Source organism: Glarea lozoyensis (assembly GCF_000409485.1).
Source record: "Glarea lozoyensis ATCC 20868 chromosome Unknown GLAREA3, whole genome shotgun sequence".
Classification (NCBI taxonomy): Eukaryota; Fungi; Ascomycota; class Leotiomycetes; order Helotiales; family Helotiaceae; genus Glarea; species Glarea lozoyensis.
Window position 1 is genome coordinate 1009541 of NW_007360998.1, and position 69014 is coordinate 1078554.

Genomic DNA, 69014 nt, shown 5'->3' on the forward strand with positions numbered 1-69014 from the left:
AGTGCTGCCATATGTTGCTATTTACTGTACAAAATATGCTTAACGAGCCAATCTGAAGCTTCTAAAGTGGTTTGGCTGTGCCACTATGTCATCGAGTAGCGTGTTTGAGCAGAAGCTTAGCCCACGAGCTGCCGAATGGCGCCTGGTCCGTTGCAGTCGTGCTGTCTGGGGCATCTCAGGCTCTTGCACGCTCTCATACAATCTCGGTCACTGATTTCACCCGTGATTGTCTGATAAAGACCCCTCCAGCGTGCGGCACGGCATCGCCAGCAGCACTGTAATGATCACGGAGATAATCGCCACTGGCAATTCAGACTGCCGGATGCAGCAAAGGTCGACGATGCGTCGATGTCCGGGGGCGACAGCGAGAGAGAGCATGGCACTAGCAGGCCAAATGCTGCCATGTGCAGGGCAACAGCGTGGCCAGCGAGATGGATAATGGTGAGCCGTCGACGCTCTTGCTCTGAGCTGCAGCAGTACAGGCGTTACCATTCGCAGATGGCGCTGTAACACTGCACCGCGTGCCGTACGTACATCGCTATTCAGACTCCAGAGGCAGGTACTGCTTGTCCTCCGTACTTTTCTGTCACCAGGTCCCTCGTGGGACAGGTACTACCTGCTCATGCATCTGCAGCCTCTCTAGCTCTGCATCTAGAAGGATAAGATGTCATAATAGCATTCTGTAGTACCTGTACAGATTGTACCAGACTTTGTTCCGCGTATAGAACAGTGGAGTGAGAACTACTCCCCTCGCCATCTCCCCACCTCTGGCCGTAGCTAACCCCACAGCGCTTTGGCTGCATTGTCCACATTGCCCTACGAAATGTATACATAGGTACAGGCCGGGGACCACAAAGAGCGAAGCCTCGCAAGGCAGCCTCGCCGTCGCACGGGGAGATTGGGCGAGCGTCTGTGAAGAGAGCGTTTGCGTTTCTATTAACATGGGCCTCGCTTGTCCAGTCGACCCCCCGACAAGCGACCAGGGGCTGAATCCTTCGCCAAGGTCGTCGAGATCGACCACTAATAGCACCTGGTGCGAGCTCGACCTCGACTTGCATCATGGCAGGCCTGCTTTGAGCTTATCCCCCCTGGTGGCTGCTGGCCTCTTCTCTTCTCAGTCAAACTGTTGTCCCTTGACTCTCCACCGGTAGCAGGCCACAAAATGCCTAGGGTCCTCGAAGGGGGCCCTGGCCCCTGGGCATTCTGCATACGGCCTTGTTCCCGCTGCCAGTCGTAGTGGAGGCGGAGACCGCTGCTATCAAGTTTTGTGCCTCGAGGATCCCTCGAAACATCTAACTCGATAAAGTCTCATCTCATCTCATCTCATCTCCCTCTTTCCTCAAAGAGACCCCCCTGCTTCTCCCGAACCCCACGATTTTATATAATCCTACGTTCCAACACCATTTTCACCTTTGTCTATTTCAGGTATCTCATCTAAATCCTGCGTATGTGCCGCCATCACCAGTCACAGCCCCTCAGTATCATCCTTCCGTCTCTATGGACTCCCTCTATATAGACTCGAGTACAGTAGACTCACGTCAACCCAGATCCAGAGCCAACAGTCATCTGTCATCAACAGCACTACAGTTTCAGGGTTTGAACATTTTGGAATCCGACCAAGCCTCATCAACAAACGAGCCTCTTGTACATGTTGGGTTTCGTACAACATCACCACAATCCTTCATCGAGGAACATAACCCCTCATCAACACATATAACTGCTCCGACCCCTCAAGGACTGACTCCATTCCCACTCCTATCAGACAGTGACTTGGACGCAGACTGGACATACTTAGAAGCAACAGGAGGACAAACAGGATCAACATCTTTCCTTACAGTAGATCCACCACAGTCTTTTCAACCTCAACGCTCCCACTCATTACATTCCTTGAGCCCACCAACTATCCTTCGATCCAATTCTATACCAGCAAACATGAGGTTTGTCAACGAACAGTCTGGTGATCAGTTGGACATCCACTGACAACATTATAGTACCATGGGGATTCAACAGTATGATAGCCGTTTCGACGCTAGCATCACTCCAGGCATTCGATCATACAACACATGGCCAGCTGCTCGTGAGTACAATCTTCTTCAGGCGGTATCTACCTCCATCTAACAGTTTGCTAGACTATGACATGAATGAGCAGTTCATGCCCCAGATCCCAAGCCCACCACTTAACCCATCTATGCTTTCTGTTTACGACGATCCAAAATTCCAACCAATTTACTCTCGTTCTCTTTCATCCAGCCCTCCACGAGCATCGCTTACCCCAGAGCAACGGGAATTGAAGAGACAGCGAGATGTCGCCAGAAGGGATTCCAAGACGAGAGTTAGACGGGAACGTTCCATCAGCAACCCATACGTAGTTTCCAATCGCGGCTCGCCAGATCTGATGTCACGAACACTCCCAGAATATCCTAACAGTCTCACACCTTCACCTCTCATGGGCTCTGGCCCACTCCCATCGCTACCTCAACAGTCTTCTCCAGCTTTGAGCAGCTCATCTTATCTTACACCATACTCGCCACAAATCAATGATGGAACAGGAGGACAGCAGGAAATCTATGGACCAGTCTTTACAATGAGCCCAGCGGACTTTTCAAACTCGCCTACATTTACAAACATGACATACGCCCACAGCGGACAAGAAAACAATATCCATTCATATGTGTAAGTTTTACATGATAGCCACAAATTTTAGACAATGACTAATAATTTCTGCAGTGGCCGTCCACATTCTCTCTCGTCAGCTTCAGATCAGCCTCACATGTATCAACATAACGTTAGCCCCAAGATTGGATCTTCAGACTCGGGCGACCACGTTAGAGTTGTTCACAGCCGACCCAAGCCACAGTGCTGGGAACACGGGTGCAACGGAAGACAATTCTCTACATTTAGCAATCTCCTACGCCATCAACGCGAAAAGTCAGGAGCTGCAGCTAAATCGAGCTGTCCAAATTGCGGAGCTGAATTTACTCGCACCACAGCGCGGAACGGCCACATGGCGCATGAGAAATGCAAGCAACGACGAAACTCATAGAACACACACGATCTTTTCATCCTTTTGCGAGTCTTTTACTTTTCATTTGTACTGCATTGTTTGGAGTATCACATTTGTCAGGTTTTTGGTGTTTTCGGAAGGAGTATGGGGGCATTAGAAAAATCAACGGTTACAGGGGAATTCATTTTCAACGAGGGATGTACACTGGGGAAAACGGTGGCAGCATTTACATGTGTCTGACGAGAGCGCCAAGAGGCTACTACTATTCGCTATTATACCCTTCTTTCCATCACTGTACTTTAGTTATCGAGACAAGAATTGAAGCAAACTTCAAATTTACCACATGAGCATTCCATCAGATCGGTGTAATTGTGACGTTTGCAGCTGAACAGGCAAGGCACAGTGGTGTTTAACGTTGGTGAAACAGGGGGGCTAAAAAGTCGGGCATCAGGCAAGATGCACCGACAAAATTCCAAAATAAGAAACGGAAATCAGACCTTGAGTCTAAGGAAATTGCAACAATGACCGATACTACTCTTTGCTGCAATCTGCAGGCGTTGCTGTGGGGAGAATGTGTAGTTTGGAGGCCGTAAATGCTCGGTTTGTGATGTTGTGATGCTTTGAATGGTTCGCTTAAGCGAGAACACTGCCCCTTTCTAAATAGCACGGGAGGTTGAGTCTGCGAGCCTTACGGAGGTACGCTCCACACCTTTTTCTGCAGTCGTACAGGATGATCTCGGGTGGCTACTGGCTGTCATCAGTCATCGGCGAGGTTTGAGATGCACTTTCGTGTCTAGCGAGTCGAATAATAAGACGGTTCTTCTTCCCTGGCGTAGAGCTTTATTCATCCGCGCGACGTGGTTAAGCGAGTGCAGATGAGTTGATGCTCGCTCGATTCTGCTGACGGTAAATAGCGGTTTGGCTGAGGTTGACGCTGCCGGCTGAAGTGACGATTGGGTGGGGGAGAGTCTCAAGGGAGGGTATCGCGTGGCCACGAGGGAGGCCTGCTCGCTGACTATTCGAGTTGTGCCTCGTTTTGCTGTCACAGGTTGGAGATGGTGGTGTGGGAAGCGTGCTGTGTGGAAGAGCCAAGTTGTCTCAACGGTGTCGACTTGCGCCGAAAGGCTCAAACCTGCAGACAACGACAATCAGCATCTTAAAATACTGTGCCCCGTATGCGGTTTGAAGCCACCCTGGATATCTGAAACCCAGGTTGAAGAAGGCGTGGAGGAGAGCGCAGAATAATGAAGACAATAACGATCATCAGTGACTTTGGAATTGTTCAAGTATTTTCAGCCCCCACGAGCGAGGTGCATCGAGGTGACATCTCGGGGTTCGCCCGTCATCTGAATCATTTCCGGACGATCTTGACCCACAACATCACGACTCTATCTTCCCGCTTCTCTCACGCCGCACAGCTCATCAACAACCTCGTCCTCACCTCAACCTCGCTTGGCTGCTTAACACCCTCGATTGCTCATCAGTCAGGAACCTTGTAGCTCCGATTCTCCCCTTGACGCCATCAGTGCACCATGATCTGCCCGATGGCATGATGGCATGCCTTTGAACCACGAGGAAAGCTACCGGCACATTTTGTTATCTCCAATTTCCTAGATCCACACGTTCTGTTACTTGTTCTAGAAACCCGCTGACCGGCTCATAGCTGCTCACATTACTGCGGGATGTTTATTTATGGCCATTACACAGGCCATGCAGGTACCGTATGAATGTACATGTTTTGTGCGACTCGCGGGAGCATCACAGCTATTGTGCCTGAAAACTAACTTCACAAGCCGTCTAAGCAGGAACACAATTGCACAATCCTTCAGCCTTGCTCATCGGCTAGCAACGCTCTCTCGAGGACCTGCCTACATGAGCTTTTTCCTGAGGTGGCAAATTGAGAATTGTATTATCCGTTCTTCGCCCTCAAATCGGTGCAAATGCAACTGCGTCACAGCATTGCATTTGCATTTGGTTCGGCGTTGACCACCAATGCAGAGAATGACGGCAAATTTGGCATTCGATATCAGAGATCCCGCTATCAACCTTCCTAAAGAGTTAATCAACGTGGCAACGTGGCAGCGTGGTTGTTTTCCCCGAGGTACGAGAGATAGTGTAAGGTACCCCCGAGGCACAGCTTGTAACAGAGCAAAGAGAGTGTGACAAATTGAGTTTATCTTGCTGATAAACGTTTCGAGTCCATGGAAGACTTCATGTGAGGGGTGCCTCGGCGACTATAGGTGAGTAAGGTACATTAAGATCGTACGAGGAAAGATCCGCTCGTTGCATCTCTCCGAGGCGTTCAAACATGATACCAAACCACAATTAGGTGAGTTTTTAGGTCTTTGGTAAGTATCCCGATGAGGAATTATGTGAGAACTTAGGAACCCTTGTTCTGTGGAAATGGCGTCTTGGAAGCTTAGTGTTCCATGATCTTCAGGAAGGATTTCATGTCGGTCAAGCCGGCTTTTCGACCTTGTTAACACGCAATCTAAACATTTCTCAGATCACTGCTTTCGAGTGATAGCAAGTGTAGCCGTAAAACGCGTTGAAGCTCTTCCATTGCTGTGGTTGTGGCTGCTTTTTACGTGGTCAATCCGTGAGGACCATGAGGAATGGTGCCGCACGTTTTCAAAGGACCACCTGATCAAAACTTGAGAAATATCACGTTTGAATATGTCAAGAAGAACTTTTCGTGCGATCTCGTTGAAAGGGATCAATTCTTGTATACTTCAAAGACATTCTAAATGTGGAGTCTTGCATCTGGCAACCATCTCGAGAGTCCTTCGCTGAATACATTTTGGAGACGAAGTTGCGCAGCAGATGTTTTCCGAGTTTCGAATCCTGCATGAAGAATTTTTCGTCACCTTACACGAGAAAGTTCTATGATAAGAAAATGTTGTAAGTGTTGGCAATTGAGAAGTGCAGCACAGCATATTGGATAATCTGCCTTGCAAGGAGTTATGAAAATACGCTGTCGTGTTGAAACTCTTGTGTATCTACTCGTGTGAGTGTTTTGGCTGGCTTGGAGAAGACCAAGTTTTACAATTTCGAAGATAGACTTGATAGAGTCGGGAGCAGAGCCAACGAGATCAGGTAGGGAAGCTCTGTTGTGGAGAGGCAGGTGCGAACCACACTGGCAGACTCGCAATGACGGGAATCTTGCAGCCCCATCGTCGCCTTCTTTGGTGCTTGAATCAGATAATATCGGTGGTTGAATTAACCACATTCTCCATTTTTGAACATCTGCATCATTTTTGTATTCAAACAGCTCTAACACTTTTAAAATGGTCGAGGCTCAGCAGACCGGTAACCATACCGCTCACGAGGAGATAGATCTTGGGACAGCAGAGCAACCGACGAATCCATCTCGAGAAGAAGAGAATCCTACTTCGTTCGTGCCGAGGATACCACATCACGAATCTGCAACAACCTCACCTGAGCCATTGATCGTTGCGGAAAATACAGTAGTCGCCAAGCCGAGCTCATTCATCAATCGTATACTTCCAGCAACATGGTGGCCGACGTCGAGAAAGAGATCAGCAGGTGAATCTAACCAAAAAAGGTAAACAAAAACCCTCCTAAGATCTTGAATGTCACTTGTTAATTACCGCGAAACTTGTATATAGATCGAGTTCCTTCAAATTTCCCTACCTTGCGGGCTGTTGTTCCATTGCGGCATTTGGGGTCTTCACTTACAGTACGGTAATCTTCGTCACGAACGACGTAGTACCAGCTGATTCAATGCAGGTTGGGACTCAGAGATACTTTCCTTGCGTATGATGGACGCTATCGCCAACACCTTTCGCGAGATGAAATCAAACCTCGAGTTATGGCGGGTGTTGATGATTGGGATTACCTATTTAGGAACAGGCATGGGAGCGCTATTAGGATCGTCAGTCTAACAGCCAACCGTTCGTTGCCATGAATCCGTTGTCTCTGATACTGTACAGATCGCTCTCCATTGAATGCTCGATCGATACCTCCATATCTTTCGCTATGGGGCTGTTTATTTTCGGAACCATTGGTCAGGTTTTCTTGCCGAAGCTCGCATTATTCCTCATATCAAGATTTGTTGCTGGAGTTGGACAGGGTATAATGCTGGTTGTTGCTACAATTTATATTTCCGACATAGCAACGCCCGCCAATCGAGGTGCTTTGGTCCTAGGTATGTCTAACACTGCAAGATTGACGGGACACCTTCCGAGTACCATTTCGTCAAGAAACGTATTTCCACCGCTCTGTCCCTAGCAAACATATTTAATCTTGTTGACAGAGATAGCATTACAGGAGTGCTAAAACAACTCAAGTAATAACAGCGTTTTGGGCGGAGCATCGTTATTCTGTCGTAAAGAGGTGTCCCGTAAAACTTTCAGCACACTGGTACTGCTAAGAAGTAAATGGTAGATTGCTTACTTTCGATAGTGGAGGGTTTTATCACCATTGGCGGCCTTTGCTCGCTGTTATTCGCACACTTGTGGATTCATGAGAGTCGACATGACCGCGAATTGAATGGGAAGCTGCCCACAATAACACAGGTATCCTTCATATTTCTTCAAACCAAATCAAGTATTACCTTTAGGTCTAACTAAGACATAGGTTGTATTTGCGGGAATCTTCTGGATCATGTCTTTAAAGTTGCCAAACTCGCCTCGTTTTCTGCGATCTCGTGGACACAGTATAGAAGCTCAGAATATTCTAGCACGATTGCGTAAAACTGCTAGACCACGCAGTAATTTTCCTGGGGAGTATGACATCGCCGAGCCGGCTGTGGCGTTAGATAGCAGAAGCACACAGACACAGAGGCCTGGCGAACGAAACAGTTGTATCAATACTATGTTTTCTTCGTGGTCAGAGATATGCGGTTCAAAATATCGGAAGCGTATTATGCAAGGTGTGCTTCTTTTGTCGATGCCGCCGGCATCAGCCTTCGCTGTTCTTCGGTATCGTTCAATTTTTGGGCACCATTGCGTTGTCACAGATGATTGGAACGGATGGTTTTTTTACTACTATGAGAACCTGATACGACTCGGTGGCCTGGTCATTTGCTATCTACTGATCGATAGATGGGGTCGAAGACCACTGCTATTATACGGCTCTGCTGTGAGCGCGGTATTTCTTAGCTTCGCTACAGCAGTGGCATATCTTGCGTTTGAAATTCAGTGTGGTCAAGTTCCGATGTTGACGAAGTGGCTGGGGTTGGCCGTGTCCGGGCATTTCTATTTAGTATTTTCCGCGACTTGGGGCACCGTACCTATCATTCTTGCTGCTGAGATCTTCCCTAGCCGTTTGAGAGCAAAAGGGTTTGCCATATCTGTCTGTGGGAGCTCATTGTAGGTCTTCATCCCATCCAATTGGATCATTAAGGATGTCCCGCTTTCGGTTTTCGACAGCCACTTTCTCGCACCCTTGGAGTATATTTTTGCTGATACACGGTAGCGTTAATATCATCAACGATGTGTTGTGGTTCTATGTTCCGGCACCACCGTGGCTTCTCTTGGCTTTGTTGAGTCTTGTTTGTCTGGCGGCTGGTGTTTGGGTCTATTTCGACATACGAGAAACCAAAGGGCTTGGGTTCGAACAGATTGATTCTGTCTATCAGAATAAATGCATGAGCTCTAGAGCCGTTGATGAGGAGGTAGAGTTGCAAGCTACCCGCTAATGAATGAAAACCTGAGAGATAGAAATTGTAGAGTAGAAAGCGGCCTGGGCAAATAGAACGAGGACTCCTGATTCAGGAGTTAACCGAGCGCTGGATGTATCTTAAGCGAAAGAAGTATACCTAGGTATTTCTTGAATTTTTTGACGAACACGATTTGACGGCCAAATTTGCCGAGAAAGGTACTGATACTGAACAATCCAAACGGACACATCGGCTATCGATTTGTTTGAGGCGCATTAGATGTCGTTTGTACTAAATCCAAACCCTACTTTGCTATTGGCACACGATTCTATGCCTGAGGCATCCAGTCGAAATTCAATTAACGCGAAATACAAGACGCGTCTCGCGATCCCTCCACACTTTCAACAAACAACACCAGCAAAAATTACGAAACTGTCCAGAACACCTCGCTCTCTCGCCGCCTTCTGCTTCCAAGAAATAAGCTTCTCATATACTCGTCAATAGTAAGATTCTTCGTCTCTTCCGTTATTTGATTTCGATTCGACACTTTCAAGGAAATACCAGATCCTCCCACCACGAGGAGCTAAATCGTAAATTCCTCATTTCGCGTTTGCAATACTGACTATTCTGGTTTCAGTGCTTGAGGCACGTTTAGAACAGGCCGATCTCCTGAAAAAGGTCGTAGATGCCATCAAAGATCTCGTCCAAGACTGCAATTTCGATTGCAATGACAGCGGTGTCGCCCTCCAGGCGATGGACAATTCTCACGTCGCTCTCGTCTCCATGATGCTCAAGGCAGAAAGTTTCTCACCATATCGGTGCGACCGCAATGTTGCTCTAGGTGTCAACCTTACCTCCCTTACGAAGGTCCTCCGCGCGGCACAGAATGAAGACATATTGACTTTGAAGGCTGAAGACGCGCCTGATGTTTTGAACTTGGTTTTCGAGAGTAGTGCAAGCGATCGGTTGAGCGAGTATGACTTGAAGCTTATGGACATCGACCAAGAGCATCTGGGAATCCCAGATACGGAATATGCGGCGACAATCAGCATGCCTAGCACCGAGTTCAAGCGCATCTGCATGGACCTTATGGCACTTTCTGAATCCGGTGAGCCTTTCCGCTTGGATGGGGATTCCAGTTTACTAATCAATGGTCTCACAGTCTCGATCGAAGCATCCAAAGATGGAGTCAAGTTCACATGCGCTGGAGATATTGGAAATGGAGCAGTCACACTACGAAGCCACAGCAACGTCGATAAGCCAGACCTTGACGTGGATATTGAGCTCACCGAGCCAGTTTCTCTTACATTCTCCCTGAAATACCTTGTGAACTTTTGCAAGGCTGCGGGGTTGTCTAAATCTGTTAAGCTATGCCTCTCGAACGAAGTACCGCTATTAGTTGAATATGCTCTTGCTGGAAGCAGTTACTTGAGATTTTATCTGGCTCCAAAGGTAAGCCCAACAGGAATAAGGTCTGTAAATGTGGGTGCTAACAAAATTCTAGATTGGTGATGAGGAATAGACGAAGCATTTACAAAATGTTGTTACGAGCGAATGGATTTTGACGCATATTCTGTACCGCTTGGGCGTGTTTGGTTGTTTTCATGGATATTGATGAAGGGATGATATGGGTTTCCTAGGGGGCACACCTCTAGAGGCGGCTGATGGTTCTACAGCTGTACGAGCAATTAAACAGTTAGACGGTTGGGAGTTGGCAATCTGAGTAATATACCACATATCATCGTATTTGCCATATTGTTGTGTGTTTAACACTCAAAGCTCTGCTGCAGTTGGGATGCAGCTTGGTGCGGGGTCGTTTCGCGAATGCACGACCCCACCAGTGGAATTGCCACTATCGAAACTACAACCACGATAAGGAATTTCTCCTGCTCTTGTATTCTTTCGTCACAAACAAAGATGCGATTTTCTGGTGCGACGAGACTACAGACCCTTGATACCTTCCTCTCGTGACAACTCGCGCATTTCTCTGTTTAGTATTCTCGATCTCGAAGATCTTGTTGCTGCTGTACGGCATATCAAGTCGCAGCTATGTCTGAAGTATCAGAATTCCCAATTCCAGAGACCCATGTTCTTGCGGTCGCCAGTCATGTAGGACTAGTACAATCTACTTGCGCGTTCGGCTTGGACTGACAAATGTAAAAGGTCGTTTATGGGTGAGTTGTTGGAAATCTTCCTGATGAGTCAGACCACGGCTGAAGAATCTGAAGATATGTTGGAAACACAATGGCTACATTCGTCATGCAGTCGCTGGGCTGCGAAGTATCCTCTATCAACACGGTACAGCTCAGTAAATCCCCTTCCACCCGCAATTGGCGTGTAGCTGAGCAGTATAGGCAATCATCTAGGATATGGCCAAGCCAAAGGCACACGAGCAACGGCATCCGAAATTTCAGATCTCTACCAGGGTCTCCGGGATTCCTACCTCGATTCATTTGATATGATGCTTTCTGGGTACCTTCCAGGTGCTGCCGCCGTAGAAGCTGTGGGTACGATAGCTAGGGATTTGAAGTACAAGGCTACTATGAAACCGGGCAGCTTTTTTCTGGGTTCTCGATCCGGTTATGGGTGATAACGGGAAGCTGTATGTGGCAGAGGATGTGGTACCCGCGTACAAGGCATTGATCAAAGATGCAGATTTGATTTTACCAAATCAGTTCGAAGCCGAGTGAGTGGTTTCGCAGTCAGTCGTATACGGTAAAATAGCTGACTGGATATAGAACATTGAGCGGAGTAAAGATTGTGGATATGGACAGTTTGAAGTTGGCTATTTCAACTTTACATGAAACTTATCACGTTCCGCATATTATGATCACTTCTATCACTCTACCCACACCGGGCGCTACTGCTTCACTCGCTGTTGTAGGCTCGACAGCTACCACCAATTCCGAACCACGCATGTTCAGTATTAGAATTCCAGCCATCGACTGTTTCTTTTCTGGTACCGGAGATATGTTCGCGGCCTTGTTACTTGTTCGATTTCGAGAAGCTGTTTTCAATACGCCTGGCCTATCCGAAACAGACGCATGGAGGTCAGACAACGATGTCAAAGCTACAGAGCTGCCACTCGCCCAGGCTGCAGAGAAAGTACTTGCCAGTATGCATGCGGTACTGACGAAGACCAAGGAGAGCCGGGATCTTGAATTAGAGCTTTACAAGAAGAAGAGAGCGACTGGCACCGATACTCCGGATGGGAAGAAGATGAAGCTGGTGACAAGTAAAGCAACTGAGGTTCGGCTTGTGAGGAATTTGGGAAGTTTAAAGAATCCAAATGTGCAATTCAGAGCAGAAGATGTATAGATGAAATTTCGGTAAGCGGCTTGGGTAGATTTGTATCTGCAAAGCATTGCGCATAGACAGCAATATGTCATCCAACTATGACAAGCACTCACATACACTAGAAGAGGCGAATAATCAAATAATGTCAGGCTAGAAGTTAATGCAGCTTTCTTTTCGTATTGAAATCTTTCTATATCATCTCAAACCGCACACCAAACTCCATTTTAAATTCCGTCAGTTCATACTCCGAATCCAATACACCCCCTACTCAACCAGTGCTCCCGAACCCTCCCGCGCCTCTTACGCTCTCCTCCAGCTCCTGCACCTCAACCACTTCGGGCGTGTAAATTCTTTCCAGAACTAACTGTGCAACACGATCACCTTCCTTGACTTCAAAATCCTTTTCGCCGTGGTTGAACAACAGAACCTTGACTTGCCCACGGTAATCCGCATCGATTACTCCAGCACCAGTGTCGATCATATGTTTGCTGGCTAGACCAGAGCGGGGGGCTATGCGACCATCTACAGATTGAATTTAGTAGGGCATTGAGATTGAGTACTAAGGTATCGATATAACATACAAGTCCCGGCAGGAACAGCCATACTAATATCGGTATCGACCAACACCTTTCCCCTCGCCGGCACAGCCGTATCTTTCGCAGCATAAATATCATAACCAGCCGCGAACGCGCTCCCTCTCGTCGGCAGCTTCGCCTTGTCGCTCAATTTCTTGATCAGCAACGCGGGCGCCTCGTCGACCTTCGTAACTGCGGGTGTAGGATGCGACATTTTGACGGGTTTTAGCGGTGTAGGTGGGGTGATGGTTGTGGTTGGGATGGAGATTGTGTTTGCGGATGTTGGGGATGCTGGATTGGGCTTTTGGCGTTTGGGGAGAGGGGAGGTGGGTGGTGAGGTTGCGGACATGATTTGGTTGTGGTTGGGAGGGAGGAGGAGACGCGACGAAGGGGAAGACGCGTTTGCTGTTCGGTTAATTGCTTGGCGGTGGGGTGGGATAATAGGGGGCGGGTTGGATTTTCTTCGTATGGGATTATTCTCAGGATTATAATTTGGGGTGGTCAGCAAGCAATATTGCATTACTAATTCAAGGTCTCTAGATAAGGCTGCCCTTTATGATTCTCAAATTTGATTGGAGTGAAAATCATTACAAGTTACTGGCCAACATTCGCTTTCAGAATTATGGTAATCACTTATGGGTAGCCACACCTGCGAAAAATTCATTCGTTATGTGCAGTACTGTCATGGGGAATGCTGAAGTATATTCTGATAAGCAGAAACACTGTTAAACGAACAGGGAAGTGCCATTACGCACCTCTTGACTGAGCAACCCTCATGCGACAAGATGATATCCGGTCTTTGGATAGTCACCACCTCCATACAGCCAACTCATGGAAAGGAGTGGAGTTATAGAACGTGAATCCCATAATCCATAGGTCGGGAGATCAACAACATGTGTTAGGAGTGTCGTTCTTGTGAATGTCTCGAATATGTTGAGAAAAGGGTTGGATTTGTGACTGTAAGGTTATCGCTTTCCTCTGCTTTATATGACATGCTGAACCAGATCTAGTCTTGTCGAATTAATACCGGTCATGTGTATAACGAGACCCAAAATACAAATGTCGAAATGTGTGGACAACGAGTGTGCTCCCGGAGCCATACTCATGATTCATGTGATTAAGGGCTTGTCATTCATAAACCCGATTTGTAGAGATAGACATACAGTCAAACTTGTATCCTACGTTATATGCAACCAATTGACAGGGGTTATACATGTATTTATGTCTTATGTCTGCTTAATAGACTCCCTTTCAGGCTTTGCTTTCACCCATGTATAGCTCCTGACTGTAAATTTCGGTGATACACACACTTCTAATTCAGAGCCTCTGATCAGTAAAATCTTTTTACTCTCAAAAATGACTAAGAAATCCCCAGTATTAGTACGCCCCAAAGAGTACAATTCAAAGATAGTAAGACTTGACTGCTCTGCCAAAAGGAATCGCAATTGAAGTCAAGCGGAACATGTCTGCACCAGTATACTCACAGAACTTTTCAACAGTTACTCACATCTATGTTCAGACCACAATATAAAGGGCTTCTTTTTCTAATATTTTCCTCTTCCTTATTGTATATTTCAGTATCTTAATATTCAAACAATATCACAAGAGATCAAAAACCTCAAAATTTAGCAACTCAAAACCTTTGAGCTTCTAATCCACGATTCATCATGAACCAAAGTGACGGTAACGATACCCAAGCAAGGAAAGCCACCGAGTTCGACGACTTGCCCACAGAGATCCAAACCAAGATCGCTCGAGAAGCACAGGTCCCCAGGACTATTATTATTCAGGGTTGTGATGTGGTTGGAGTGATAAAGCCTGCTGGAACAACACTGGAAGAAAACCTACTCCGCGAGACTAGTCAATACGTTACGGAGTTGTTAATGCCGTATGAGAACCCGACACTCCTCCAGGTCAACCACAAACTGCAAGATATAACACTTCGCTACTACGAACAAATCCTCCAAAGCGCTATCTCGGTGCATGGCGTCTTTTACGACCACAATAAAAAGACAGTTGTACCAAAGCATAAAGATGAACTGAAACCTATAATCCGCTTCAACTTTGAAGTTGATACGCTAGCATTCAGTCCCAATTTTGCGGTACGTGAAACTATCCGGAACAAGGAAAGCGGTGAAGTGGAAAGTCTCCAATACGCCACTAGTGAAAAAAGATCCCCAGCAGATTCTTTCGGGATTCTCAAAGATTTACTGAAGTCGAAGAATAATGTGGAGAGAGTTGAAAACATAGCTATAGGGGACTTTAGGTGGGCCAAGGTCAGGAATGAGCAGTATCACCATGATGAAGCTCGACAACCGGCGAAGGCTTTTAACGATCAAATCAAAAATGGCTTCCGAAACCTCAAGAACCTGTTTCTCATCTACAACGAGATTCATGATCCTGATGACGAAGATATGGTGTTTTACAAGCTTGATACTTCTGAAGACCAAGGTACAGTCAGAAAAAAAATCATTGCGATGTTCGAAAAGGAGAAACGGCAATCTGCTTGCAAAGTCCCGAAGATCACTTTCATTTCAGATAATGATGAAAAAGCCCGACAGTATCTACCAAAACTGAACATTCCAAAACGTCACCTGGACGGTCATTGATTCTGCCGGCCTGGCAGAGCTTCTCCGACATCCCTGTTTGATTACTGGCACGACACGATACACCTTTTCAATACACACTTAACCCTGTATAATAATACAAGATTCAACTTAACTTTAAACATCTTAACTAAAGTCAAAAAACAAATTTTTATAGAAGTACAATGGGAGGAGAGCTAGACAAATACACAAGAACAAATACAAAAACAAGATCGAATGTTCTTTTGGCTGATCTTCTTAAATAAACCTACGTAAATGCGTGTCGTCGCTTTTTACATGTCAAATAGAATACAATAAAACCTCATCATCAATCCATATTCGCTTTCTAACAGTATGGCAACCACTTGTGAGTCGTCGGACCTGCGTTCAGTCTATTCATTTTCTATACTGTCACTCAAAAGACGCTGTATAAAAGGTTTGCTTTGATTAGGTTAATGCAAAGACAATTCAGAAAACAAAAGAAGGGTTACCGGGGCTCAACATTCCGTCATTTGGTAGTAGCCACCTCTGTATAGCCCACCTCGGAGAGGACTAACGCAATGGTAGAACCTCCTTACTATTCTGTGAATTTATAGTATACTTTAGAGAGGGTAAGCAGCTTGAATCGCAATTCTATTCTAAATAGAGTTAAAAGTATTACATCTACTAAAAACAATCAACAAAATATCGTAAATTTCGTCCACTGTTCTGAGAAAATATCGTACTGCAAAGCCCACTTATTGTATCCTGTCCACTGTGAATCCACCAGTGAAATGAAGGAGAAAAATTCCAGAGATTCTTTGACTCCATACTTCATATTCCGCATAACTAAAAGACGCGTGTAGATGCCGTTGCTATGAATCCGTGGATTATTGGGGGGGAGTATGCGTTTGTGGGAATTGTTGCTTTCTGTCACCTTTATATGGATTGTCTGAAATAGGCTCTAGCCCCTGTTGGTTGCTTCAAGGGATATCATTTGGGGAATGAAATTCATAACTAGAATGACAGACATGTGGAAAGTTTATCATGTGAGTATTCTAAGGTTGTGTTCATATCGAACACGGCTAAAAGGTTGTTACTCATGGCAATAACTCATGAAAATCTACTGTCAATGTTATACTTGGAAGCATATTCGACAAATCTCAAACGACTACATGTGTAATAATAAGCCTCGGCTATCCATGTAATCCACTTTAGGACTTGTCGCTGAGCGCCATGTGTAGCGCTTGATTTGAAGATATCATGACCCACCAAATGCTTGCTTGAGTGCTTGGTCACAAGAACGTTCCTCAAATATGACTAGAAAATACCCTGTAGTATGGGGAGCTCAAAGAATGTGTCTAAAGACAGAGAGGCATCTGTGAATGTTTAGTCAAAGAAACTCAAATTGGAAGTCTAGGGGATTATCTCTGTGACAACATACTCAAATAACTCTCTATTAATGTTAATTATAACGCAGGCTCAGAGTACTATAAAAGGCTCCCCTCTCGCTGTTCTCCCCCTTCTTCCTTTTCATTCAAACATCACAACGGAAGTGTACAAACATACTTCTATAGCCAACATAATAAGCCACTCGAGCTCAAAAGTTCAAAATTCATCATGAGCCAAAGAAATAACACAGCTCCATCGACAGAGCCGCTTAAAGATTTCCATTATTATGCACATCTTCCCGCAGAGTTACGTGAAGCTGTTATGGATCTGTCATATATGCAACATGCTGTCGTCATTCGAGAGTGCGCTGTGGTCGGTGCGGTTAAAGGTAGCGGAGAACCAAATAAGGAGCTGAAAATCTACGAGGTGTATAAGCCAAGTAATCGATCAGGTCAATTTAGGGCCAGCAGAGAGACGAGAGAACATGCATTAAAGACACATACAGTAATTCTGCAAAGATCCATTCCAGGCCACAGCGTACGCTACGACCACAGAACCGAAACATTCTGCCCGAAACATTCTAAGGGCCAAATAATCTACCTCCATAAAACACAGGGCACACTAGCCTGCCATCCGTATCCCATAACTCGTACTTATGTTACGGACCAAGGAAGCCGGGAGGTTAAGGAAAAGATATCTACCGCACACGTGCCAGAACAACCAGAAGTTTCACTTGCCCGTTTGAAAGCCCTATTGAAGGATTCTCGATACCGTCAACATGAGGACGACAATATGTATTTCGACGAAGATGTAGCTCAGGCCGAATTTTATGAAAACCGCAGCGCTAGAAACAACTTGGAAAAAGTTCAAAGCATTGCTCTTTTTAACTTTGCATGGCCTGCACCCCAAGACGGCAACGACTCTGACAGCGAAGATGCCTATTTTCACAAAAGGCTTGAAGAAGAAATCAAAGACGGCTTCCAAAACCTCGAAAGATTGTTCCTCTTCTACTCTAATCACGGGGATGATGAGCAATACATCAAACTCCAAAACGTCTAAGGGTCAAGAGCAAGTCAGAGTCAAGATCCGCAAAATGTTCAAAAGGGAAAAACAAATACGCTCGGATTGTAGCATCCCGGAGATTATCTTCATCGACGAAGCTAGTGAATTCGCCCAAAAATTTCTCAACGAGGTTTAGAGAGACCCAATTAATTGGTACCCTCATCTGGATGATAATTTGCTTCGAGGAAGCGACATTAAAGCCTGACATGAATACGTTGACTAATGTAAAAAAAAAAAAGTTTGTATGAGTACGATGGAGGAGAACCACAAATTGCCACTTATCTTGGCCGCCGTAAGCCAAACTGTAATATAAAAGAAGCAAATTCTAGAGATTCTTTAACCCTAAATTTTACATTTCGCGTAACTCTAAGACACGTGTAGATGTAGTAGCTGTGATTTCTTAAAATGTTAGGCGATGATCATTGGCTTACGACAGCCGTTGCTTTTTCACCCCTGTATGCCATAACTATGATAGGCTGTAGCCATTGTTAAATAACTTAACAGATATAATGTGGGTCTTGAAAAACATGACTTTTGATTGTCGAGATATTTAGAGAGAGTGTTATGTGATTATCTCTAGCCACATTCACCACTAACATAGTTGAAAGTATATTACCCACAACACTAAGTTACAAAAGTCTACAGTCAAATTTGTGCTCAAAATCAGTTTTGACAGGGTTCAAATGACTACATGTGTGCTAACGTACCTTAATTATCTATCCAGTCTACGACTTCACCTTAGGATTTCTCCTTAAGCGCCATGTGTATCTGCGGACCTGGAAATACAGTAATGAATATGACACCGGCCCTGACCTTAGTCACAAGAGCCATTTTGAATGCAAAGATGACAGAAACTACCCTGTAGCATGGGGAGCTCAAAGAATGTGTCCTAGAGATAAAGCGACATGTGGGAATGTTGGGTCAAAAGGACTCAAATCGGAACTCTAGAGGATTAAGTCTAAACAGCATACTCACATACTTCCCCTTAAATGTTATTCACAACGCAAGCTCAGCGTTCTTTATAAAAGGCCTCTCCCACTCTGTTCTCCTCCTACTTCCTTCTCATTCAAACATCACCACAACAGTGTTACATACGAACAGAACTATATAGCCAACAAATAAAACCACTTGAGCTTCTAAAATCAACACCAACAGTCACCATGAGCAGAAACAATGAAAAGAGTGCACTAAGCACTTCAACGGAGCCCAAGCTCGACAAGTTCGATAAGTTGGATCAGTTACCGGTGGAGAAGTTTTTGGAGATTTTGAAACTGTCTTATGAACCACGTGCTGTCGTTGTTCAAAGATGTAGCGTAAGCGGTCTAGTCATTCAGACTGGAAGGAAATTCCCTGTTCCAGTTGACGACGCTGTGACTGTCCATGAGATACAGAAGCTGATAAAGCAACCAGCGCAACTCGCAGTCAACAAATTATGGCGAGCTGAAGCACTTAAGACTTATGGAGTTATTCTTGGAAAGGCAATTAAGCAAAATCGTTACTACTATAGTCACGCGAAGGGAGGGTTGGTAGCTAAATACCCTGAAGACCAAAAAATCTATTTCAGCTTTCCGGACGACACGTTAGTCTACCGGCCAAATTCAACGGAGCGCAAGACTACACTAAAACAAAATGGCGAGGAGGTGGTAGGTAACGATCGGGTTGTTAATATTTGGGGTGGATTGGCGCCAGAAGATGCTTTTGGTCATCTGAAAGCTCTACTGAAGAATAATAATAATGTTGCTGGTGTGAGTGAACAAGTCGTTGGGGACGATCACGACAAGGCGGACAACAATCTTGAGAAGGTTCAATCCATTGCTCTTGGGAACTTTACCTGGCTTGAAACTAAGGATGAGGCCGGTCTCGCGGATCCAGGTATGGTTGCTCGGCAAGCATTCTACAAAAGTGTCGAAGATGGCTTCCGGAATCTCAGGGAGTTAATTCTGATCTATCGTGTTTATTACCAGCGTCCTGCTAGCGAAGCCTCTGATTCTTCTGATAGCAGTGCGGGCCCGAACCATGTCGACCTGAGATCAACTCAAGTCCAGGGAGAGGTTAGGAATATCATCACAGACATGTTCAAAAGAGAACAAAAGATACGTAATGCTTGCAAAATTCCGGAGATTATATTCTTAGACGAAGAAGAAGAGGGGGCCAAATATTACTTTGATCCCACTGCAGAAGTTTGAAAAGCAGTACCTCCATCCTGGTACAAACTCGACACAACGACCGAAAAACCTGATTTGAACACGTTGACCACCGTCATAAAAAACCCTTGTATGAGTACGATGGAAGAGAACCACAAACAAATCCCGAAAAGAAAACACCAAAAAAAATTCTTTTATACTTTTCACGCTACTCGCACCATAGACGAACTTCCAGCAAAACGGCTGGCCATCATATATCCATATCTAAATTTCGAGGCCCGTTAGGTTTTTGTGCCTGGGATCTCTGCCACTCTCTTCTTTTCAACTCATGATATCGAGTTTCAACTATCTTTTTAGACATTCGCTTGGGACAGGAAAATTTGTACATTAGAATTAAAGTGTGTTCATAGATCGGAGGAAATAGGAGCTCTTTAGATGTATACCTGGAAAATTAAGACATGTATCGTTTCAAGACAATACTCTCTGTTGAGGAAATTCTGATAACGCTGTGCTGATGAGGCCACCGAATAATGTGAAGCTGAATTCAACTTATAGGAGACTAATTTTTGAAGTGGAATTTCGGGTTTGACATATAGCTCAATGAGGTATCAGTTAACCAAGACTATTGGAGTAATGAGCGATATTATGTCATATTAATCGAGTAAACATCATGTCTCGACTGGAACTTGACGTTGTTGTCCACCGCAAGCTATCCTCGGCACGCATTGACCATTCCCAACGTAGCCGAACATCCAGCCATCAGCAAACATCTTGAACGCTATTACACCCGAACATCATGTATTCCTTTTAGCCAGACTCACTCATCTAACCAATAATCATCATGGCTGAGCTATTCCAGAATCTCCTGGACTACGTCCCCTCCCGCAAAACAAGCTTCATCATCGCAACCTCAGCAGCAACCACACTCATCCTCTCAGACGCGATCAGACGCAAACTGAACCCCGTTCCAAAACAAATAATACCAAGTCCAAGAGCCTCTATTATTCCCAGTCTATCTTACGAAGAGCAAGACAACCTGCCCTATCCTCCAAATCTCTTCCCCGGCGCAAGAGACGTGGACAGTCCGGTACGTTTCAACCCATATCACGTGCAAAATCAAGAACCTAATCTATACAGTACGGAACAACGCGAATCTACGAATGGGGACCCGAAGACGGTAGGAAAGTCCTCTTAATCCACGGAATCTCCACGCCCTGTCTTTCACTAGGCAACATCGCCCATGCCCTCGTCCAAAAAGGCTGTCGCGTGATTCTCCTCGACTTGTTCGGTCGCGGGTACTCAGATTCCCCAGATCTCCCGCACGATTCCCGTCTTTACACAACTCAAATCCTTCTGGCCATTACCTCTTCCCCTCTCTCATGGACTCTTGACGGGTTCAGCATCATCGGCTACTCCCTAGGCGGCGGCATCGCCGCTGATTTCGCTGCCTTCTTCCCCCATCTGATTCAAGGTCTTGTGCTGCTAGCTCCAGCTGGACTCATTAGACCATACCATTTCGGATGGCAATCGAAGATTCTATATAACGACTTCTTGCCGACTCGCGTTCTCGAGCATCTGATCCGGAAACGCCTCATGGATGGTCCCTCGGCCTCGAATTCAATTCAGAAACTCACGAAAGCACCGGCTTCATCTACGCCGATGCCAGAAACGGCCGTTGCTGCTGAAGTTAAAGGGACGAGCGATGTAGAGTTTCGGGCTTCGCCGTTGAATATACAGAGGCCGAATCTGACGGTTGCGAGTGCGGTGGGTTGGCAGTTGGGACATCACGAGGGGTTTGTGAGGAGTTTTGTGAGCAGTATTAGGTATAGTAGTATTAGCGGAAAGAATGAGACTTGGAGGAAGCTAGGGAGCTTGAAGGTGCCGGTTTTGGTTATCGTAGGGGATACTGATCCTATCATGTGAGCTTCCCTTTTCCTTTTCCTCCCGCTAGGGACAAGAGGCTCGGTTTCTTGTTGGAGCCGAGATTATTACTGAGTACTGTTCTAACATCCTGTAGTGTTGCAAATGAGTTGGAGGAAGACGCTAAAGAAGCAATTGGTGCCGATGATGTGGTTTGGAAAGTCGTACATGGTGGACATGAGTTTCCCATCACGCATCCAGATGAAGTCGTTGGGCATATTGCTAAAGTGTGGCGTATTTAGATTCGGGTTAGAACAGATTAGAATGCAAGTAAATGACAATTATCTTGTCGATCGCGAGGCAATTTAGGTTCCTGCTTTAAATCTTATTGACCGCTTAAAACACACAGGATTTATGACTTAACTACTTTACTTCTACAATAACTTCCCCGGCTTCTAATACGTTATTGCCTGCAGATAAACTCACATTTCATGTATAAAGTGTATCAAAAATAGCCCGTGTTGGCACCGAGGCAATGAAGAAATGTAACTCTTTAGTAGCACAACAACACAGCCCACATGGAATAAGTAATTTAATATATTCATTTCGTAATATTTATGTTTAGATATAAATAGTTGTAGTATCAAAAAACGCCGTTCATATAATCATATATGTTCCATAACCCCTCGCTAATTAGCCAAACGTAAAAAGGCCGTCTTGGTATCTATGTTGCAAAAAAAAGAGAACAATCGGGGATATCTATATAGAACGCTGAGATCATGAGAGAGGTACTGAAACCGAAAGAAAATTTATAAGAGTTGTGTTATCCATAGTAGGATGCATTTTGACCAAGATGCCCGTAAGGTTGATTGTTGGCAGGTGCCCGCGTCGTTGGGGTCTGTTGCTGGAAGCCCTGTGTGGTGCTCACAGGTAGACCGTCGTACATGAAGGCACCTTCGTGTAGGCCCATTACGTTAGATGTTGGGTAGGTCGATGGTGAGATTGTTGCCGACGTGTATTCCTGGGCTAGTGGGAATGCTGAGGTCGGTGTAGGAACGAAGTTTCGTTCCGGTATTTGATGAGAGAAATTGGCGTCCAATGAGCCATATGGACGTGACAATGTCCTTTGATGCTGGTTTTGAGTGAAACCCGCATCACTGGTCCTGAAACCACGAGTTTGATTAACTTGGTTGAGGCCACCAGCATCTAGTGTGCCAAAGGCGCGTTGGTCCATGTTCTGGATGCCAAATGCATTGTTGCTCGCATACAATTGATTTTGGTTGTAAGCTTCTGGGGCCATCTGCTGTGGCACACCAAACCCTCCATTTGGACCAGTCGAGAAGAAATTATCAAAGGTTGAAGTTCCAAACTGCTGATTGTTCATAGGAATGTGAGGTGAGATGCTATTCATATTGAATGGGCTCTGCGACTCCATTTTCGCCCGACTAATTGGTGTGATGGGTGTGAGATTCTGCTCGACCGGACTGATAATTGTGTTTGCATCCACATTTCTAACTTCAACCAACCTCAAGACCGGCAGACTGATATGCTCCATATGCTTGGCCAGATGAACTGTAAGCTTCTTCCACGTTGTGAAAGATTTGCCGCAGAACTTGCATGCCTCATCTTGGGGTCGGTGTTGTGTCTCGTGGTGGCACAACTCGAGCATCTTCCATGCTGGCTCTGTCATCCGCGCTTTCTTGATTGCAGCCTTCGTCTTCTGCTTTGGCTCTGGCAGTTTATGTTCACGAACCAAATGCTGCAGAAAATTATCTTTACGATAGCAAGGGTGCCTGCAGTCGTCAACCTGGCAGATCCACCATTCCAAGTGGCGATGGCGCTCATTTTCGTGTCGAACCCAATCGGCCTTTCTCTTGAATGACTTGGGCTCTTTACACTTATCGTAGGTGCAAGTAAATGGCTGCACATCTTCATGAACATGCTTGGTCCAATCAGATGGTTTCTGGAATTTCTTCGCTTTGAAACACAGCTGGCACTCGAATTCAGCAGGCAAGTTCTTGGTTGGTGGCATTGGAACTCCTGGAGGAAATGTCTCCTCACTGAGGGCGCCCTCCCCTGGATTCGAGTCCTCATCTGAGAAATCAGTGACAAGCTGAAGTCCGGTACTCGAATGGTCGGGTTCTTTTGGCTGTCCTTTAGCATCCAACAAGGTCGCATTGCCTCCAAGCGCAATGCAAAGACGACCAGCACCACAATTACGGTTTCCGGTAGCTTGAGAATGCTTCACTCGCAGATCCAACAGATTCTTGTAGCGGATTTCCTGTTGATGCGCAATCCTGCTGACCAACCAATTGTGCTTCGGATCCATGTTTGGGTTGAGACGTCTTACATGAGCCTTGAATCCCTCATAATTCGGTACGATAGGATCTTGCTCACCCTCCGATTTGAGATCAATCTCATCGGCCTGCTCATCTTCCTCGTCCTCGTCCTCGTCTTGGTCTTGCAGTTCAGCCTGATGCCTTGTATCAATTTCACTGGGCACCTCGACAGGTGGGGAGGCCAAAGTAGGCACGGGTGGTCCTCCATGCCCTCTCCAAAGCCCTGCAAGTCCACTTTGGCCAGGATTGGGAGTCGTTTGACTCAAATCGCTTCTGCTTCTAGCGCGATGAATCACTCTGCTAGGCCAGCCCAGATGATTTGGACTCTTTGGCGAGGTCGCAGTAGCACTGATAGCACCGTGACTTGCACTAACTGATCCATTGCGTGCGTGTGTGGTGCCGACAGCAGCTAGAGGTGCCACCATGACAGCCATTGCGGTATTGATGCTGGGCGTTTGCCGTTTACCAAAGCTTGGAGTTCGAGGTGGGGGTGCTAGAGTGCCTTGGCTATTTTGACGTGAAGCAGGCGTGATCTGGGATTCATCTTGAACATGGTGTGCACTTAAGCTGCGTTTGAGTTTGCTGCTGCTGTTAGGTTTGCTTTCACTGCGCTTGCGAACGATGTTTGCCAACTTGTCGAGTCCTTGATCGAAAAGGCTATGCTGTCGAGTGGCAGTTGGCTTACTGATACTGAGCTTTTTCAGAAAGCTACCACTTTGAACAGATTCCCAATCTGCAAGACTGGGCTCACTACGCCGGCGAGTTCCCCATGTTGCAGCTCGCGAAGCGATGGAGATGGTGTCTGCATGCCTCCGGAATCTCTCCATCGCGTCATTCGAGGTTTGAGGCTGGAAGGTGGTAGTCATGATATAAGGCACAGCTGGAGCATCATTCCAATGACGAGGTTGTCTCATCAACTCTATATCAACTTGGCTCAGCGGTCCATTTCTCGATTCCGTATCATAATACACCTGCCCAGCAACTGTCTTGTTTTCCCGTATACTGGCAGCATCGTCAACCGGCCCAATATTGTCTATGTTTTCCGCGGGGTCTGGATGCTGACGAGGGGTTGATTGTTGATACCACTCTCGATTTGGTGGGGGCGGTGGGAAGTATGACTGCCCAGCTCTTTCTTCTTCAGCCTCACTACTCCCACCAGCCTGGGACCTCCACTCAAAAACTTCAATATTCTTGTGCGCAATGCGACGTCGCTCTTCTTGCTCGTCCAGGGTCTCAACTGTTTCGTTTTCAATGGCTCTTCTACTGTTAGGGTCTAAGCCCGATTGACCAGTCCTCTCATTCGATCTCCATGAGCCGTCCTCGCCTCGCAAGACTGAAGCTGCTTGGCTCTGTGGTATTTCCCCATCTGAAGTTGTCGCGAACCTTCCTTCTCTACTGTAGGGAGCACGCAACGGCTCCGTGTAACCCTGACTCCACTGAGAAACCATGACATGGGGACTGTGGTCGAGCCCAGTCATTGTGGTTGGCTCAAGGCCCTCGGCGCTTGTGTGACTACTTCCACTATGATCCGGCGTCAATTGAAGATTTGCTGTGTTGGTATTTGGCGTGCCAACTTCAAAACTCTGATACTGTGGTTTGTGCAAGTTGGTGTTGAGCTCTTGTGCTGTTATCGTGGCATTCGTTTTTAAATCGTTAATTGCAGCAGGCGATGGTGTATTGGGTATGCTTGTATGAACTGGGCTGAGCGGATAGGTCGAAGCTGTCAACGTATCGGACGCCGGCTTCTCGACTTCGTATGGCAGATTTGGTAAAGCGCGATTGAGATCGGAATGTGTATATATTGTATTTCCGTATATGTTAGAAGGAAGCGAGTCCGTTCTGATCACCCCAGCACCAAAGTCTACTCCCAAGAACTGATCTTCACCAAGCTCACTGAAATTGCTTTGCTGGTAAGTGCTATATTCCGAATAGCTGTCGCCCGGGGTACTTGTTAGATGGTTGGACGGACTGACTGAATTGCTTGCGGTGTGCGACGAAGGGAAGGGCGAGAGGTGTTCGTTATCAAAGGTGTTGTAGAGATGAGGGTCGTTCACGTCGAGGTCCCCGACAAACTCTCGTGAGTCTTGTGCGTCGGCGAAAGCAGAGGTGTTGTAAGTTGTAGAAGACATCTGTGTGACCGAGAAACGAAACAGATGTATGGAGCAAGGAGGCTATGTATATATTGAAGCAAGAGGTATAATGAGGTAGGCTCGAGAGGCCGGGCCTACTGACAGGGACAGAGCTGCTGCTGATGCTGCTGTGGTCTAGCTGGTCGAGGTCGATTAAACAGCACGGAGCCAGGCATTGGTCATGGTGTAGGTATGCAGCCTGAGGAAGTGTGGGATGGGATGGGATGGGATGGGATGGGATGGAGATGGGGTTGATGGCGGTGGTTCGTGGTGGTCGTGGTTCCTGGCACCTGGTTCGTATTTCGTAAATAGGGCAGGAAAGCGGGCGCTAGGTTTGGTCTCTTCGGTCTGTCTGCAGTCGGCCGGGTGCTATATGCAGCGCGTTTGGGGATGAGGAGCCAGATTTAGCTACGCGCGAGGGCAGAGACTCGGGGTTCCGTGTTACAACAGAGCGTGCTGGAACTGGAGTGAGCAGTATCAGCGTTTAGAAGGACGGGGGGCCGGTTGGAGATCAGCGCCAGCGGTCAGTCGCGATGGAACAATAATGCGCAAGGTGTTGGGTGTCAGTTGGCACACGATCAATTGATTTTCCAGAGGGGCCCGCGGTCCAGAAAATTGTGCAAAGTTTGAGAAGAGAGAGGAATGTCGGGGGTGCATGTGGAGGTTGTATGAGGACATTCGAGGGAGGCCAGGACTGAGGGGCTTAGATTGGACATGGAGGGGGAGCTTGGAGCAGAGGCTGATGCGCAGTCGATCATTAGCGAGGACGATGTGGTTGTTTGCCTGACGTTTGACAATGTTATCAAAGCACGACCAACACAACAATCGGAGAATGCACAATAGAAGCAATGAGTGGTCCAGCAAGAAGCCGAGATCCAGATGGTAAGACTCGGACATCAGTAACATGATCGAGTGAGACAAGGAGAAAGAGACAATGGCTATGTCTATGGCATGGTATGGGCACGATATGGGAGTCTGCGACTGAAAATGCCTGCTTAAACACCTCACAAGTTGCCTACAATCATCGGCTGAGATTGAATTTTTCTCCTCTCTCTCCAGATGGATCTCCGGTTCAATGACAGAGTATCGTCGACGATGATGATAGGATAGCCAGCCGCAGCATTGCATCCCAGGAGATCTGCCTTGCAATTGTGCTAACCTCCAGTCAGTCAGCCCTCGGATTTCAGGGTGGCTGTGCCTCTTCTCCATGCTCAATTCAACCATCTCTGAGGCCGTTGAAAATCGCATTGAGCAAGTGCGGAAAAAGGCTGCGCAAATATGATCAATTCAATTGATCGTGGGCCACGTATCGACAAAAAGACTCAAGGACAGGAAACACCAATACACATTCGCATCTTTCTTTCTTTCATGTACGTACTACGTAGCACCAACTCCAAGTCCAGCTGGTCATACTGCGTTCTGGTAGGCTTCGTTTACGAACAACATACACCATATTTAAAGCTACTCGGCATGGTGAGACTCTGGGAGGAATTGATTGACCACCGTACGATTCGTACCAACACTGTCACCATGTGGTGGTTTTCACTTGCCTCCTCTCAAACTCGCGCTTCAAGCCTCCCTCTCCAACCAACTCTCCTGCATGAATTTTATCTCCGTTCTCGGGATCCAAGATGCACAAAGGTCTTCAGACGATACACAAGCTCAAACAAGACAAGCTTGTAATCTACGTCAACATAGCCTCGCCGCAATCAGTGACCGAAGGACTGTTATCCGCAGCAGCTCTGCCCCTCCACTACCGTGGAGGTTAAAAGCCTAGCCTTATGGTTTCTACGAATCAAATCCTGCAAATCCGGTAAATTCAACGTCCCCTCGATCAATAACCCCTCAAGTGGGAATTGAAAGGTCACTGCGGCGAGGTGTATCAACGGCATTCTCCAATCAGCGAGCTTCCCTTCCCACTTGTCAGCCTTGAAGTCTGGATAATCTGCTATGCAGATATCGGAAGAGGTTCCGCGATCTTGGAACTTCACAAAGACGGGCCATCTATATCGTTGACGCGATTGTGACATGAGGCTCACAGTTGCGATCTTGCTGTTCGAATCCTGCCAGATGTGTTGTCATCACTTGGACGAGAGTAACTAGTCAAGATTTCGATCATTGCCAGACTCAGGTATCTCCTACCAGAGTCCGGCCTCCACATGGCAGCCTGGCCTTCAACGGCTTACATGTCCCGGTTATTCTCACTTCAAGTCCACCTCGGAAGTTTGACCGTTGCTGGGATCGCAAGTACCGTTGTCTCCCGTCACTGAGGCTTCGGGCCAGATCAGATCTCCAGCCAGGACCCTGAGAAGGATCGCGGCTTGTTGGATCCTCCCGAGTGGCTTTGACGTTTCCCGTCTGATTACTGGATTGTTCTTATGCATAAATGAATTGCCATAAAGCTTCGGTTGCCACATTGGAGATGAGAATCTTCAGTAAGATTTTTGTGAACATCACAGGAGGAGCAATATCCGTCTCATTATTCAACCTTGCATGGCCTCAGTTGTTTGTTCTCAAATTTCCACCAGTATCTTTGTCACGCAATCTGACATAGGCGGATTCCAGTACATCTTTCTCATGTTGGCTACTGGCCGCCTTCTATTTTGCTTCTTTTGTTGATTGTCTTGGAATTGTGTACGTCTTGCATGATAGCAACAGGCCATCGAAAGCCGAAAGCCGATAACAGCTATGAGTCTGCCTCATTGAAAAACGTTGTCTCTAATACAAAACCTGAATCAATTGTTCTGTGGCTCAACTACCAGAAGTCTCGATGAAAGTTGCACCTTCATATCCACAGAAGTGTTGTGATATTCGATATTAGACTCACTTTCATCCTCGTGGCGTATAGGACTTCAGGCTTTACCGTGTAAGCACCACAGATCTGAGATGCTATCTTGTACGACGGTTTATGGTCTGCCTGGGTGTCATACTTACAGTGCTAGAAGCTGAGGACTGTCTCACTCAGCGCTGTCTGACGGTATGGCTGGGAGGTCTATATATGAGGACTTCAAGCTCTGATGAAGATAACGTGCGGCAGTGAGCCAGACATAAAATCTCGAGCAGTCAATGATTTCCGATTAACAGCCTCGATAATTCTCAAACGAGGAATTTCCCAGAATTTCCTATGCATGTTCCCCAATTTATTAATTTATTATGAGACTAACGGGACACCTTGTTCATACATGGCCATGTCAAAAAAGGGTTCACAACACACGCTCCTTGATAGGTACCTTCAGTCTTCAAAGTAGAGGCAATCGCACATTCGTTGTTCAACTAACCGATTAAACTCGCTTTTGAGACCGAACTTTGCTGTTCCACTAGGGCAAGGTGTGCCTTCAGACTTCAAACAAAGTGCTGGAGGGTCGGTTTGGGTATGTCGTAGAATGGTCCATGTTCGCCATCACAGGTTTGATGTCTACGAGGTATGTCTTATGCTGGTGTCTTTGACTAGTGCTAGACTTTCATAATCAAATTTGTTTACCAAATGTAGCAAATAGGGCTCCTCAACGATTAATATGATCGAAGCCTCTTAATCATCAATCGTTTCATAGAATAATTGTATAATCATAAGTAATTCCTGAATCTCTTAATCGTCAATTATAGAATATTTCTATTTCGTAATTAATTTATGATTAATCACCGAAAACGTTTTAGTACTAAAGAGGTATAAATATATACTTTTTTTCGGACCTAAGAAAATTATAAGTTTATTTTTATCTTTTACTATATTTTAGACCCTATATAATAGTAGTTATTAAGGTCAAAAATATAATATACTATCGATGATTAATCATAACTTTTAGGCCTTAATCATCGATCTTTTCATAACTCTATACCTTAATCACGAACAAAGTCTCGAGGTCGATAATCATGAGACTTTCATCATGACTAAATCATGATTGATGATTAATCATCGAGCCCTAGTAGCAAACACATATTCACATTTCTCAGTGAGAGGATGACCAACTTTCTTTATATATATGCATCGTCTCCAAACCAATTCTCAACAAAACCTCCATATTACTCTAAACTACATAAATACAACCACTTGCTGGGTACAATACCTGCTGTTCCTCAGCCTCTACCATGACACTACATTCGTCTCTTTCAACATCGCTCTGGTTTGTTAGCAGTTTCCAGCCCTAGGAGACGATTAAAAGCATACATTCCAAAGAGCTGATAATGTCAACACACTGTCGAGTCAAAGCAAAATCTTTGTTCAAACACCCAAGCCTTGAAATATTTTCTTGCCTTCAACAATAAAACCGAGGTTAGGGTTAGTTTAAGTGAATAACATGCATAGACAAACTTATCTTTACGTCTTGAAGCTCAGAGCCGTCAAAACCTATAAACTGAAAACAGGTGTCATTCTGTCCATCAAAACAAGAGATAGTGCCATGTACAACCAAGGTAGGGACACTGATGGCTTTACAAGAGGCAAACCCTCAACAATGAATCATCAACTAGTTTACTCTACTGTAGAGAAGTTTATAATTCTCCTATCAGCCTCTAAATCTAAAACGGCGTCAATAGAAGATACTCTTCGACCGTTGTTATGAGCGGCAGGTTGAGACATTTATCAGACTCCAAGCTCGACGAGTTCAGAAGTTCTACGACATTCGCGGTCGCATTGAGAGAGGAAACTGTATTATAGATGAGGCAAATTGAACATGAGTATTAAATAAGACCTGCTACCTCCGAAAGAACATGAAGAAAGACATGTGTTATGTCTAGTAACAACTCACAGTCCTTGATTTCTCAACTAAGCGCTGAAACCAGCAAAACTTATTAGGGTCTAACGAGACCTGTGGTCCTAGAAGAGGCTGAAATGAGACATATAAGGGATGCTTATTCTATTTAGCTGTTTGATCTGACTCATTTCCATAAAAATGGATTGGACGGATCCCAAAAACAGACGATATATATTTTACAATGGCAAAGCGTTGTGTCAGGTAACATGTATGGATAGCACTGATGGCTTGATGATATACAGCAAAATTTGGTCAATACACAGGACTGTTTTAGATGTCAACACTACAATTCGTGTATCTTTCATAAGCATAGACGGAATCATGGAAGTACGATTTCCTAAAGACCAGTATCTATTCAAAGACTATTGTCAAGCGGCTAAGATGTATCATTTGCCTTACTGTATCCATAGATCTCTGGCAGTAGCTCTCAAAGAGTCAGCCAAGAACTACACCTTTCCAAATTGTACAATGTGTTGCTGCCAAATAGAATTTTTCCAACCAGTGCTTCTCAGTCTGGGTCCATGCTTCCTCGTCAAATGGTCTGATAGTGCCTCACTCATTAAAGGAGCTTCATGTTCTCCTTGCCTCTTTTTCAACCCTCGTTCCTTGGAGAGACACTCTTGGACTTAGGGTGTCTACCAGTTTATTGCGGCGGTGTAATCTTTGCTACCGGTTCATTGGGGGTAAAACCAGGCGCTCAAAGAGCAGGAGGTATTTCGGAGATTTGCTGAAAAATAATTTCAGCATTCCACCCTGCCGACTCGCTGAGCGAATTTGATTGAGGCTCCCCTTCCCACCACTGAGCCTGTCGCAAAACTTCCATATGTTGTCGTAGAAATCCAACTCATCTGGTGAAGGGCAATCTGGTCGTCAACTCCTATTACTTGACGGAACTACCATCTTGCAAGCCAATCCATATATCTCATCATATTTCTGCTTCAATCCAATTTGTCCAACTTAACCATCCAAGCGAATTGTAAGTGCAATCAAACTCACATAAGCCCCAAGGCTCAACGCAGATAATACAACAACTGCATTACCACTCGTCCTAAACTTCTTCCTTCCCATCCCGTCATCTCCGACTTCACTGAAAAATTGCCGATTCCCCTCGTGCCTCCGATACATACTCACCAACAATATGCCCGCTCCATATGTCGCAAACAACGCGCCGATGGAGTAGAATTCGGACGTGAAGATCTTGAGCACCACGAGCGCAAAGGAGAATTGGCCGAGCGCCGTACGGATATATGCTCCCTCGAACGTTCGTTGCGCCGCGCGTATTTCAACCAGCCTTTGAGAAGTGAGTTAGTGCCCCGATAGCGTGTAGTAGATTGAGCCTTACTCTTCAGCTGTCAAAATCACGGAACGCGCACGATGCAGACGTAGATGAAGTCGATCTTCGGGATGAGGCTGTAGGGCCTCAATTAGATCCATAACTGCTTCCTTTTCGCTTCCAGAACAATGTGTTATCTCAACTGTCTTTCCGCCGCAGGAAAAGATAATTATCGCAAAGATAGAGACCAGACGGATGGATGACGTGCTACCAGAAGAGCGAATGAAAGGAAGGTTACCTGAAACATGCCAGCCCACTTCATTTGGGGTGGTCCCTTCCTAGTGTGAGCGGTCGCTGCTTTGCCTGTGCCTGTTTGCTTCTTTCCGTTCGGGGCTAGAATCCGTGGGGTGCGCTCAAATAGTGTGGAAGTACGGCATAAGCGTCCCTGTTAGGAGACACACTGCTGGTCAGTCTTTTGGGCCGACTATTTACAAACGGGAATGTCGACAGCAAAAAGAAAGCACGTCGTTGCGAATGAGGAAGGAAGAAAGAAAGGAAGGTATAAAGAAGCTTGGGTCAACGAGAGGTCTCAGAGAAATATCACGACCTTGTTGCTTGGCTTTGTGCGGAGTTTATTGCAGGGCATCAGCTGCGAGATGATTGACACCGGGATGTCACTTCGATTTTCAGACGGATCGGCCCGGTGTCGGCTCCGAGCCAGATCTGGATCTCTGCCAAGAATAAAGGGGGGTCCCCGATGTACTCCGTATGTGAGGTTGAGCAATTCGGCAGGTGGTATTATATCTACAAACGGTAGGTAGCTAGGCAGGTAAAAACATCAAAGTCACAGAACTGGGTTTTTTCCGCATTCTCAACCCCGCCGGATGAATGTCTTGATAGCATGGCATGTTGGGCAAACAATTCGATTTTCTTTGCCAACGAGCTCTCTTACTCTGTATTATGGACATGAAATTTTCCTCCCAAAGCTACATTCCTCCATATCACGTTCTTCAATTTCCTTGCCGATAAAATCCCCTTGCCGTAACGTCGATCTCGCTTCTATGCTGCCACAAACAGGCCGATTCAGTGTCTTCGTAAAGTGCCGTGAACTTCATTGAATATATACCCAATCCGTCCAGCCTCCACAATCCATACAACTATTTTCTGGGTATAATGCTCATCTTTTGGGTATTCCTTCTTAATGGAGATCCAAGCGTCAACAAAAATGCGCCGTTCTAGAGATTTTACATGCCGTATCATCAATTCAATGCATTAGCGAAATACGTAAGTGGGGTGTCTTTCATCATGTATCCTCAAACTTCTTATCTTCCCGGGTGGCCATGATATCCAGAATGAGGTTGAGGTGGTCCTTGATAATAACCTTGGGGTTCTTGATAGTATGTAGGGGCTGATGGTGGTGCTCCCGAAGTGGAATGATGAGCGTCACCAGCATAATGAGCGGCCGGATTAGGACGAGGGAGACTTTCATGCTGAGAATATCCATAGCCTTCACTATTTGATCCAATTGGCTTCGGCTGGTACTGATGCTGCCAGGACGAAAAGTTCGCGGGAGGTAAAGAGCCTGCCGAGTGAGGGTGTGGAGATGGCTCGTTTGTCGTCGCTGAGGCCGTCGGCGCCATCATACCGCCCGTTGTTTGGGTCGAAAGCGGCGGGTACATGCCAGCGTGCTGCTGACGTGGTTTGGTGGTGTAGTGGTCAGGAATCGAGCTCGATGGTGATTGCGTATACGATGGTGTGTACTGTTGTTGCTGTTGCTGGTTGTGCAGACCTTCCAGATTGCTATAGGAAATCGACCGCTGGGGAACAGACCAAACCAGGTCATCTCTGGGACTAGGCTCCGTATGTGGAGTTGGCCAGTTTTGTGGTGGTGGAATGTGTAGATTGGGTGTAAACGGTGAGAAGGCTGGGGTAAGAGGGGAGTCCTGCGAAGTGTTTGCTCTCCAGAATGTTTGCGGAACCTCACCTTGACCTTGTTGTTTGAGCCCTGGAGACGCATCTGGGGCCATCCAGTTTGTCGGGCCATGGTTGTAGTCGAAATTACGTGAAGAAGTGACGACGGCTACTTTCTCAGGGAAACTGTTGAGACCCGGAGTGAGTGGTTTTCCACCTCTGTTTTCAGGCGAAAAGCTTTCTGTTCGCTGGCGCTTCATCTGGGGGCCTCCTAGATCCTGGATTGGCGGCATATTCAGAGGCGGATAGGGCAAATTCGAAGGAATATCTGGAAGTTGACCGGAGGAAGTCGTAGGTGAAGTCGACTCTGAGGCCCTGCCTGTGCCGCTTTGACTCTTGGAACCACTACGTCTTGGGTCTGGCTGCGGCTGCTGATCGACTGGGTAAAAATTGCATTCTTTCTTTAGTCTGATGCAATTTGAGCAGCGATTTTGCGGATCCGCAGGTGCTGGGATACAGCGAATCTTTCGCCGACGACAATGACCTGTTCGCGATCAGTTTTCACGCACGCCATCGCTTTCGCCGTTAAAAGCCGCAGTTATTATTACTTACCGCATGCGACTGAAGTCCTGTGGTAGCCAAGTTTGTTTCTTCTCTTGTCGGCTGAGAGCGCAAGTGCTGCTGCTTCGGCTGTTGCTTGTCCGCGCACATTGGGAGTAGACATCGATCTTTTGATCTTGGCTGCTTTCGGAGCAGCTCCTGGTCCAGAATTTTTACTACCAGTAGGTGTCGGCGGTCCTGGAGCAATGGCTTGCGGTTGATGGTGCTCTAAGGGAGGATGGTGGTAGCTCGGAATCAAGTTGGTCGGAGTCTCAAAATTATTTGAGGTTGGAACAGGATATTGATACGCCATAGACGTCGCTACTGCATTCGATCCCGATGATGGAAATGTATTTGATGGATCTCCCAAAGGCCACATTCCTGTCTTCGACGAGAGTGAGCTTCGCACAGATACTGCCATCAACTGCGTTCGCTCTTCATACGGCCAGATCCAATAGGGGTTCCACAGTCGGCTACGAAGTCAGAGAGCAGACGTTCTTGATGTTGCTTTACAGGTACACTCTTTGCCCTGGATTCTGGTCGACGTAGCAGGGCGTGTTTTGGTGTGGAGATTGATGTTGTTGGGAGGAAGCACTGGCGGAGTAACTACAATAATGGTGAATGTAGAATGTACCTCAAGTAATCACCTTCGAAATCCAGGAACGAGTGGAGAAAACAAGCGGCGCGAAGTCGATCAAAGCTGACAGCGGCACTATCACTGGCGTTAAATAGCGGCAGGTTAACACGCAAAAGGCTTGCCAAATATACACCCCAGTTCTGCGCCAGTGTCAGGGAGTTCGTTAATGGCGCTTTCTTTCATATCATAACGAAGGAAGACTGCAGAGACCATAGAATAGAATGTGGCTTGAGTAGCAGTTAGGAGAACTTTTTGCTAATTTGCAAGGTGGCAGGTCAGTCGAAGGCTTCGAAGCTTGCTTTGGCGGGATAGGGACTCTCCGTGGGGAGCTCGAATACAGGAAGAGCGAATGAGAGAGTATGGCTCAGCGCCACTACGTGCACCAGTGCTCTGCAACAGTCCTGATGGCAGATTATTTCCGAAGCAGAGGAGACGTTGGATTTTGGTGACAGACTAAGACATATAATGGTCGACGAATAGCCGTATAAAGTCGAGGCAGAGCCACACCCTAACCCCCAAGTGAGACGTTGTGGCAGGATAATGTGGTGGCAGAGGGAATGGTGATGGGTTACAATGATAGCGGCAGTGAAGTCAGTGGAGTCAATGGTGGCGGCGAAGGATTTCGACGAAGGTTGTGAGAAGTCAAGAGTATCATGAGAGTCCAAGAAAGAGATCTTCGAGATTTATTGATCTAAAGCACCAACAACATTTGCAGTTACGCCACGGAATTGGGTCACCCTTGACCACTACGAAAGCGGATCAGTTGAGGCCAGCTCCAGCCCTGGTACACCTTATAATTTACATGGCATCCTAGGTCCTCCTTGGCGGTCTTTTTTTTTCNGATTCGGTTTGGTAACTCGTATTCTACGCTGCTGCTTTTACCTGGCTTCTATTACCTCTTCCTGGACATGCTGGCCCAGTGGCCTTGATGGTGTATAACTGTCGCGACATGCTGCGAATCTTACCAGCAAAGCACATTTTGCTCTTCAGTTGCTTTGCTGATCAGGAGCATACTCCTCTACATTTGCTGACATCTTAGTCAGGGGCCAAGTTTGTGAAAAGGACCGGTTTTCCAGTTCGGAACCATGGGTTGGAGTTTGGGAGAATGAATAGCCGTTTTTGGTATGGCTTCACAAGTCGCCGCACAGAAAATCGCCGGAAAATTTACAAGAGCTCAACAGTTGCTGAAGAAGTCGCCTCTGGATCGACGAACAGGATATCCTTTGTGTCAAAGGGTCCAACAGAGGCGGCTTTGGTGGGCGATCCGCCAACACCAAACCGTCATGATCTGACAGGTCCTAGGTTTGCTCTGGAAGGCCCACTCCTGCCCACGAAAGGCTTCTCAATAATCTGTGCTGGTCGTCAGCACCACTCGCCGCTCTGTTAACCAGAGCAAGAATTTTGTTGGCGTCCAACTTATTCAATAGTGAGATTAGCGTCGGATGTCTGGGGGCAAACTGAATAACGAGGGGGCAATTTGGAGTGTATCAGGTAATTAGCGAGACCGCCTCCTGATCCACATTCAAATTGAACACTCACGGACCTTTTATCCCCAGCAGCGCTCCCCCACTAAATAATGCTCCAAGCTGTCTTCTTACGACCATGGTCGTGATAAACAAGAAAAGCTGTTTTCATTGTCGTCGCAATTGCCCTCGTTCACAACTCCTAGACAACTCCCCTATGCACCAAGATTCCTGGGTCAATACATACGGAGTAGTTCTATTTGGACCCACGAGCACATCAAATAAACTTCTCCAGGTGACCTTCTCAGCCTGGAAACCAGAGTGGGCATCAAACCGAATGATCATCAAGCAGAAGTAGTGACAGACCTTGCAGGCTATTCAGCCCAATGCGAGAAGAACGTCGCAAATGGTGCTGCAGCCCGAAAAGAGTTGTGACTGAGTCTCTGATCCCCTACTCATACAGCTATGCCTACGGATGCAATTATCAAGAAGTAGCCCTTCTTGGCTGCCCGCTCAAGCTGCCAAGTTGGTAACACCACGTTATCATCAGCTCGCTACTCGGACTTTTGAGACTCCAAAAGTCTAGGTAGTCAGTCGTGACTCTCGAAGTCGTGGATGAACTTGCTTCTTTGTCTAATTTGCACCAAGCTAGGCTGGGCAGTTGTTCATGCGCTACAGGGAGTCTCGCGTGGGCGCCTTATCCGTTATTTTTATTACGGATTCTGTCACGTCAAGGTCCGCTAGAGTACCAGCTCTCTAATTCTTATTGGTGAACCTTTTCTAAAAACGCCGCTGAGTCATTAGGAGGGGAATTAAGGGACGCAACGCGGAGCTCAATAATAAATCCTTCATCGATACTTCCACCACAGCGTTGTTATGACTATGGAGAATGATATACTTCCCCACGCTTTGAGCCCTGATCGATGCTTAAGTGTCGATCATTCAAGATAACTCTGGCCTCACCACCGGGGACGTGGAACAGACTGAAGAAAGGGGAGCTAGTCACTCCCCGCCGCCAGAAGACATGGCTGACCCTAGGGACGAACCGGATATTCAGGGGGTTTCGCTCATCACTCACGTGCTGTCATGCGTGAATGGTACGCTATACTGTCACTGATTGAAAAAGCATGGCAATGATAAAGAAGGTTTGGCGCTTGACATCTTGGAAGTGTGCGCTAAAACGATTACTACCTTTCGTTCTTGTTTAGGACATTAGAAGCGAACTCTGGCACACTGACATATTGGAGTCGAGTACGCGCGACACAGCGCTTCCCCAATAATCCCAACGGTATGGATGTTGGGTTCATCCTGTGACCAAATCTGGGCTTTGCGTAAATAAGTGAGCGCCCGAGATTCCATAGACCGTCGTCAACTGTACTCGTAGACAGTTGGTAGAGACTGACTCCTGACGGTGAGAATCGGTATCAGCTTCATCAAAAGCTCGAACCACGATTGCCCAATGAGGAAATAAGTCTACCATTTACGTGCGTAGCAAGAGCGAAGAGGGAAGAGGAAGTCCTGGGGAAGATCGATATTGAAAGGCAGGGATATCGCTAAATATAGACGTGATCTGATGCACATGCTGCACTGTTGCAAGCATACTTGGCCGCATCGCGTGCTCCCTGGAGAGCAGTGAGTGCTCTTTGAGAAGCGAATGTTTGTTTGGTTGAGAATGTCTGATACTAATCATGTTTTTATTGCACCAGTATTGCCAGGAAAACGTCCTTCGTATGGGCAAAGAGTCAAATCAAGAAGGTCTTGCAAATTTTCCGGTTATTCGGATCGACGGAAGGCTAACCCCCGTGGGTCCAGCTCGCATTTGAAGTGAGGAGCTCTATTGGAGGAGGTCAGTCACATGATCTTTCGGACTCATATCCCCTTCCGAGACTGGCGAGCTCGAGCTCACGCTTCCGACAAGACGGTCAAATAATACAAAGCAGAAGGTCGAAGTGAGTGATACGATCGGAGTGCTCCACTGAAAAAGATCCATCTCATCCATCTTTTGGTCCAGGTTGCCACAAGCATTTCTTCCGTATCGGCTTCTCAACGTTCCAATACCTACCTACAGTAGGTATGTGCCAGTTTCTATTCCACGGGATCGCGATGCAGAGCTCCTCGAATGGCTGGAACACAGAGCCTGGGAGAAATTCTCCGGTGAGCCTCTCTTTTATTCCGAAGTCACAACAGCCGTGCTACTTTGTACATGGCAGGAAACTGTCCGACATGAATTGACAGTTCCCGGGGTCATGCAAAGCGGTGTTGACTTATTGTGTGGACAGCAGTCAATATCGTCGTGATTGGGCAATCGAGGAGGGTGGCCCATCCTGGCAGTAGGCGATTCTGCAATATCATGGTATATCCCGGGTTGCCACGAGCGAAAAAGAAGCTTTGGGTTTTTGCCTAAAAGCTGCTGTGAGCACGACCGCAAGGATGGAAATCAGGCCGTCTCGTAACTTCCTTCTTTCACCTCTTTGGCGAGAGTTACGAATGGCAACGAGCACCAACTGGCGGCCAACGTCCAACACATTCAGGGATGAGTTGCCGAATAGCGCAGCTTTCCATCACGGTACCGCCACGTTTCTGCGAATCGGAGTTTCCATTCCGTACATCAGAAACAGCCACTGACTTTCCTTTTGTAAGTTCTCGCAAACGCTGCCAGGAACACTCTTTTTTCGTTGTTATTGGCAGATTATTAACGTCTCGTTCAACTTGCCTCGGCGAGTTTGTCGATTCTAACTGCTTCAGGAATTGAATCCGTGCTTGAAGTCGAAATTGGGATTTCACCGAATACGGATGTACATCATCTCATCGCCCGATAGCCTGCAGCTGAGGTCTGAGACCTCAACGTTGCACAAGCCTCTGGCCCCGAACTGAGATAGACCTAGGTAGTAAAGACGATATTTTAGTAATCATTATTGGCAGAAGGACTTTATCTCTCACACCGACACATTAATCTACATGGACAAGTAGCCAGAAGGCGCCACATGCAGGAAGCAGCTTCAAGATCGCATCTCCTCATCATTGTTGAGAGCAAGAGCGGCACTCCTACTATCCACTTGTCGTTCAACGTCGCCGAGTATGTTTGGTGAGCGAGTGCTACATTGGTGCTGCTTTCCACATGGTAAAGCACGGTGTGTGTGCTATATTGAGTTGTGCCTGTGGTTAATAACAAGCACTTGCTGCAGAAATGCATTTTCAGGTTCTAATTATAACTCATGCAGAGTTATTGATTCCTGAGCTTGGACTTCGTGGTCTCAGCTTCGTCTCCTTTGCTTTCTTATACTTGGCCCTGGGCCTCATTTCAGGCTATTATCTTTGAGGCAGCCTCATTTTATTTCCATATTAATATCGTCATGTTGCATTCTGTCAGTGGCTCTTTTTCCACGAGAACTCTTGTATTCCACGCAATACCCACGTTGTCTGCTGCAGCTTTCAGACGAGAATGCATAGCTTTACTTCACCTGGGATTACGGCCAGCACAGAAGGATGGAGGTGCATTACCCGAAAATCCCTGTGCGAATCTCTTGACATGATACTCGTCAATCTCGATTTCCATATCAATTCACTCTGCTTGTGGTTTCTGCTTTCATGCTAAGAATTGGGGATGTCGTTGACTAGAAGCCCATTACCCACGCCATCGATCACTTGTTGTGCCTGTCATATCGCAGATTTAGCCCAAATTTATTACCAGGCTCAACTTGACATGCGAATGTCTAGTTGAACATATGGTTGGCATGGCACTAAGAAATCCTTACGGTGGCATTCAAGTCAGCTCAACCCCACAGTCCCAAGTGGTGACATTCTGCACTCGCGCCGCAATCCAACCCACGAGACTGTTCCCTTGAAGCCTCACGTAATCCACGTGGTCATGTATGCATCTCCTCGCATCGTTCCTTCGTGTGGCCAGAGAGTGCTGCTCGTTGAAGAATATCCCTCGACAATCTACTATATGACAATCAACAACGAAACGAGATCGGGGCTGAAGTGCAGACCGAGCGTTAGTAATAAGTATGATGTGCGAAGGAAGCACATGAGCTGACGATTATTTCAGACTAAGTTGTTTGTCAGCGTGCTCCAGTCGTAGTCGGTGTGAACCAACATGAAGCTGTTTCAAGAGCTACATTGTGCAATGATCCTATATGCAAGTGCCCACGGGATGACCCGTCCTCGTGGTGGTCAATATAACTGGCAGTTACCTGTGGACCTACGAAGTACCAACAACCATTTCGACCTGTACTTTTTAATTTTCAACAGAGTCTGAATCGTCCTGTTTTCGGGGAGTCATACAAAAATCCTCGATTCTGTTTACTTAATTGGCCCAATATACACTATACCGTCAACTTGATCTTTCAATTATTAGAGTTTTGTCTGCCACTTATATTATCCACCGCGAGCCGCCATACATAAACGTTCAATACAAACTTCGCTTAATGTGCGATGCGGTAAGTATTGGTGTGGAATCACCGAATGAAAGCGAAATGGATGACAAGATCGCCTGATGAGAACATCAACAATCCAAAGGGTTGGCCGCGATTATCTGTCGAGCCCTCGATAAAATCCTGAGATATAAATTACAGAAGGGAGTGACTTTATTCCACATCTTTTGACCTGCATTGAAAGTGATTAATTTGTTTGCGCGATATGCGTCAGCGGCCGACTGGTCAGAACCATCCTTCTCTACCTATTGACTCAGGTATTACAAGAGTCTGCAGCATTCCGAGACCCCTGATAATGGTTTCCGCTTGCGTCGCTGATCCTGCAAGTTCTTGGCCAGAAGGATGGTTTAAACCAGTTCTTTAGCACAGCTTGATTCGCTAACCTTTTATCCAAGGGAAGAGCTGATAATATCGTTTGAGCCAGAGAGTTCAGCTATAGAACTAATCTAGTAGATTGTCAATCCTCTTTTGAAGATGCACAACTTCCATCATTCCAGGTTGGTATACCAGTTACTTTTGTTATTTCTCATTGTTGCATGTCAGCGATCTACAGATTTAACTGGCAATAGGCCAATCCCTGAAATCGGAATGGAGAATTGTGTGTCTCCGAACCTTCTTAATTGGCAACCTGTTTATGCTGTCTCCCATTATCCCAATTAAATTAGATGATATTCGGTGTTTCTCTTTCATATAATGTGCTATCTCGCTAATGACTGAATCAATCTTGCCCTCGTATGTCTGCTTGAAACAGTTCTCACATTGAACCATGCTCATTCAAAGAATACTGTGGTTGGATTTTCAATCCTTCAGATCTCCGTTAGAACGGTGGTTCTGTAGGTCAATAATTATATCCAATAAGCTTTGAAATGTGGGAAAGACTGACGAGGAACTGCCCAGGTGCATATTTCGGTCACAGCGTGCATCAGGACTTTCATGGAGTGAGTCGGGCAAACTCATATCAATGGGTTGGTCTAAGGGTTTCAAATTGAAATGAAGGATGGAGCTGTCACCTGTCCTCAACTCATCACGATTGATACTACTTAGTCTTGTTTCGAAACTGCTGAAAGATGAGCGGTCTCCAAGCAACAATATGAGCATAGATTATTGACTGATGGACATCGGGTAAATACCTAAGTGACGCAGCTCATCTTCAACGCACAGCTGTGATAGGAATTCCTGTCAAAATTGGTTCCAGAAAATCTAACAGCAGTTGTTTGCTGTTTAGACAGCTTCTCCCAGTTGCATCCATCAGACGCATAGGCGTGAGCATGAATAATCTTTGGCAGAGTCTGAAAGGTCTATTTAATGAAAACAATGACAGAAATACATAATAGCTTGTTAACTTCATCAAAGAAATATCGTGTTTGAACTTCAACTTATTTTGTCCAAGTGAGATCATTTATATCTGAGGTAGCTTGCGAGCATTGTTTGAGACAAACAGCCTACAGAGGGACACCTAGACACCAGATAAAGACTTGTAAATGTCTATTCTGGTAAGCTGCTAACATCATTAGCTTGAAAATACTTTTATACCAAAACAAAATCGCACCAGCTGTTGTTATCTCGAGTTTAAATAGGAGGTTGCAAATATTTGGAGAATACCTTTGAGAGTGATGGTAATCAAGTTGTAAGCAGACGTATGTTATTTCCAATAAGGCTTTGCACATGGCTCAGCAATTCGCAGAAAGAGGCATCTGGTTACAGAATCACCCCTAACACAAACAGACATTTTTGAAATGATTTAAAGTACAGCCACCATGGAAGCTGTCGAATGCTTTTAGCTCAAGAGAAGCATTAAAAATATAAGCATCTACCTAGGTAGATACAAGCTCAAGGTAGGTACCTATAACCTACCCATATATGTGGCAGTCACAACCAAAATATATTCGTTCTAATAGAAACAATATAGTATATTGCTTTTATCAAGTTGACAATAGAACACGAAATCTTGCTTCGTCTACGACTCTCACTAGATGAGCCATTCCTAAACTCTACTGAATTCCTAGCTACTTAAGTACTTAACTACGCTTAGTCTCAAGTTGATAACATCTACCGAAAGTCCATAAGTTCTCTTATTGCCAACAGTGTTGACCGTCGCAAAACACTTTAATTAAGGAGACATTTATAGTAATGTGGTCAAAACGACGTGACCTGTCAAAACGAGTTTCGACCAAGTAGAGGTCCCTTGACGTTTGCGTTCCTTGACTGTTTACACCCCTGTTCTTGAGAAAGAGGTTGTGTCAATGGGCCTCAACTGCCCATGTGTGCATCTTGAGTGGGCAACACTTAACGGGACCTCTACAAGTTCGGTCATGACACAACGAATGTAGAAGGAACGAAATAGCAAAGTGGGTCAACGAGACTACTTGCGAGTATAAACCCCCCCCTCGCCAGCTCACATCCGAGATTCTCTTCAACTGTTTCATGACTCGCAAAGTGAGGTGTTGACGTAAACGGAACGCCCATGGCATATAAACTGCTAAAAAGAAGAGGCAAACATCTAAAATAAGGTTCATGCAGTAGCACTGGCAAAAAGTCAATTTTCGTCCCGATCCGTTGTTGTGGTGCACGTTCCTAAAGTAATGCACGCGAATGAATGGACTGAGAACATGGATATAGCTTCATGTGAAGTTGAGCCAATTCATCATGTGAGCTTGGATTTAGACCAGTACCTAGGTACCTAGGTAGGTATTATCAGAGTTTGATTCCAGGTTGTTCGTTTGGGTTTGGGACCATGGGCCTTACCTCAAAGGACTTCTGGAGATGGATCTGAGCCTTAGCAATGGACATACACTTCGAAAAGAGGGACATCGGACTATGAAGTCTAATCTACCTACCTAGGTACTTAGGGACTTATGATTCTCAGTGATCGTCGTCTTGATACCTACGTACCTAGGTAGGTACCAAACCCTCAAGGGGGTTTTATCTATCGCCTCCCATGCTCTGTTGACGTGCCTGAACTTGGGCATCTCGGATCGATCTTCCAGAAACCAAGCAGAGTCAAAGCCGACTTGTAATATTGCACCCAGGTCTGTTAATGATCTAATATATTATATTCAAATTTCGCTAAATCAGTCATATAAAGGCATCCATCGAACAAACATTCCCAGAAGGCGGCCCATTCTCGCTCCGGGTTATTTCCAAGCTCGACCCATCTCTCATACCGACAAACTCACTTCTCGCAGTCGCCGACCTGGGAATACTGACATCACTCTTTGCGGTTCCAGGCCGCACAACGTCCCATTCAGCTCTCATCCCCGGCCTGGATATCATTCCATCCTCACGTATAATAGTCATCGAGTCCTGCCTTCCTATTCTATGCAACGACGGAGCTCTACCGTCTTTAATGCTCGATCGCGATGAAACCGAACCCATTCCGATACTCCCAATTTCGCTTCGCAAGAAACCCTCTGGCGTCTCGTCGTGAAGGTCTTCATGTATCTCGACGGTGCGCTGGACCGTAATCCCATCCATACGTGGGACTTGAAGTGATGTAGGAACCCATACTCTACTCCCTCGATCTGCGACTTCGTACTGTATTTGTGGACTGGGAAAGCGAAAGGTTGGGCTCGTAGGTGTCCGCAATTCATTTCTGTCTGAAAAGGGGCTGCTTTGCGTGCTCGTCATCGTGCGCGTCTTGTCCTCAAATGCGAAATCGAAGTTTGCCGATACTGGGCTTCGTGCGATCTTGTCGTCATTCTGTGGCGTCGGTGTGGGTGTTGCGGATGACCTTTCCTGAACTGCATTGTATGGAAATGTAACAGAGAGGCCGGCAGCAGTTGACGGCCGTTTGCAAGACATCGGACTACCTCGCCACTGATCAAGTTGTGTGCCGTTGTGGGTATGATATGTTGTCATCCCCGTTTGAGTACCACTACGTGTAGAGAAGAAAGAGCGGAAAAGGGGCCGAAACGTTGCGCCGGCTATAGCCATTATACCTAAGCCAGGCTCGACCGTAGACCAGATTGCTGATATTTTGTTAGCATTTTCTCGTTAGAAGATGATGGATACGACCAGACATACCGACATTACTGTATTATTGTTAGCCAAGTTCGTACTGTGGTCCATGTAGAATATCTACTTACACAGTCTTGTAGAGCCAATCATCTGTTATAGCTAGAGCATGTATCTGGGGAATCCGAATCAACGTAGCAATACCAGCACTGTCTTATATTAGCACGTTGTATCGGCGGAGATAGAAACACTTACAGCAATCCCATTGAGAGAAGCAATCCCACAGAGACTTTGGTACGCGTTCTCATCTCAAGGTCGTAGAGGATGGCAAATGGAAGAAACCCCAGCACCCAGTCTACACAAAAGGATACTACAGAGTGCGCTATACTAGCACTTGGAATCACATCCGGTCCAAAACAACTACCCTTCGTTCCCGTATACTGTTTCCAAAAGTATCCCACGGGACGACACTGAAAGACTGCCATGAAGAAGAATACCAAAGACAGAACAATATTAACTCCAATTGCGACATAGATGACCAGCTTGTGCATTGGCTTCGTTGCAAGACGGAAAAGGAAAACTGCAATGGATAGTCGGACAAAGCAGGTTGTGAGTGTATACCACAGCTCCCCTAGATACCATAACTTCAATGCTGTCGGTACATTTTGAATTTCGATGTCGACAAGGCGCTGTCCTGTCCCATAGGAAACTCCTACTATAGAGCCCACACAGAACAGTATGAAGAAAATCTATTCATCAATCAGCACATACTGGAACACAAGATAATAATCCTGAAAAAAACCGCTTCTTACCAGAGAGATGAGAAGAAGTGCATCGTCTGCCGCCCAACTCTTGGTTAAAAAACACTTGACATAGAACCTAAGCGATGTGAATAGCACTGCAAGTCCCAGAAGAACCGAAGTCACAGCGGCTGTTACAAATTAGATGTGCTTAGACAATTTAGAGGACTCTAATAAGAATACAAACGCACCTAATAATGGCCCCCTATTATCATCACCCATTGTGAACAATTGGTTATTGAGGCTTGTAAAAGTGAAACATGAATGCAGTCGATTTCCAGTCTCTCGCAGAAGAACATGCAAGAGAGAAAGCCAACTCGCATCGAATCTGGGGTAAGTTATGGTTGGGAAAGATAAAAGAGGAGGTTGGGATGTAGTTGGATTTGTGTTTCCCCAATTTTCTAATACTAGCTGCTCCTCTTGCAGTTGCTGATCGTAGAATTATGCCGTAGGGGCTTGATGAGGCGTTCCTCTACCTTAGTTGTTGATGATCTTCCTGCTAAGGTGTTGCGCAGCGTAGGTTTTAGCCTTCATACGTCAGATAGATTCCTAGCTCCAGTATCCAAGGTGCATCTCAATGCACGGTTCAACTTCCCCGAGAACTACTGCATCAAAAAGTATTGAAACTAGAGGAACAGTGTTTTCTTATTCTACATATTTAGCAGCATGGTGACTTCCGTTCAGGTAGCTTCAACCCAGCCTCGGCAGGGGTGAGGTGCTCAAGAGCAGTGATACAATGCGAACGTGAAAGCTTCGTTGCAAGAGACTGTTAGATCAAAGATTCATATCCACGTTATCACAACAACCAAGGCATGAGCCCCGCGACAATGGAGAGCTCTGATATCAGCCACAACAATCCGGACATGGCTGGAAACAATGTTGTACTCGGAAGATTGGAGTCGCGTGGCTGAAAAACGGCCAAATCGAAAGAGGGGAAACAGAAGAGGCGAATTTTGTGGATTTTGCGACCAAGAGGAACTTATCTTGACCGCCATATTGATGGTACCTCGACGGCTTAGAGCTAGTAGAACCTTGAAGCCGTTCAAGAGCGCGACGACCCGGCCTTAGACCAAGACCGGAAAGACTAGGAACATTAACCCGGCTCTACTTGACGCAAAGTAGATCTTTACTTGAAATACTGATTGCAAACCGGAAAAACTCCAATTGGGTTGAAAGATAGGCGGCTGGATAGTCAAAATAAGGTTTAGACCAGGAAGTGATGCACCGAATACGCGTGTACTACTTCGTACATGACTGAAATAACCAGCTTTCGCCGCCGCCACCCTATACAGCATCTTTACCAAATAAGATAAAGTCTCATTCAATCTTAGACAATGATTCGCTGGATATCTCTAGTTTTACACTATTTTAGCGGAGTGCACAGATGTGGAGGGCTGGTTATTTCAGTCATGTACGAAGTAAGTGCTCCATGCAGACCTCGGGATAAAATAGCCTGGATTTCGTAGGAATTCTAAGCGAATGTGGAATTCTTAAGTACTGTTAAAGCACGGAACATACCTCTTTCTCTTGCAGTTCCAAAGTGGTGGCAAATGATTTTGAATGGATGCCTTCCACATTTCCACTGGGGACCAAAAGACCAAAATATTAATTGACCGATAATCCCCAATTTCCAGCGCAAACACTCAAAAGCCTGAACAACTCAATGAAAGCAATATCGTGCACGCTAATCCTAACGTTGCCGAGTGTCATATGCTGTCGCTCGATCTCGAAGGGTTCATCAGTAGAGGAGAGGTTACTCCGCAACACTTTACGCCTCTTCATCGTTGGCCGCTATTATTGCTGGATAGTAAACGTCGATGATCTCGCTGGTAGGTTTCTCTAATCCATCAGAGGTAAAGAGATGTCGTTGAACATTTCTCGTTTGACGAAATGTCTTCCGTCCCAGGTTCAGGGTTAAAAAAGAAGCGAAAGTAGAAATCCGATCAGCACAAGGTTGCGAAGGTAAGGTTAATTCTCCGTACGTACAAGGGAGATGTACGACGACATGTTGCTGGCAGATTTTACCTATTTTTGATGGTTTGGAATGTTTGGGTAAGATCAAATAGCGAATTTGGTGGACTCACCGTGGGAGGGGTTTCTTAGACGGCGGGACACCATTGTCTTGCAAGTCTCACGAAATACCCCCTTATAAGAAAATATAAATTCTGCTTTAAATGCTGTATTCATACAATTTGATTGAGCACACATAGTGTGTTCCTCCTTAAAAAAGTTGTAAATATGTCTGTTGAGAAAGGAGTGTTAGAAAGACGTTTTGCAGCTTCTGTGAAGTGATTGTAATTTTACTCAAGAGAGAGTCCCATCAGGCTTACAACACACTGGTAATCTGTAGTAATAGGCTCTTGTTTTCCATGCAGTGTTTAATATGTCTCTCTTGATCGTGATAAATTACAACTCATATCCGTCAAAGATCATTTACCTCGGCTCAAACACCAAACCCTACACTCTCCCATCAATCCATCTATCCATCAGACCCGAACATCCGTACCCATCCAATCCCGACATCCGAAAACGCTGCCCTTCGAAACATTCCACGCCAAGCGCACAGTTCACGATTTCGCATCTCTGAAACAATCACACAAACATCCAAACCCAGCAACGACTCATCCGTCGCACAGATCACCCAGTCCTGTCAGAAGTCTTGGCATGGTGAAACCAACGAAGCTTATTCCGTTCGTATCGCTATGACCGTGGGGTGCGGTGCGGTGCACGGATTGTATGCAGGTACCAGAGTTGTGATGCTCGGTAGGGGTTTGTACGGATTGGGTAGCGGCGGAGTGAGATTGGGGGTGGTGGGCTGTGGAGGATGTGAGGGGAGGTTGTAGGGGGAGTCAGTGGTGGAAATTGGGTGAGTCGGGATGTGAATGAGAGACGGGTTGTGTAGATGGATGGGAATTAAGGTAAAATGTGAATGAGAGAATAGGAAGAAGTCATGATTTAGAAAGGGTTGAGTCCGATGTAAGGTCTCTTTTGACTCCGCACATTCGAACAACATATCATAATGGAATGACACAAGAATTCTTAGATTACGAGCTTCTGATTTCTGTCTTCTGCAAACACATATGAATCATCTAATTACAGGTGATGAGCAACACCCAATTCTCCTCCGATTAATCATTTTCCTTTCCCCGTCCAAGTCTCATAATGCATTTATCCCAAAACTCCAATGAACTGGTTTTCATCAAAGTCCTTCATCTCATTATAATTACCAACATTGAAAGCCTCGCGACAGGAATTTGCACCGATATATTATAGTAACAGAGCAAGAGCAGCTGCGCCTAATGCCATGCCCGCACTAGCCATGTTCCTAGCTCCTAAGCCAGCGAAGACAACTGTAGGTGTAGCAGTCGCCGAGGTGTTGCTTCCAGTGCTTGGGGGGATGGTAGCGCTGCCAAGCAATGTGAAGTTCGCGCATGTGATACGGGTCTTATTTGCGAAATGGAACGTGATTGATCGATTGCCAAAGAAGGAACCAAGCCCTGGACGGGTGGAGGAGAAAAGGTCGGTGTATGTCTGCACGAGAGAACCATTCGTAACTTTTCCATACTTTCCGGATAGATCACCGACTTGACAAGTTTGTGGGAGTTTAGGATCGCATGCAACAACCTGATGTATTGTTAGCTTACAATTCTGAGTTGTGGAGGAGTTATGTACTTCGCCACGGATGAACGGATCTAAGTGCGCAAGGGTTTTCGTACAATTTCCGTCCGCAGGAACTGGGTCAACGTGAAGATGGTATGCTACAGAAACGGTCAGAAAAGTAACAACACAATTGAGTTGCACGGGAAAACTTACTGAATGGTCCTCCAGAGGTAGGGAAGTTGGAAAGCGAGACAGAGTAGACAACTCCGATTCCGTCAGGGCTTGCAGTTGCAGATACCGAACCTTTAACATTTCCTCGAGGGTCACTCGGGTTGAAGAACTGTTTTTCAGGAAGAACCGCAAGATATGTGGCTCCGGGTGGATTGTTATCGACAACAGTAGCATTGCCCAACTCGCCGGTGGTGATGTTTTGAGCGCGCACACTGGCGAGAAGTGTGGTCAATACGACCGAAACGATAGTAGTTGCGTGCATATTGAAATGCCGAGAAGATTTCCTGTAAATCGGAAAGAAAAAAGAACAAGTTCTAAGATGTGTGAGTTTTTAAGTATTGTGTGGGGCGCGGTTGCGCAGATGAATGTACTTACTGGTAGCAGCAGTGAATAGCTGTTGATTATGATTAATCAATTAAGGTTAAAGTAAGAGACCTCCACGAGAGTAATGTCTTTGACAGGTGAGCAAAAACGAGTGTTAACAGAAGCGAGGGGTCGGCTACTGTTTATCAGGAGGAGGAGGTTGGGGAAACGAGATTGGGGGTTTATGGATAATATAAAGTCCAAGATGGGCTTGGCAATCGCCATTTATATTTCATCTCAAAGGAAGTGACTCTGACCTAACAAGATGCAAGGTACCCTGTCACACAGCTGCGCCTCAATAGCAGAACAAACCATTTCCCAGTCATGTTGAGCTTTCTGGCAGAATGGATATCCCGTGGTCGGTTAGAGGATTTGTTTTGCTAGCACGAGTCGCCAAATGCGGTGTCAAATCCTGTCATCCACGAGCTTACAGACCCGAGCAGGGGAGCTCTACCCAGTCATTCTGTTTCGGTGCATGCAAAGCACTGTTGCCCTACCAGAAAGGCGTATCGACGGCCATACCCAACGTGTCGTTTCATCTCCCGCAACGGCTGGCAACTCATCGTATAAGTTTCTGTGGTCCGGTACGGGTACAGATACATCCAGCAGCGGATTCTGGAGATAGCTGATACTCGCGCCTTTGCTTGAAGAGGCATTGAGCTTGACGGCATTTGGTGGCACGGACGGTCCAATACCGAAGGACATTTTACCAAATTGCGCCTTTAGCAGCGCAAATTGGATTCGACTTACGGGATCACAGATATTGATATTTGCCAGTGATGAAGTAGCGATCATCACTGTGATCCATCGTGCCTTGTGTGCTTGGCATTCTACCGATGGCCAAGCTTTCTGCCAGCGGGCTCAGGGGTCGCAGACCCTGAACCGACTCAACCGAGCGCGCTTCGGATCAATCATTTGGGAGATCCAGTGGAGATGCTGGATGCAGATTGGCTCTGTGCCACCACCAATTCGTTGGGTGTTGTTCTGTCACCGTCTGTGCTGACTGCGAGCAGCAAACTTCGCGCCACGGTTGCCAATGAGCGTTGTCGATTCTAGTGATTGTTTCAAACATCTTTTCGAGGACCACTGGACTGGCTTCCGGCAAGTGCTTTGAAGTGTGCTGTCCATTGCCAATCCATTGCCAACCTCTGTCTTGGTGAGACTTTCCAAGCCCTAATTTTGGATATGGAATAGCACCTGAAAGGACCTGGGTTTTTACGAATATGCATCATCCCACGCCCTTTTCGATTGATGTCAAACTCTTCCACATCCCCAAGAAACATCTCGATGAATGTGACGACTTAAAACCCCAGCGATTGCGGCAAGACAATTCCCGAAGAGGATATTGTTCGCCCTAAGGAAAGGCCCTCCCACAGCACTTGTGATGTTTCAAGGTCGTCCCCGAGCAGCAAAAGTCAGTGACTTTTTGGAAGAGGTTTGGTAAAGGTCCGAGTGTTGCGCAACCTTTCGAATCAAAGCTGGTCAGTCGTGCCTGTCATGAGCATGAGAAGCTCTTGTGGGCAAGAATGGGCCTGGTACTATAGGGCTCTTGGAGCAAGGCTCAAAATATGGTCGCGCTTGGCCTTTGAATGGTCTACACAGCCGTTGAACCCATTTCATGAGTCTTCATCCGATTTACCCAACAGTCAGTCCTGACAACAGAGATCGTGCCAAGGTACCCTGAGATAGGGTATTCCCTCCAGTACAATAATACCTTTAGGTGTGATAGAGCGGTATTCTGATACGCACTTTGGAAGCGTTGTTGAAAAGGCTCCCTACTGGGGTCTTCTTAATAGCTGAAAGTCTCAACATATGTGACGCTCACCAACAAGGGAACTCGTCACACTCTCATAGAGCCGGATTCATGATAGGCAATTCCTCCGGCCTATGAGGAATCATATTGTAATGCAGGCCTTTTGTGAAAACTCTACCTCGTACGTAGGAATTACGATGAGGGTCAAATGACGTCTGTGCCGCGACCTCTAATCCAACGATTCCTAGAAACCAGCAAAATTACCGATAAGGATTGCAGAAATAGAAGCTAAGCTTTCTCATATGACTGTTGATAGTGGATAGAAGAAGAATTAACTATGACGAGTGACCAGAACAAAGCGCTTAGCAGAAGGAGTTGAACAAGGTATATAGCGTCCAACTCTTCGAGATTGACAAGATGGACATGAACATTGAGATAGGGTGATACCTTTATTGACAGCAGTCCAAATCTTGAGAACCTAGTACGCAGTCGATATCAATTGTGGTGAGAAGTTAGACCTGTGTTGATATTCGCTTCCTTGAAAAGCTAGAAGCGTGAAGAACTGGTAACGGAGAACAGCATTTTTCATTCCTCATCAATAGACCTGACTGGAAATCGATCGAGTACCTGACGAGGGCACGCGAAATTTGATTGCTCCAAACGATAGATGTACTGCAATTGGACGAAGACCTCGAGATGCGTCCAGAGAAATATTGCTGACTGCCACAGAGCAAGACATCTCAAGTGGCATGTAGGAGTTTTCCTGAGAGTACAAACAATACGTGGTGGGCGTGATTCAAAAGAGATGTACTGGCGTAGAATCCGAATTTTGTATTATAATGACCTCAATGGCAGTTGCGTGTCAAACAACTTGCGCAAGTCGCCGGCGGAGGTGTTTACGCTGTAATATTTGGATGTGCTGGAGCTGAAGTGTAACCTCTGAGGTTAACCAGATAAGTACTCAGAGCGATAGATAATCGCGAATAGTGAGTATCTTCGCCTTGTCAAATTGCGAGAATGACATTCGTTGAAATTATATGATGATTGTTTTTGGTGAGCGAGCAACCAGAGTGATGAAGACTTTCGCCAAGAGACACATCGCGCTAGAGCCAATGCGGCGTAGCGCTTAAGCTATCGTGACGACGCCATGATACGCAGAGCTTCCCAAGAAGAGCCTCACAACTATAACGACAACACCTACCTGTCTTACCGTCGGCGTCGCACGTTCATCCGAATACCTTAAAGCTTCTCCCAGCTCTACTCAACGATACCGCAATTATGAAGCCAGTCGTAGGGGTTATGCAGGCGTGGTCATGGTAAGATTTGCTTGCGTTCAACGTCAAGCGATGAACTCGAATTCCGAAGCTAATAAAGTCTTGAAATAGCATCGTTATCTCCTGTTTCGCGATTGTAATTCTATCAGTCATCGGTGCCCTCTTCAGTGCGAATCACCATTCTATGATGGGCTCAACGGAGGATCCGGAGGATGGCAAAGCGGTTGCTGGAACGGTATTCTCGGCGGTAGTTGTCTATGCGGTACGTACAACCTGATAAAGATGCGTATGGCATTTTATGATGTCTTTCACAAATGGGATATTGGTACTGTCTTGGAATCGTCGAGTTCTAATTCGATGTTTTAGATCTTCCTTGTCGGCTGCAGTTTCCAAGCCTACCTTCATCTCAGAGAAAACCGAAGAGGTGCGATAACATTATCGTAGTCAACAAATTAGGCTAAACGGAAACTCGATTTGAAAACAAACGTTTGACGATGTGGAGTGTGGAAGAAGTTCAAGGGCAGTGAGCGGCAGGTGGGACTTGGGTGTATACAAGTGGCGATTAGAATGGCAGAATGGTCTGGCATGGCGTACGGTGTAACATTCAACGAATGGATTGTATCTGGGTCTTTGGAGCATGAGATGTGCATATATACTGTATACTGAACCATTGTTTACTGGGTTCATAATCAAGACTTTCCCTCCCTAGTGAAACTTTGACATTGCAGGAGTAGGAAACTTTGAATACCTAGACGTATAAAGATGGGTTTGGTATTGGTATTGATAGAGGAGCGTAAGGCTTCTTGGGAATCGACATGACCCAACTCTTTCGGAAGACGAATAGCTGACTGACATCAGGCTAGGTGTTGGCATGGGAGCGCTCAATACCTTATTCGTTCGATTCCAGATTACGATCAATCTGCGCCACTCAGCCAAGATGGAAGACGCCCTGAAAACACGCTGAAAATTTCACTTTACAGGCTTCATTGCCTAAAGTTTCCAGGCTGCGACATGCAACAAAAGAATTAAGTTTCGCTAGTGAATTGACACCGGAGGGTTTCATATGATCGCCCGATCAGCCATATCGATGTTGCACATCCAATAACTTTGCTTCACAATTTTCAACTAAATTGGATTAGAGACGGAGAAGTTAGAAGGAAGGTGGTGGGTTGATAGTAAGTGGGAACGAGAAGTCGAGAGGTCGGTTTGTCGATTTCTACTGATGTGGAGTATCTCAGTATAAAATTTTATAATTCAGTTTCTTGAAGAGCTTTTTGAGTAACATTTCTTCTAAACTCCTCTGTGGCTTCATGTACAGACAGGGGAAGAAACATTCTGTATAGTGGATAGGTAAAACGCTTTAGCTGTTGAGACCTGAATATGAGTCTAGGCGAAGGCATGAAGAAGGGGCTATTCCAAGTTGAGATTGGGTTCTTGAATAGGAAATCTCTAAAGAGATAGGTAGATCCTGACCATAAGCTAATCGAGATATCACATCTGCCACCTACCTGCTCCATTAATTCAACATACATCTGATATACCATCTCCCACCTACCTACCCACCTACCCATCACATCCCAGCCACCACCACCTTCCTCCTCTACCTCCACTTCCACGTTTTCAACATACATCATGCATATCCGTACTCCAAACTCCATACCTACCACCAAGCCATCAAGCCACACCCATCCCCAATCCCACCCCATTCTAAAAATACCACCCCAAACCCGCATACCAGCGACATCCGTCACCGCTCACAATCACGATCATCTGATAACCCTCCATTCATGCATCTCCTATCCTTAAACCCAATCACCCACCCTTCAAACTCCCAACTAGCCATTCCTCCCCTAAGAACTTCCCTTTCCGTCCCCAAACTCTCGGAGCCCCGATTTCGTACGTCCAGCCCACCAAAGGAAGAGCGTGCTTGTATGGGGAGAAGGATTTAATGTATGTATGTGTTGTTCGGAAAATCCATCCGAGGGGTCGCAGGGAGAGTGGGTAGGGCTGGCTATACGCTTTGGGAATTTGGAAATACGAGAGAGGTTTTGGGTAGGGAAGATGGGGGGTTTTGGATGACCCGGTTGCAGGTATGGGGGTTTAAAATGGGTTGGATGTTATATAGGGGATATAAATGTGGTTTTAAGTTGGTATGATTGTTTTACTGGTAGGTACTAGACTGTCGAGATAGAGCGTCAGTTATAATCCTTGCTAGAAAATCGCTGGTGGGGGTATTTTTGCGAGCTGATTGCTGTTACTTCTCTTTACTACATCGACCTTATCACTAGCATATTTCCTGTAACGTCTCTCCACGCAAACCAACGATACACAAAAGGTTGCTGTTCATGCTGCCAGTACATCATCTGTTGGTTTTCCGCTCACTTCTAACTGCTAGAACCCACGGCTCGGAAAGCTACAAGCTGAGTTGCAATACTCGTCCGTCCATGGCACACCGAGACGCAAAGTGCGACTTCAGACACATCTTTGCAGTCCCCATCATGATGGAATGGACTCACGGACAGAAATGCTCCATTCCATATATAAAATCGTGAAATGATCCACTAACATAGAACTGTACCGAAAAGTCCGTCAACCACATAGCATCATAATAAACAACCTATACTCCTTACTCCCTACGCCGCCTTCACATCATATATTGTGTCAGAAAGACAGTAGGTGCATTTAATTTTGCCTTGTCAACGTCCCAAAATTCCACTACCATCTTCACCAACAGCAATGTCCATTTGGCTCAACGAGACCACCACTTCCACCTTACGAAACTCATGGACGGGAAACAGCTTCCAAATGGCATCGAATTGCCTCACATATGGACAAGGAAGTTACTGCTATTAATTCACATATTGAGATCGAGATGGGAGACTCTTGGATGGGAGATATGTGGCTCGCCTGCTCGCTCAGAGAATGACCCTCACACATACAAGAATCGCATCATGTCAGGTAAGCTACCACGCCGTCAAATACAATCACTATTAAGCTCAGCAGGCAACATGTAAGATGTATCAATAAAATTAAACAAGTAGAAATCCCACGTTCTAGTTCAACGGGATGGTAGTAAGTAGCATAGGATATCTTCCCCCAAACCAACCTCCCAAAAAAACACAAGATTCAAAACTCCTTTCGTTCCTCCAAAACTCCAACCCTAATATTCTAAACAGAAAAGCAAACATCGTCAGATAAAGTCTCCAACATCTAGACAAGAATCATCTCCACGTCCCGTGTAACTTCGCTCTCCTCGGCGCACCCCTCTTCAGTCCCACGTCACCGGCACCCATCAGACTCTTCCACCGCTTCCCTACACTTCCGCGATCTTTGCCCAGACTTTTCGCGCAGTCCTGCCAGTCACTCTTACTGAGTTTCAGTTTCTCCAGTACCAGTTCCACGAGCATGCGATCTTCTTCTGTGCTCCACTCCTCATTGCCCTCTACACTCTGCAAGATGTGATCGCTTGATTGCGGTTGTTGCTGTAAATGCAAAAGATGGAAGTCTCCTCGATCTAATCCTAATGGCAAGCTTTCCGGCGCGATACGTTGACGTTTTGGGGTGCTTGGTCTCGAATTCACTGGCTCATCCTCAGAATCCGACGGGAGAGGTGTAGTGTTTTCTTGCTGTTCAGAAGTCGCACGGCTCATCTCGTCGGCGTCCTCTCTTCGTCTCTTATTTAAGCCTCTGGGCACTTGTACCGGTGTTCTCTTGGTGATTCTCTTGCGCGGTGTCAAGGCTGCTGTGCTCTCATTATCCTTGTTGCGCGTGCGCAGACGGAGCTTGAGTGGTGATGGTGATAGGGCGACTGGCACTTCGGCGTGGGTTGTTGGGGGTGAAGGCAGTTGGCTCGGAATCGGAGAAGGGTTCAGGTAGGACTGGAGTGCGCGGCAGGTCGAGAAGAGGTTATTGAGAGCCGCTGGTGGGTTGCCTGTTGAGGATGGCGGTGGTGGAGAGAGAGGCGGTGATGCGAAGCGCATTCGCGATTGGAATCGGGTTTTGGGGGTCGATGGTTGCGAAGATTCGCAGGCAAATGCGGACGGAAGTAGCATGCTTGCTGTGTTCATGGTGCTGTCGGCTGGAGTTGTGGATGTATTTGGTTGCGATCGCGATGCGACGAAGAAGCTCAGCGAGGCGCGGATGGATGCGCCGGCAGAGATCGGAGCTCCTCAATGTCGAAATTGGGATTCCGAAACTATATCTTGTGATTCGCGCTGTTCAGCAGAGTCGCTGCACGTAATTGGATGTGTATGCGACGACGTGGTGTTGAGTAATTCTCGAATTTGTTTTCTTCTATGCAGGTGCGGCAAGTTGGATGTAGAAGGAGAAAGCCCTTCCAAACGGTCGTGGGGCCTGCCCGCGATATAATAATTCAGCAGTTAATCCCCGTGAGGACCCCTGTAGGTCGGGTGACGGTGACCATCACACCCCCGGGGCGCCCTCGAAGCACTTTCCTCGATCTCCAAGGGACGTTGGGAGGATTTGCGTCTCGTCTTGCACTCAGAAAATGATCTGGATATCCTTAGCACCCAACGCGGCTCAATGTCAATAGTTCGAGAGGGTTTCTATTTCTTTGTCGAATCTAGGAGGCTATGTGTCTCATCACCGCTGTAATTGCTGCAATGGATGGATGGCTTCAGTGAACTCGAGGACGTAGGCGACACCAGGCAATCAATCCCTTTGGTCCCAGCAAAGGGGTTTGCCCCGTATCTCCCCTTCGCTATCGATAGTAGATACAGATTGATATCCGGCGCAGACTGCGGTTGAGGCTTTTTTCAAGTCATGTTTCTCACTAATCGCAATCGCAGCAAGGGGAAGGGGATTCTAGTGCTTCTCCTCGAATAGCACACACTTGTCCTCGTCCTCGTCATCATCTCGCAGATCTCGATGCTGCTTCGATTGGCAGTCGTCATGCTCTCTTGTCCCTCGAACTCCCATTCATGCTGGTTGCCATGGTCTGTGGAGTAGCAAAAGGGAACCACTTTACGCGGAAAACGCGGTTTACACAAAGACGTCTTTCACACGCGTCTGGAGACCTATGACTACTCTGCCCCTCCGTCTTTCGTCCATTGCTTTTTCCTCCATATCAATGCTTCTCCATCCCTTCTCCACAATGCAAAGCATCTGGATCATCTACACCATCTCCCTTTCCTCGATAGCCTCAAGAACTGTCTCTCATCTTCCCTCTCTTCGTTATCTTGCTTCCCAGTTCATAGCCAAACTAACCGTGCCAATAGGTACCTGCAAGGCAATCCTCACGTTTCGGCCTCGCTCACCGCGTCTTCTGCTGCAAGTCATTGGGATGTTCCATTGGGTGCTTCGAGGGGAAAAGGAAATTACATCAACGCGTCGACGCGTCGGGACGCGACTTTTCGTGTTAAGTGCGCGACGCCGGATGACTGCCGAAGCGATAATCCGCATCACCTACAGATCATCCATCATCGAGTCATCACTTGTATTAAACTCATAAAGTTCTCATGGTCTGAAATGGACTCAGATCCTCCTCTGTTGCCACCAGTCTTATTGCTTGAAGCATGTCATCTCGAGACCTATTCAGTCAAACACCCAAAAAAGCCCAATGTTGGCTTAAACATCATGTGATGTTGCTTCCGGGCTTATGCCACTCAGATATCAAGCCTCCTCAGGGTTTAAGAGTGACACAGTGCAGATTGAGATGTTGTGCGCGTTTGAGCATCCTTGAAATTGAGGGGATATTGGAGAACCTTGTCTGTGCGACAGCTGGTGGTGGTGATCATATTGGCTAGAGTTGACGGTTTGGGAAAGAGACCTAGGAAGCCGACCAGTAAGGTGATAGTGATGAAAGTACGATTCCCCCTTTGCAGGGTGCTTCATCAAGCAGCATCTCTTTTTGGCCGCCAAAAGAGAAGCGGATGAGGGGTAATTGATACAATATTGGAGGCTTTGCACAACCTCACCACGTGTCCGGGGAGGGCTTGACTCTTCAATGAGGCGGAAGTTCAGCTTACCGATATTGATGTCTTTCTTCTCTCATGCTAACCTTCATCAAAGCAACTTGTCGAGTCAGTCAATAAACACTTTCAGCTGGTATCTATCACGTCTTCTTGAACAACAAAATCACAGTCGCACTGCCCGAGACAATCTCGTCTTTCCCACCCAGCACCTCTCTCAACTCCTCGATGAAAACCCTCAAACAGTCTTTTTCGGTTCCAGCCAAACCTGGGTGAGCCTCTCGCCATCTTATGACCATACTCGAAGTAGCCAAACCCTTCTCAATCTGCCTTAAGTTGGCAGTGTAATCCCCGCCGAAGAAGCTCTCCCCATTGGAAAGCACCCCGTCTTTATCGTACTCGTGCCTAATAAAGTCTGACTCTAAGAAGGACGAGACTATCGGATCTACTTGCCAAGGCAGAGGTATGTTAGCGTACAATTCTCTTGACATCCGATTGCCAGGAAGTTCATAGGGCAGGAGTATATCACGTTCGAATCGGAACACGATTTCATTTATTTCGGTAGCCTTTTCCATCTTAGGGTCTGAGCAGAAGGTCAACTGTATGTTCGAATCAGGCACGTCGCTCAAGAACTTACGTGGAAATCCAGAAACTAATTCGATTAGCTAGGTAATAATCTTTCGTGGGGATCATACCTCGAGTCCAAATTGCAACTGTCCCTCCGGGCTTAACAACTTTGGCGGCTTCTGCCCAGAACTTGTTCATGTCGAACCAATGTGCCTATAAGTATATACATTAACGGGAACCACGAATTCGACGCTTTCACTTACTGCCACTGGGAATCATCGTTAGAAACTCGCTTCTTTTCAAGTCTCGTGTAATGGCCACTCACTAGCAACTGTCAACATATCAACACCTTCCCTCACACTTTCCAACTTTGAAAACTCCTCTGCACTTGAGACATCGAATCGTACATCTCTTCCACTCTTACACTTCCCACCCAATTTATTCGCAGCCTCGGCCATACCTTCTCCAGCATCACAGCCTACCGCGTCCTCGAAGTGACGTGCCACTTGGACAGGTTAGCACTCCATTATGTTGCACGACAAACAGCGTTCTCTCCCAGTACAATGAAAGAAGAAAAGGGCTTCCCAACACCCCTTCCCATTGGGCATGTTTCTCGTAATGGAAAGAGCAATATGGCATAATTATTTAAACAATTTGGGGATTTAGAGGGAAAGGTTGCTCACGGTCTCTAGTAGCGTTCCCAGGACCACAACCTACATCTAACAGCGTCCCGAATTGCCCTCCTGTGGCAGCATGATAGGAGAACACAACGTCGTAAAGAGCAGGTGAGTATGCTGGTCGAGCTGATGCGTAAGCCGTCGCTTGAGCACTGGTAAAAGAAGTGAACGTCCTCTCTGAGGGCTTGTTAGTTGACTCCATCCTTATACAAATGTTGATAAGAAGTATGTCTTGATCGTATCAAAATGGCAATGAACAGGTATTTATACAAAGAGGTCGCGTCGCAAGACGGAGTTTGCTGACACCACTCACCGTTCGCAGTTTCTCATTTACATCTGCCGCAACTTCCGATATCTTAAATAACGTGAAATAATACTTCCGTTGCAAGGTTGCTGTTTTTTCTCCAGTCTATCTATGGAGATCCTAAGCCTCGCCTGTGTTGCGGAGGGGCGTGTACTTCTACGCAACCGTTTCCTAATCGGGCGCTTCGCCAATTTGATCCCCACTTTCCAACGACGTCGACTTTATCTCGCAGTAGACAGAATAAGTAGTAGCTGGTATGCAATATTTACTCGACCAACTTGATATCATGTGCGATGTTTCGCCTTGTATTATTACTAAGCTGTTGACCACATCGCGACTAACTCTTTTTTATGTCTATTCGCTCTCCTAATTCTACGAATAATATAACTCAGTTTCTAGTCGGAATCTATGGGTTCAATTAGTAATCTACTGTTCTAAAATAAGGGTTTGAAAGCTCCTCGCGGAGGACAACAGAAGTGGCACTCGAAACATGATATTTACTCAAAACAATTGACGAAATATCTTATATTTAGTGTATCAACTTGGGACACTATTACATATTTCGTCGATTGATTTCAGTAAATAACACTTTCTTGGGCTCTATTCGAAATCGACTTATTCAGTCCAACGATCAGTGGGCACATGATTGACACTTATTTTGTCCTCCACAAGGGCTCGCAGTACTCAGGTGATTAGAGTCTAGGCGGGTCCGACTACTAAGGGTTTTTATGAGAGGAAAAAACACTCTGAGATAAAAGTCTCCTTCGTCGACCTAATTGCAGTGATTCACAGCACTGATTTGAAGTGGAGCAAGCAGACAAAAATGGTAAGCCCGATCTACTGTATACCTCGTCAATGAAACGTGTCCAGCCAGACCCATGATTATCTATCACAGCTAGCTCGTTCAGAGCACCTTTGAACTTTAGAAGACCCTCGTTTGCGTTGCAGGAGGTATGAATCCTTGGTCGCTTCGTCTGTAGCCGTCGTATCTAGCAACGGAGAAAGAACGCTTTGAGACATTCAACAAAGGAAAACGGGAGTCCATGCAGAGCTTTTTTCGTACCATTTGAGATGGATAAAGCATGAAACATTCTGATTCTAGAACATCTGCAGCATTCCGAGTATTACGAAACTTGAAATAAAAGAATGTGTTGTTATTCTTAAACTTCGTGGAGCTTGGTAGCTTGTCGAAATCTTCAATAAAGCAGAATGAATAATCCAAGCTTGGTTTGTATCAGAACAAGCAACAAGGGAAATTGGAGAAGAAATGGAAGGGGAAAACCTTTTATATATATCCTGTCGCTGCCAGACTCAAGCCATCATCAGTCTACTCATCTATCGACAGTACTCAAATTCATCAGCAGTACCTTCATCTATCCTCCATCTATCCTTCATCATCTATCAACAACAGTACTCAAAATCATCAGCAGTACCTTCATCCATCCTTGATCATCGGTTGTATCAGTGAACCTCATCTCCGAATAAATGTCACAACTGTCTCCAGTGTGGTTTCTGCGTTGCTGGCTGTGTGGATATAGCAACAACACCTCGTATTCCGAGACATGTGGTGATTGCGGGGGTGCGAAAATGTCGACTATGGATGGAAATACAACACTTCATTGGGATATCAGTCCAACAAATTGGCGCCAGACTGCTTCACGAGTCCCAATCTCTACGGTTATTGCAAACGCTCAAACATCAATTGCTGTCTGCGTGAGAGATTCCAACTATTCAGCCATATACATAGGATATCCCAGCGGTATGATAGTGTTGTCTTTTCGAGCTCGACGGGCTGTCGGGAATGTGACAACACGCAATGGCGTGGCTCAAGTCACTCAAGCGGACCGGCTTCTTCTTGGTACCATGATCAGGTCGGATCCGGAATTCAAAAGAGTGGATTATTTTTGCTAGGTTTTGTAGGAGACATGACAAAGGTTGGGATCGAGACCCACCAAATCGAACTTGGGTCTTCAATATCAAGTTATTAGTATGGAATTCATTTAGACCGCAACTTGTAGCAATTTCATTAAATAATGTAAAATCCCATTTGCAATTTCCTAACTGTACGCGAACGCCAAAAAAACACCACGAAACTGTTACTGATTACTCTGTGCAGCTAATAAAGCCTCGATCTCTTGAGGACTGAGGAGTTCAGGTAGGGGAGTGCCTGCAGGTAAGATTTTGTGGACTCTCTCTGAAGTACCACCCATAGCTCCGATCTTATAAGCCATTAGATGACGGTGTAACATATTTTTATCAGAGAAGAGTGACTTACCTGAAAGCCTCCAGCCCAAGGCTCGGTTTTCGAGAAAGCTGGGCGCATCCACTTCTCATAATTATCTTTATGTTCTCTTTGACAAGCTTTATAAGCTTTGCGGACTGGTTCTATTTTAGCAACAACCTCATCATAAAATGTGTCGTAGTCCTGAAATGGCTCAAAGCGGTCAAATAGTGGCTCCATGAGAGGACCACATTGAGTACCAAGATGTATAGACAGCCAACGCTCTGCCCACCAAGGTAAATAGCCAGAGTACTCCCAGTCGATAATTGCGGTTATCCTATCGTCTTTAACTATGATATTTTCCGGACAAATGTCGCCGTGTGTAAGGACATACGGTTCTGACTTAGGAAAGTTATCCTTAAGTGCTTGAAATTCCCTGTCGATTATAGCCGGGTCGCGAGTTTTGTGAATTTCGGCTAATCCTACCCGCAATTCCTCCTCGATATTACTAAACCACTCGTCATTCGTGAAGCCTACTTTCTTACAAAATGGCCTGTACACTTCGCAATTCCCAAGGATAAGGTCGTCGATTTTCCCTCCATCGACTGTTTGAGCGCCTTCGGCTGTGAACCGCCTAACCTGACACATAAACTCAAAGAGTTGCTCCCTCATCTTAGTCTTCGCATCATCGGAAAGATCACCCCACACCCTCGAGAGAGGCTGGCCTTCGGCGCGACTCATCACGTAAAGGTACGTTTTCTCCTCGGGACGGTGAATGAGCTGGATGTCCCTTAAGATCGGAATGTCTAAGCCTGAGCCAAGCTGGGAGCGTAAGAACTTCTGCGTCATATAGTCGTTTCCTGGAGAACAACCATCGTTTGGGTAGTCCTTAAGCAACCAATTCGATCCTAAAGCCCACATGCCCATATTGGCTCTCGTGTGAAGGATTTTAAGCCTAGGTGCGTAAGAGGTGAAGACCTGATTATAAGCCGTTAAACCGCAGCGCCAACATAACTCATGATCGACGAGTCCTCCGTTTTCGTCAAAAAGACGTTCCACATCATCTAAGTCGTAATATTTAGCGAATTCCGGATTCGTTCGATCACGTGAATGGATAAGTCCAGGATAGACATTCTCAGGATGAGCAAAGTCCTCGGTTTTCATGTCCATATCGAAGGTATAGCGAGATCAATGGAAATGCAGAAGTTTCATGCTAGTTTCTTTAGTGTGTCTAACATTGAAGCAGACGCGAACATGAAATATACGTTGTTCAGCCCTTTGTTCACAAATACTCGCAAAAGGCGTCCGCAAACGGCCTGTAAGATTGACTCGCCACAAAGAAGAAAAGTCATCAGAATGAATAGAGAACCTTTATGTTGATAGTTCCACATTCCTAAAGAGGGCTCACAAAGAATCATTCGTCCATCCAGCACCAATTGATTCTACAGCTAGTAAAGCATACCTGGGTACACTATTACTATCATTATCATGTGATTTTTTTAATCCTTTGAACCTGGACATGCCTGTTGAAAAAAATATTATCTGAAAGCGATTATGAAGCTGTGCTTCGAGGACGATAAGTCGTGTAGGCGAGCTCGCGGTGAAGATATAGGTGGCAGCAACCCGTAAACGGCCGGAGTCTAAAAGTTTATATTTTCTGGAAATCATAGACCAAACATCGTATATTTCGTAAATTGTCCTGAGCAAATATCATGTTTCGATTGTCACTGAAATGTCTCCCGCGACGTGAGCAAGTCTTCATACTTTGGCTAGAACCCATGATGGGTCTGACACACTAGACTCAAGCCCAGTAATTGTAGATCTCCTTGGAAGTCATTGAACTCTGATGTTCAGTAGTAGGCAAACGGCTTTGGAGATCTACTCTTCTTACGTGGCAATAGTAAAGCCAAAGCATCGTGACTGGCAGCATGATCTATGTCCTGTATTCGCTACGTCACCGTGGTCAAAGAAGTAGTGTTTCCAACATAAAAACAAGAATAAATTCTCTCCCCGAATGAAGAATTATGTTATCTTAGTTGTAAATATTGGGCGTTGATAGCTTTGAAATAATTGTCCTCAGTAAGCCTACACCGCACTTGCAGCAGCGGACAAGACGAAGACAGCGGGGCTCGCGATGGATGATATAGGTGCTAGTCAAAACATAATATTTACTTGAAGCAATTAAGGAAAAATATAATAATTTGTTAATTGATTTAAGGCCCTTGAAAGACGGCGTTCAGGCTTTTGCAGCTCTCGGATATACAGACAAGAGAGTCTATGATTTCCCTAAACGGTAACAACTAATTCGCGGATCGACTAGATTTAGAGTCCTAAGTTAGTTAGCTAGATATCTAAAAGTAAATTTGTATTTGCTTTATGTAGCTCCATTAATAATTGTAAAAGCTATAGAAGCGTAGATATAGGTCTAGCCTTAAATCGTATTTTGTTTACTCGTTTTTATCGTTTCCGCGAACAGTGACTTTTAAGACTATACGTCCCTGCGGCGCTACCTTACATGACATCAAATGCCAAGACGGTTGGACGTAGAATTTGCAGCTCCGTTAGAGCTACTTGTAGCTAGACCACGACCAGTCCCAGAACCCGTTAACTCAGCATCAACCGACTAATATATATACCTAGAGGTTTCACGATCACTTTCACGTCTTCACATCCTCACTGCACTTTCGCTCGATCGCTTCGCACAGCAAAGATGAACACGCACGCATCGACTCTGACACTCATGGACTTCCGGCAAGGAATATATTAGCATCTCGATCCCCGAAGTCAAGACTCACGAACAAGGAAAAGAGAGAAAAATTACCGATGATAACAAACGATGCTCCGTGATTTGTTCCCCGTATGCACTCCTCGCACTTTTGGGCATGGACATCACACCATGGGAGGGGAAAATGAACCGGTTGTCCTCGCTTCGAGAAGAGGACAAAATACTAGGCGTTATAGCGTCTAGATATGCCCATGTTCTGTTCACTGCCCTGTTTTTCTCGATAAGCATTTGTGTTTCCATCCTCAGCTTGTTGACATTTTTTGGACTATCGGGATATCAGGTCTTCACTTTGATGCTCTGGGTCTCTAGCTTCGCGGTGCATGTGGCAACAATCTTGGCTTGGTGGCAGTTTAAGGAAGGGGGAATGGCTGTGTTATATGGCTATCCAGCTGTTATGAGAGAGGAGGGGAGTATGTCGCGACAGGTCTTGTTAGAAAACGCCATCGATAGTTTACGCCGTCCACGAAAATTCCTCTGGTACACATTTACCGACGAACTAGATGCCGAGTCCTTCGCCATTGCTCTCGCAAACCCACTCCATCTGTTAGCCAATCGATTCTCCCAATCAGGCATTATCTTGGAGTCATTATGTATCTATACTCGTATTCTCGCTGTCATTTCCTTTACAGGCTCCTTATGGTCAGGCATTTTTGCTCAGCTCTTCTTTGGGCATCTTGACTCTGATATAACGTGTTGGGACATGGCTCCTCTTTTGTTTGTCCCGGTACTTACGGTCTATGTGGCTATTTTAAATACGAATATAGCTCTACGGCAATTGAGAAACTGGGGATGGAGAGCAGAAATGGCTCGCTTGTCGAGTGAACTGAGACAAAGCTGCCTAGAGCCCGTGGAGGGGGAGAGGAGAGGAAAAGGGAAAATCTGGAGGCTTGTATTAGAGCTATATTCCCAGAAGACAACGGCACCTCGGAGAATATGGAGGAGAAATGGAAGATCTATGTTAAACCTATCTTGGAGGATATTGTTCTATAAACAAATCAACATAGAGAATTAAAACATTATTTAATTATGAGCCTGTGATTGGTGACTTCGTTACTTTCTTAAACATGACCTTTGGCAAATATTCGCATTTCAGATCCAAAAGCTGTAAAATCCGACACCGAATATATGCCTTATCGCTTCCGCTTTCTCGTTTTCCTGCTATACCTGACTCATCTTTGCCAAACACGGAAAACATTTTTCCAACACTCCTACCTGAACTGTACATTTAGCCTCTTTGATGGAGAAGATACTGTATAATCACTCAAAGATGTCGTGCAATGTAGCCTTGTCGGCAGGATTAGTTACTCTTCCGAAAAGAATTGTCCTGTCAATCTCACCAAAGTACTAATGGAGTTTGTGAATTAGCGCTAACAAGTGAACATTTATTATCTCCAATACTGCAAGTGAATAGGTGCTGGAAATGTTTTACAGAAAGCCATTTAAACAAAACCTCACTCAGCCCAACCTTTTCTCAATCTCTGAAACCAGTGAGACTTAATTCGTCATTTCAAGCAAATGTCCCCTGTCTAGCTTGTTGTAGATAAACAAAGCGGCATTCCAACATACTCTTTATTGGCGTATATTTCCTCAATCGCTTTCAGCAAGCACGAAATGTTTATTATTCTTTCAAGATCGATTGACAACCGAAAGTAATGACTTCTTGCCAACTATCTCCCAAGTCACAAAACAGCGAGGAGGTTCTGCCACTTATGTTTTCCACCTTGAGCAAGTTGGGCCGCTTTGGCAAATGTTATTAATGTTAACGAAGCAAAAAGTTCTACGACTTCTGATTACCGATATCACTTTTAGTAGCCGGCATAACAGCTTAATGCTCATTGGATGAAGTGAACCATCATGCTTCCACTATCAAGTGTCTTTCCACAGCGATGTAAGTCTTGGATTTTGATCATGTTTTGATGTTGAAGGGGTGAAAGGCATTTCTGGTAATTTAACATTCATAGAGATTTTTTTATCATAAATCATTGCTGTAGGAAATCAAAACATTCCAATCTCGTTCTCTTCTTCGCATAATGGTTCTCCACTATTCCTGATAACAGAGACAAGGAATTCTGGGTACGGAACTCTATCGCAGGCCCATTTCGACAATAAAATTGCCATTGCCATGAGCATAATCCCACCCTAATGTTATTAACGGAGTGCTATTGACATAGATTATTTGCTCACCTGATCCGGCGTAGCCTCCGTCGTGACCGCACCCGAAGGCGACAACGCTAACAGCATATGAAATGTCTCGGCTTATTTGGCACCTTAGCTCGCTCGCGTCTTACATTGGGTTTGAGAGAATATACCACGAAGATCCTGTGACACCTTCTGTTGGCACACCCACTATGTCGCAGTTTGCTGTACTGACCAACAGAGTCCTTGGTGAATTTGTATAAAAAAGTAAGCCTCCAGCATTGTAAAGGTAGTTGTACAAAGCGACAGCAGCATCAAGCGGACAGTTCCTGTTGCTGTTAAAGCAACCTTTAGGAGCTTGCTGAGCCCTTTCTCCCCAGCTACGCGAAGTCAGGTGAGGGCGGACCTATTGTGTTTGTGTTAGCCATCTATATTCACAAACCTGATGTTAGAGACCGATCATTGCTCGTTCAGTCTGTCAAACATAGAAAGAGAATCACAGATATGTCCGTCGGAAAGCTTAATAAGCAGGAATAGAGGGAGTATGAAATCGGGTCTGTTACTGTCTTAATGTTAGATTGGTTTTACCATCGCAGCTGCACCTTTAAACTTACCAAAGCTAGGTATGGTACCGCGATATAGGTCCGCAGAGGTGAGGTTCAGAGACGCTAGACGGGGCATTCCTGGGCCAGGAATCACTTCAGGAAATTCTTCTTCGGTTGCATCAACTGAGGAAACGACTTCAGTGGAAGGCTGAACCTCTTTTGGAACGACATATGCAACGACATGTATAGTGATAGTAAGAGTCAAGAGAAGTCGAAACAAGGATTTTGCGACATGAAACATTTTTAAGTAGGTTTGTGTAAGTCAGTCACTCGACTTGATTCTGGTGATTGAAACTAAAATATGAAAGAGATGCGAAAACAATAATATTGGACATAGACTTCAGTTAAATATGAATTTCAACAATCGTGGTCGGGAGAGGAGTCTTTCTCAACTGGTTCCTCCATCATACTACGGCATGATTACACCAACACCACATAAACAGTCAATATCTATGTCGGGTATACTTTGAGCAAGATAATCCGTTGGAAACCTCTCCCTACGGCAACCTTTCTGCATTCGATAAGAGCAACATAGGGAGTGCATTTACACCAAACTTCTTACTGGTTACATTTACTCGATCTAACATTTCCCCATGCGGAGAAAAAGGTTGATTGTCAGCCATTGGAGCCGGTTGCAACAATTGTTGCTTTCTACTCTATCTGATCATGGAAACAGGGAGATCTCCAAGGGTCCAGCATTCGTATGCATAGAGCTGTGGATTTATGATTACAAGGTAGTTGGATATCTAATTGA

General features: G+C 45.9%; 19 protein-coding genes across 19 annotated transcripts; 9 read left to right on the forward strand and 10 right to left on the reverse strand.

The window, feature by feature from the left end:
• Positions 1-1497: 1497 nt before the first annotated feature.
• Positions 1498-3043, forward strand: GLAREA_00330 (uncharacterized protein; the record flags this gene model as incomplete). Its single annotated transcript, XM_008085088.1, has 4 exons — positions 1498-1937; positions 1992-2077; positions 2130-2673; positions 2728-3043. 4 exons carry the CDS (start codon positions 1498-1500, stop codon positions 3041-3043), a joined length of 1386 nt encoding a protein of 461 aa, XP_008083279.1.
• A 3248-nt stretch (positions 3044-6291) lies between these two features.
• On the forward strand, positions 6292-8666 carry GLAREA_00331 (MFS general substrate transporter; the record flags this gene model as incomplete). Its single annotated transcript, XM_008085089.1, has 6 exons — positions 6292-6550; positions 6755-6899; positions 6958-7172; positions 7324-7367; positions 7604-8337; positions 8444-8666. The coding sequence occupies 6 exons, from the start codon at positions 6292-6294 to the stop codon at positions 8664-8666; spliced, it is 1620 nt and encodes a 539-aa protein (XP_008083280.1).
• A 291-nt stretch (positions 8667-8957) lies between these two features.
• On the forward strand, positions 8958-10149 carry GLAREA_00332 (DNA clamp; the record flags this gene model as incomplete). The annotated part of the gene is made up of 4 exons (XM_008085090.1): positions 8958-9123; positions 9265-9735; positions 9790-10079; positions 10132-10149. The coding sequence occupies 4 exons, from the start codon at positions 8958-8960 to the stop codon at positions 10147-10149; spliced, it is 945 nt and encodes a 314-aa protein (XP_008083281.1).
• Positions 10150-10676: 527 nt separating this feature from the next.
• On the forward strand, positions 10677-11945 carry GLAREA_00333 (Ribokinase-like protein; the record flags this gene model as incomplete). The annotated part of the gene is made up of 6 exons (XM_008085091.1): positions 10677-10736; positions 10791-10801; positions 10856-10935; positions 10994-11134; positions 11184-11313; positions 11366-11945. 6 exons carry the CDS (start codon positions 10677-10679, stop codon positions 11943-11945), a joined length of 1002 nt encoding a protein of 333 aa, XP_008083282.1.
• Positions 11946-12192: 247 nt separating this feature from the next.
• On the reverse strand, positions 12193-12848 carry GLAREA_00334 (dUTPase-like protein; the record flags this gene model as incomplete). The annotated part of the gene is made up of 2 exons (XM_008085092.1): positions 12193-12446; positions 12506-12848. 2 exons carry the CDS (start codon positions 12846-12848, stop codon positions 12193-12195), a joined length of 597 nt encoding a protein of 198 aa, XP_008083283.1.
• Positions 12849-14166: 1318 nt separating this feature from the next.
• Positions 14167-15108, forward strand: GLAREA_00335 (uncharacterized protein; the record flags this gene model as incomplete). The annotated part of the gene is made up of 1 exon (XM_008085093.1): positions 14167-15108. One exon carries the CDS (start codon positions 14167-14169, stop codon positions 15106-15108), a length of 942 nt encoding a protein of 313 aa, XP_008083284.1.
• A 1575-nt stretch (positions 15109-16683) lies between these two features.
• GLAREA_00336 (uncharacterized protein) lies at positions 16684-17514 on the forward strand (the record flags this gene model as incomplete). Its single annotated transcript, XM_008085094.1, has 1 exon — positions 16684-17514. One exon carries the CDS (start codon positions 16684-16686, stop codon positions 17512-17514), a length of 831 nt encoding a protein of 276 aa, XP_008083285.1.
• A 1163-nt stretch (positions 17515-18677) lies between these two features.
• On the forward strand, positions 18678-19703 carry GLAREA_00337 (uncharacterized protein; the record flags this gene model as incomplete). The annotated part of the gene is made up of 1 exon (XM_008085095.1): positions 18678-19703. One exon carries the CDS (start codon positions 18678-18680, stop codon positions 19701-19703), a length of 1026 nt encoding a protein of 341 aa, XP_008083286.1.
• A 799-nt stretch (positions 19704-20502) lies between these two features.
• Positions 20503-21823, forward strand: GLAREA_00338 (alpha/beta-Hydrolase; the record flags this gene model as incomplete). Its single annotated transcript, XM_008085096.1, has 3 exons — positions 20503-20748; positions 20799-21580; positions 21679-21823. 3 exons carry the CDS (start codon positions 20503-20505, stop codon positions 21821-21823), a joined length of 1173 nt encoding a protein of 390 aa, XP_008083287.1.
• A 521-nt stretch (positions 21824-22344) lies between these two features.
• Positions 22345-25989, reverse strand: GLAREA_00339 (C2H2 and C2HC zinc finger; the record flags this gene model as incomplete). The annotated part of the gene is made up of 1 exon (XM_008085097.1): positions 22345-25989. The coding sequence occupies one exon, from the start codon at positions 25987-25989 to the stop codon at positions 22345-22347; it is 3645 nt and encodes a 1214-aa protein (XP_008083288.1).
• A 5708-nt stretch (positions 25990-31697) lies between these two features.
• On the reverse strand, positions 31698-32174 carry GLAREA_00340 (uncharacterized protein; the record flags this gene model as incomplete). The annotated part of the gene is made up of 2 exons (XM_008085098.1): positions 31698-32031; positions 32083-32174. 2 exons carry the CDS (start codon positions 32172-32174, stop codon positions 31698-31700), a joined length of 426 nt encoding a protein of 141 aa, XP_008083289.1.
• A 1161-nt stretch (positions 32175-33335) lies between these two features.
• Positions 33336-34903, reverse strand: GLAREA_00341 (Zn2/Cys6 DNA-binding protein; the record flags this gene model as incomplete). The annotated part of the gene is made up of 2 exons (XM_008085099.1): positions 33336-34468; positions 34537-34903. The coding sequence occupies 2 exons, from the start codon at positions 34901-34903 to the stop codon at positions 33336-33338; spliced, it is 1500 nt and encodes a 499-aa protein (XP_008083290.1).
• Positions 34904-44135: 9232 nt separating this feature from the next.
• On the reverse strand, positions 44136-46036 carry GLAREA_00342 (uncharacterized protein; the record flags this gene model as incomplete). Its single annotated transcript, XM_008085100.1, has 6 exons — positions 44136-45028; positions 45084-45091; positions 45146-45223; positions 45270-45763; positions 45827-45945; positions 46006-46036. The coding sequence occupies 6 exons, from the start codon at positions 46034-46036 to the stop codon at positions 44136-44138; spliced, it is 1623 nt and encodes a 540-aa protein (XP_008083291.1).
• A 3045-nt stretch (positions 46037-49081) lies between these two features.
• Positions 49082-49907, reverse strand: GLAREA_00343 (Cu,Zn superoxide dismutase-like protein; the record flags this gene model as incomplete). Its single annotated transcript, XM_008085101.1, has 3 exons — positions 49082-49438; positions 49487-49572; positions 49628-49907. The coding sequence occupies 3 exons, from the start codon at positions 49905-49907 to the stop codon at positions 49082-49084; spliced, it is 723 nt and encodes a 240-aa protein (XP_008083292.1).
• Positions 49908-53039: 3132 nt separating this feature from the next.
• Positions 53040-53312, forward strand: GLAREA_00344 (uncharacterized protein; the record flags this gene model as incomplete). The annotated part of the gene is made up of 2 exons (XM_008085102.1): positions 53040-53077; positions 53147-53312. The coding sequence occupies 2 exons, from the start codon at positions 53040-53042 to the stop codon at positions 53310-53312; spliced, it is 204 nt and encodes a 67-aa protein (XP_008083293.1).
• A 2944-nt stretch (positions 53313-56256) lies between these two features.
• Positions 56257-57102, reverse strand: GLAREA_00345 (uncharacterized protein; the record flags this gene model as incomplete). Its single annotated transcript, XM_008085103.1, has 1 exon — positions 56257-57102. One exon carries the CDS (start codon positions 57100-57102, stop codon positions 56257-56259), a length of 846 nt encoding a protein of 281 aa, XP_008083294.1.
• A 2006-nt stretch (positions 57103-59108) lies between these two features.
• Positions 59109-60411, reverse strand: GLAREA_00346 (S-adenosyl-L-methionine-dependent methyltransferase; the record flags this gene model as incomplete). Its single annotated transcript, XM_008085104.1, has 6 exons — positions 59109-59548; positions 59603-59617; positions 59661-59721; positions 59766-59800; positions 59858-60037; positions 60216-60411. The coding sequence occupies 6 exons, from the start codon at positions 60409-60411 to the stop codon at positions 59109-59111; spliced, it is 927 nt and encodes a 308-aa protein (XP_008083295.1).
• A 2198-nt stretch (positions 60412-62609) lies between these two features.
• Positions 62610-63904, reverse strand: GLAREA_00347 (Protein kinase-like (PK-like); the record flags this gene model as incomplete). Its single annotated transcript, XM_008085105.1, has 2 exons — positions 62610-62732; positions 62789-63904. 2 exons carry the CDS (start codon positions 63902-63904, stop codon positions 62610-62612), a joined length of 1239 nt encoding a protein of 412 aa, XP_008083296.1.
• Positions 63905-67602: 3698 nt separating this feature from the next.
• On the reverse strand, positions 67603-68501 carry GLAREA_00348 (uncharacterized protein; the record flags this gene model as incomplete). The annotated part of the gene is made up of 4 exons (XM_008085106.1): positions 67603-67658; positions 67704-67750; positions 67808-68061; positions 68244-68501. 4 exons carry the CDS (start codon positions 68499-68501, stop codon positions 67603-67605), a joined length of 615 nt encoding a protein of 204 aa, XP_008083297.1.
• Positions 68502-69014: the final 513 nt, after the last annotated feature.